General features: G+C 35.6%; 1 long non-coding RNA gene across 1 annotated transcript; it reads left to right on the plus strand.

Moving 5' to 3' along the window:
* The first annotated feature begins 24,647 nt into the window (after positions 1-24,647).
* On the plus strand, positions 24,648-45,399 carry LOC130455366 (uncharacterized). Its single transcript, XR_008913288.1, has 3 exons — positions 24,648-25,452; positions 25,901-27,681; positions 43,886-45,399. It is a non-coding gene; the product is annotated as an uncharacterized LOC130455366 (long non-coding RNA).
* Positions 45,400-72,089: the final 26,690 nt, after the last annotated feature.

Below are 72,089 nucleotides of genomic sequence, written 5' to 3' on the forward strand. Positions count from 1 at the left end.
ACCTATAAGTGAATTTATTGGGCCTGTGAGAAGTTATGTTGACAAATCAAATCAAACCTTGAGTGAAAATCAGAGACAGGTACAAGATTTAGACTAAGAAATAAAAAATCTGATAGCACAGATACAAGCTGATATTGGAGACTCATACAGAAGGGGTATAGTAACCAGTCAAGAGAAAATCAAAGAACAGATAAAAACACATCTAGAAAATTTCTTTGACTGCAGATGGGGTAGAGGGATTGAATTGAAGAGGAGACTTCATGAAAACTTACATGATCATGATCATAAGCTGTTAGAAGAAACAGTTAAACAAAATTTCAATTCCCTGAAACATAATGACCAAATGAAATCACAGACTAAGGATACTATAGAAGATACATTTACAGGAGCTATAAACAAGGTACATAAACTTACAGACAAAGATAAAACCCCATTTGGACCTATTAAAATTTCAAAAAGCTATATGGTACAGACTTCCTTAGAGAAAATATCTAGCTTGAAGCCAGAAGCTAAAATTTTTCATCCTACACAAAATAACTTGAAAATTTCAAATCTAAAAGAAAATGGAGCTGAAAATACAGTTGATATTGATGATCATATTCAATGTATTGGAAGTTTAACAGCAGTTAGATTTGAAAATACAAATATAATGGAGGGCACAACAACTCCCATGATAGTCAAGGGTTCAATAAACTTCCATGAAGCCAACATTCTAAATGGAGGGGGGAGTTCTGACCAAGTCAAACTATATGAACTTTCAAATAGCTATGGTTTAAATTCATATCCCAATGAAGGAGAAAACAATATACATTCTAATATAAATGAAGATCAATTACAAAATGATTTAAGCCAAGAAGACTTAACTGGCTCAACCATATTAATGGCAGAGGATGACAATGCAGTGCAACATGATTCATTGGCAATTAATTCAATATCTACACAAAAACCAGAACCATATATATGGATTAAGGTGGGGAAGAAACAATACAAAGCTCTTGTAGATACTGGTGTTTCAAAATCAGTCCTAAAGACATTTCCAGGAGATACCACTATAGGGGGTGTGGTTTCAGTGGCTGGAGCTATGAGAGAAATACAATAGGTCCCAGAGCTCAAAAGTACAATGGTTAAGCTTTGTCCTTTCACCATTGATCATACTTTCCTATTAATTCCTGGATGTCCAGTTAACCTTTTAGGACACAAATTTTTATGTAAGATCTGGGTAACCCTGCAATGTAAACGTTTTGGAAATACCTGTATTTACCCAAGCATTCTTTAAAACATTACCCATTGCTATATCTGGAGAAACTGGAGGAAAAATCTGAACAAATTCAAAATTTAACATCACTGTATGAGATATCAGATGACATTCCACAAGGGGTTTTTGATAAACTTCAGAATGATGAGGGTAGAATAAAATCAGTTGCACTAGTAAAGATAGAAGTCAGGGATGGTGTACCTCCTAAGATTCCTCAATAAAAATTGAGCAGAGAAGCCATAGAAGGCATAACGCCATTATCAACAGCTTACTGGAACAAGGCATTTTAAGATCTACAGTGTCTGAATTTAATAGTCCAATTTTGGCTATTAAGAAAAACAAGTTGAATGCAGACAGAACACAATGCTGGAGATTTGTACAGGATCTTAGGGCAGTGAACAACTTTATAAAGAAAACTTATACTGTGACACCTTCACCAAATGATGTTATCACACAAATCCCACCAGATGCCGTTGGTACACAGAGATAGATCTAAGCAATACATATTTTACCATACCATTGCATCCTGACTTGCAAAACATTTTTGCTTTCCAATGGGGAAAAACTCAGCTCTGTTACACTAGGATGGTTCAAAGAAGTTGTGAGGCATTCTCTATATTCTGCTAACTTCTTCAAAGAGATCTAGCTAGCTAATGTCAGTTTCAAACATAGTAAGCTGGTACACTATGTAGATGATTTACTTTTAGCATCACCTGACCCAAAGACATGCTTGGAAGATTCAAAAAGGTTACTGATAGAGCTTTATAAGAGAGGACACAAGGTCTCTAAGAAGAAAATTCAGTGGGTACTTGCAAATGTTGAATATCTTGGATTTATCCTGGAAGGGGGCACAAGGAAAATTTTAAATAAAAGGACAGCAGATATACAGAAGCTAGGTATCCCTAGTACCAAAAAACAACCCAGGGCATTTCTAGGAGTTGCTGGTTTCTCAAGACAGTATATTGTAGGGCATTCCCATATTTCCAATTGCTTGACTGACTTGAAAAAGAATAAGGTTAAAGGACCTTTGAAATTAACTAAAGAACATTTACATGCTTTGTCAAAGTTGAAAGAAGCCATTTTGACAGCTCTAGATTTAGGAATACCAGATTATAAAATGGAGTTCCACTTATATGTACATGAAGCTAAGGGCATAGCTTCCAGAATGTTGGCACAATATTTCAGACTGAATTTAAGAGTTGAATGTTACAGTTCTATCTTAGACCCAGTCACACAAGGAATGGTACACTGCCTGAGAAACATTATTGTCCTGGTCCTCATTACCATAAATATCCTTGTAATAAGGTCTATTACAAAGCCCATGGTCATAAAGCTAATAAATGCCTTAGGCAAAATTTGAAGTCATGAAAATGAGTTTTCCTGACTCCAGTCAGACACTACATCCACTGAGTCAGCTAGCAGTCACTAACATCAAACAATTAAGGCAATCTGAAAGGGTATTTCTATAGTGGGATGGATATATATATTAGTCTCTCGGTAACTGAAGATTGTCTTTGTGCGCTTTCATCTGTGATGTAGATGAGTGTGCACAAAGACACTTATGCATGAAGGAGATTTAAGTGGAAAGGTCGATGCACAGAGACAGTCCCACTCTCTCGGTGTTGGAAGCCTGGGTCCAGTGGCACGAAAAGTTGTTACACCTGGAGACTTCCTCAGCTGCATTGGATGGCTGTGTTGTCTTTTGTGCTCCAACACGCCCTAAGCATTCCACAGAGCTTTGTTGCATCGCCATCTCAGCCATTGAACCTTCTAATGCTAGATTGATAGTAAATTAAATTTGGGAATTGTACAATGAAATCTAGAATAAATTTATGCTTGAAATCCCTAATGCAGATTACCAAAAAAACCCAAATATCTGAATTTATTAAATTCCTAATGAAGCAGAAAACACACCTTACTTTCACAGTTGAGGAATGTCAATTTCCTTAAGTTTAGATTTTGAGATCTAAAGGACTTAAAACAATCTCATTTTAGTAGTAAATTTACACACTGAAAATGGAAAATTTACCAACCATCTGGGGCTGGCTCAGTTACTTCTATCTTTCCCACTGTTCCAATCACACTTCCCTGTCTATGTTGCCCAACTCATAAATCTGATCAAGGATCAAAATGTGGGACATTTTTAGACCGGGATAACAGTAGGGGGATTTGTTTTTGCTTGATTGCCTATTTGTTGAAAGGATTATTTTCCCTTGTAAATTAGGTGTGGGAGAGGAAAATCAAATGCTCTTTAATTGAAAATTAAAACTTAAATGGTCTCTCTCTCTCTCTCTCTCTCTCTCTCTCTATATATATATATATATATATATATATATATATATATGTGGGGACCAACGACTTTGTCTATGATGCAGCATCTTTTCTAAGTAATGTGTTGCAAGTGTATGGGTGAACCTCTGGGGAGGCAAATGGGGCTCATAGAAAGATTTTTCTAGTAAGGTTTAGCTATATGGTTGTTCATATATGTGTTTATGTGTGTTCATTATTTTCTAAATAGGACCTTACCTATGTTTAAACCCTAAATGCTTACAGGGAAATTAAGGACCTTTTTTAGGGAAGCCAAAGAAGTCAGATTTTGAAGTACCTAGAGAAAGCCCTGGTTAGAGGCACAAGGAATAGAGATTATTATTAAGAATCCTTTAAACCTTTACTGAGACCTTTCTTTCACGTTAGAAACCAAGGCCTTGTCTCTCTCTTGCCTTTAAGTTGTTATTGGCCTCAGTTCTAAGATTCCAAAGTATCACACTTTTAATTGGAGTAAATGACTGTAATGACTTTCTTTTTTTCTCATTTGGACCTATTCTTGCTTCACCCAGAAAAATTCCTTGCCCATAGTACCATTTCTTCCTTTCAGATTAACAGGAAGAAAGACTTGCCCATTCTGCCCCTCCTATATAAAGAGATTTTGGTCATTCTGGCAACAAAGTCATAAATAGAATTAACTGGGATTGAATTTCTGAAGGCATTTTCCACCTTATACAATGTAACCGAGCTTTTATCATCAGGAGCTGGGGGTGATTTTCTGCATTTGTATACTGAGCTGTTTCCTCTATCCTCCAGCTCAGTGAGTATGTATCACTGCCCAGGGAATATGAAGGACCCATGTGGTTCTGGTCTATTCCTGCCATCATTCAGTTCTCCCTTCCAGAGTAATGCTCTGAGTAAATCAGCTGAATATTTATTGAGTGCTTAATATGTACTAGGCAGTATGCTAAACACTGGAGATTACAAAGAGAAAAAAACATGGAAAAAAACAGGAAAAAACTATAAAGGTGTTCATATTCTAGTAGCAGAGGAAATAAAAGCTATATATAACTATATGAAAATACTCTAAATCAGTATTTATTAGAGAAATTCAAATCAAAGCAGCTCTGAGATATCATCTCAAACTCATAAGATTGGCTAAAATAATAAGGCAAAATGATACATGTTGGAGGGGATGTGGAAAAATAAGGGCTTTATTACACTGCTGGTGGAACTGTGAACTGTAATGTTCACAGTAATATGGGATTATGCTCAAAGCATTAAAACAAACAAACTGTGTATACCTTTTACCCATCAATATCACTATTAGGTTTATTTCCTGGAGGGATCAGGAGAAAAGGAAAAAAACCTATATTTTAAAAAATATTTCTCTTTTTGATGGCAAGAGATCCACTGTTTGGGGAATGGTTATAAACGAGTTGTGGCATATTATTGTGATGGAACACTGCTGTGATGTAATAAAAATAAAAAAGTTAATTATGGAAAAACTTGGAAAGACCACAGGAAGTTATGAAGAGTAAAATGAGCAAGACCAAAAGAACCTTATATATAGCAAAGGAAATATTGTTTGAAGGATAACTTGTATATGTCTACCTCAGAGAAAGAACTGAAAAATAGGAAAATGTAAGATACAGTTTTATATACACGTATGTCTTTTTGTTAAATGATGCTTTTTTAATGGGAGGAGGTGGTGAGAGGGAAGGAAGTAATTACCCAGGAATTGTAATGTAACAAACAAATTAATTAATTAACTAAAAAATAATGTATATCTAACTATAACAAGGTAATCTTAGAACAAGATTTTGAGTCATTTTTTGTGCAAAGGATCCTTTTAGCAATCTGGTGAAATCTATGGACTCCTCCTAAAAATGCTTTTGAGTATTGCAACCTCCCGGCCTGCAAGAGGCTGCAAGGGGGGGAAGAATTGAGAGGATAGAGATAGAGAAGAAGTTTTTACCCGCGAAGGGCGTGAACGGGCCGACTTTAGAGATGTGAGTAACCGAGTCAGTAGACGGATATTATTTGTATGAGCCACAGCTAAGCTCCGACCACTGGGTGTGAATATTCAGGCTGAAACCACCCAATGATCCTCTTTTAACACCGTACCGGTCAGAGGATAAAGCTAGTGCAGATGGAAAGGAGACTAGGAACTACAAGAGGTAGATAATGCTAGATAGCATTAGGAGAAAGAGAGGAAGTAAGGCAGGCCTGGACTAATGACCAGGCCTTAGTAAGGCAGGCCTGGTCTAAGGACCAGGCCTTAGTAAGAAAGATAGAGAAGAGGGACAGGGGAGAAGTTGCTACTTGCCAGACCCGGGAATCCTGAACCAGTGGGCGGAGCTTAGAGGAGCTGGTTTATTTATAGTCATGCCAGCTCAATACATATTGAACAGTTATATGATACCTCAATACATATGGATGAGTTATCTGGGGTACCCCTATTGGATAATACAACCTATGACAAGGTGAAGGTGGGGTTTTACTCCTCAGGTGAGTGGGACACAGGAAAGCAAGGTTTCGCGCCTAAACTTCAGCCATGCTGGCAATAAAGTTCATTGCCATGCACATAACGGCCATGTGCTCACTCACATTCCTTGCTTCCCCACAACGTCTAGGGCTGGGCTGCTACAAGTATATTAGACAAAACAGAGTTACAAAAGGAGCCAATTATATAGAAATGCAGGTATTAAATAGTTATTTTATTTAATTGGAGCTTAATCCATGATTATTGTTTGATTGGTTGTGATTCTGCAATTGAAAACTAGGGTGGTTAGAAGGACCCTAAGGCCTTCAACCAAAAATAGGAAAATAAATAGTTATTTTTATTTTTTTAAGTTTTGGAAATTTTTATTTAATTAATTAATTAAAATATTTTTCCATTGATTCAAGATTCCTGTTCTTTCCCTCCCAGCCCCCTAGCCCCTTCGTGTACCTGAAGTGCAATTCTACTGGGTTTTACATGTGGCATTGATCAAGAACTATTTCCATATTATTGATTTTTGCTCTAGTGTGATCATTTAGAATCTATTCATATCCCTATCAACCCTTATGATCAAGGGGTTGTTTTTCTTCTGTGTTTCTATTCCCACAATACTTCCTCTGAAGGTGGATAGTGTTCTTTCTCATATATCTTTCAGAATTGTCCTGGATCATTTTTTTTATTATTTTAGTTCATCCTATCCATGAGCAATTAATGTTTTCCAATTATTTAGATCTACTTTTAATTGTGTGGAAAGTGTTGTAGTTGTGTTTATATAGTTCCTGTATTTGTCTTGGCAGATAGATTCCTAAATATTTTATGTTATCTAGGGTGATTTTAAATGGAATTTCTCTTTCTGACTTGGTGCTGAGATGTGTTGGAAATATATAGAAATCCTCATTATTTATGTGGATTTATTTTGTATCCTGTAACTTTGCTAATGTTGTTGATTATTTTCACTAGCTTTTTAGTTGATTCTCTAGGATTCTTTAGGAAAACCATCATTTCATCTTCAAAGAGTGATAACTTGGTCTCCTCATTACATATTTTAATACCTTTAATTTATTTTTCTTCTCTAGTTGCTACTTCTAGTGTTTCTAGCACAATGTTAAATAATAGAAGTGATAATGGATAGTCTTATTTCATTCCTGGTCTTATGTGGAATGCTTCTAATTTATCCCCATTGCAGATGATGTTTGCTGATGGTTTTTGATATATAGTGTTTATTATTTTTAGGAAAGGCCCTTCTATTCCTTTACTTTCAAGGGTTTTCAAAAGGAATGAGTGTTGTATTTTGTCAAAGGCATTTTTCTGTATCTGTTGAGATAATCATGGGATTTTTATTGGTTTGCTTGTTGATACAGTCAATTATGTGGATGGCTTTCCTAATATTGAACCATCCTTGCATTCCTGGAATAAACCTCACATGATCATTTTGAATAACCCTTGTGATCACTTGCTGGAGTTTTTTTGCTAGTATTCTATTTAAATTTTTTGCATCTATGTTCATTAGGGAGATTTGTCTATAGTTTTCTTTCTTTCTTTTTGACCTGCCTGACTTTGGAATAAGTACCATATTTGTGTCATAAAAGGAATTTGGTAGAACTCCCTCTTTGCTTATTATGTCAAATAGTTTGTATAGTAATGAGATAAGTTTCCCTTTGAATGTTTGATAGAATTCACTTGTGAATCCATCAGGCCCTGGGGATTTTTTCTTAGGGAATTATTTGATGGCTTCTTCAGTTTCTTTTTCTGAATTGGGATAATTTAAGAAGTCTATTTCTTCCTCTGTTAATCTAGGCAATTTATATTTTTGTAAATATTCATCCATATCACCTAGATTGCCATATTTATTGCCATATAATTGGGAAAAATAGTTTTTAATGATTGCCTTAATTTCTTCTTCATTAGAGGTCAGGTCTCCCTTTTCATCTTTGATATTGTGAATTTGGTTTTCTTCTTGCATTTTTTATTATTAGATTGACCAGTACATTGTTTATTTAATTTGGTTTTTCAAAGTACCAGCTTCTAGTCTTGTTTAGTAATTCAATAGTTCTTTTACTTTCAATTTTATTAATTTCTCCTTTAATTTTTAGGATCTATAACTTAGTTTTCATCTGGGAATTTTTGTTTTGTTACATTCTAGTTTTTTAAGTTGTATGCCCAATTCATTGACCTCTGCCCTCCATAATTTGTTGATATATGCACTCAAGGTTATGAATTTCCCCCTGATTACTGTTTTGGCTACTTCCCTTAGATTTTGAAAGGATGTCTCATCGTTGTCATTTTCTTTAATAAAATTATTAAATTTGTTTCTATGATTTGTTCTTTAATTGATTTTGGAGAATTTATTGCATTATGATCTGAAAAGGTAGAATTTGTTATTTCTGTTCTTTTGCACTTGTTTGCCATGTTTTTATTTCCTAGTAAATGGTCTATCTTTGTGAATGTGTCATGTGCTAATGAGAAGATGTATTCCTTTTTGTCCCTATTCATTTTTCTCCACATATCTACTAACTCTAATTTCTCTAAGATTTCATTCACATCTCTTACCTCTTATTTATTTATTTTTTTGCTTTGATTTATCTAGATCTGATGGAGGAAGGTTCAGGTCTCCCACTGGTATTCTTTTACTATCTATTTAATCCTTGAGCTTGTGAGATTTAAAATAGTGAAGCCCATAAACTGTAACAGTTAAAAGAGTGATGTTGTAAACTGTAGTGAGTTAAAATGGTGGAAGATATAAATTGTGATAGATATAAGAGAGGGTGAGTAAATTTGACCACAGAAAATATGTTTCACTAGAGTGTCTTGGTTTTTAAATCAAATATAAGGTGGTTGCCAGGGAAATATTCTCAATTATTCAAATACCCAAGTCAACTGGGTTTTTTAGAGATTTTAATTAATACAAATGTGGAATTAAAGAAAAGAGAGAAAGAGAGAAAAAGGAAATAAGTATGAAGGGCCTTAAGCCAGCATGGCCTAGACCTGAGTCTTAAGAGAAAGAGAGATCAGTCAGTAAGTCTTTTAACACTCACCACAAGGTCTGCCTAAGCAAGGATTCTAGTGACACCAGGCCAGCATCATCTCAGCTGCTTTCACCAGCTCCCTCCTCCATCTGAATGTTTCAGAATCAGTCCTTCCTCAATCTGAATGTTTCAGAATGAGTCCTCCTCAATCTGAATGATTCAGAATGACCTCCTCAATCTGAATGTTTCAGAATGACCTCCTCAATCTGAATGTTTCAGAATGACCACTTCTTCTCTGAGCTCTTATTTTTAAGGGGAAAATCTCCTAGGTCACCTCCCCCAAGTTTTTCCATCTACTAATCACTGTAAATGTTTTCTAAAAGACAGCCCATTTTGAATTCACAGCTGAGTAGATTAATCTCTTTAGTAAGTCAGAAAAAAATGCTGCTGTGTTGACTAATTTCATTAAGAGAAAACCTCTGAGTAAGTTTTCATCTTTTAGGTCTAAGTAGTTTACAAGTTTCCCCACCTTTATAGGCACCTAGCATCCCATTGTATCAATTCCAAAAACAAGCATGGCTCAAAGAACTCCTTTCCTTTATAAGTATGGTTTTCAAGTACTTTCATTGTTTAGCAAGGAGTTTTCTGCCCTAAAGCAGTCTTAAGTAGGGGTGGAGTAGGGATACTCCCATAGCAAGGAGTTTTCACATTCAAGTAGAGTTCTCACTATCTGGTAGGGAATGATTTCAAGTAGGGAATTGGAGGATTCCTCAATGTGGAGTAAAATTTTTAACATTCATAAGTCTGTGAAATTTTAAGGTTTACAAGCTCCACCAATTTATCCTTTAGAAATCTGGATACTATACCATTTTGTGCATTCATGTTGAGTACTGATATTTTCTCATTGTCTATACTGCCTCTTAATGGGATATAATTGCCTTCCTTATCTCTTTTAACTAGATCTATTTTTACTTTTGCTTTTTCTGATATCAGGATTGCAACTCTTGCCTTCTCTTTTTCAGTTGATGCCCAATAGATTTTTCTCTATCCCTTAACCTTTACCCTGTGTGTGTCTACTTGCCTCATGTGTATTTCTTGTAGACAGAATATGGTAGGATTTTGGTTTCTAATCCACTCCGTGATTTGCTTGTGTTTTTTGAGTGAGTTCATCCCATTGACGTTCAGAGTTATAATTACCACCTGTGGATTCCCCAACATTTTAATTTCCTCTCCTAGTCCTGCACTTTCTTCTTTCACTAATTCCTTCTACACCAGAGTTTTGTTTTTGATCAGCCCCCCTAATTCTCATCCTTATTTTACTTCCCTTTTTCACCTCTTCTTATTACCCTCTCATTTTCTTTATTTTTTTAAAACTACCCCCCCACCCTCTCCCTCCCTTGTTTTGTTTCTCTCCCCACCAGTAAGTTTGTTACCCTTCTACTTCTTTATAAGGCACAAATCAATTCTGGTGGGGTTAGAGAAAGAAGCAAAAGACAGTCCCTGCTCTCAAAGAGCTCACAATCTAATGGGGGAGTGGAGAAACAACATGCAAACGACTATGTAAAAGCTGTATATGTTGGGTAAATTAGATATAATCTCAGAGGAAAGGTACTCATAATAAGGAGGACTGAGAAATGTTTCTTGCAGAAGGTGAAATTTTAATAGATTCTTGAAGGAAGCTAGGGAACTCTGGAAGTGGCAATAAAGAGACCATTCTAGGCACTAGGGAAAGCAACTGAAAATCTTCAGAGTTGGGAGGTGGAACATTTTTAAGTTTACAAACTTGTTCTGCCACTTTTCTTTCATTAGTATAGTTTGGGATCAATTATTTAGTAGTCAAAGCTTGGTTACTATGAGTAACATCTTTATTCTATACCCACTGTATTTGTTAAGATTTTTACCTGGATGTACTTTTCTACAGCAATCTCATCAGGATTTCATAACTGAATAAAACAACAGACATCAATGCACCTAGTTGTGTGTTTGTAACCCACACATTCTTACTCAGAGCTGGCATTAAGCCCCCAGATGTAGGGAGATCCAATTCTGCCCACCTGCTCCCAGGGAGAAGCTGGCAAGGAAATTGCCAAAACTTCCATGGTAGAGATGAATATAGGCTGCTGAGACAACTGAGGAAGTTGGAGTGCTTCTCAAGGCTTTCCTAAAGGTGGCATAGGTGGCTGCTCAAGCAGGGTACTGCTCAGAGGGAGATTCAATAAGAGATTTCCAGGTCTCTCAAGCATATACCTTTAATCTTTCCTGTTCATTTCTCAGATCAGAAGTGTAGAATGGGCTGGGGGAGCAGAAGAAGTGGAATTTCTCCATAATACAAGTAAACAGCCTCAGGAATGCAATCTGGCCTTGTTTTTGAATAGGGGGATGCCAGGTTCCATTAATGGGACATTTGCTCTTCCCTCCATATTTGAAACTCACTTTTTTTTAGAATCTCCCTTTCCCTTGGTTTCAATCAATGAATCAGCATATATTTTAGTGAAATATCTACTATAATTTACCTGGGTGGCCCAGTAGAATGTCAGATCTAACAATCAAGAAGCCTTGATTTTAAATCTAGCCTCAAACACTTACTAGTTATATGACCCTGGGCAAGTCATCTAATTCTGTTGATTCAATTTCCTCATCTGTAAAATAAGTTAGAAAAGGAAATGGCAAACCATTCCAATATCCTTGCCAAGAAAATCTCAAATAGGGTCAAGAAGAGCTTGACATGACAGAGATGACTGAAAGGAGAAGGACTGTATATCAGGTATTTTTTTACACAAAAATATGAAATAATCTCTGTTGTTAAGGAAGTTACATTCTAATGGAAGGAATATGGGTATGCATACATATATAGATATGAATATATATGCACATACATACAATGTAATAAAAATATTCCTATATACTATATATTCACATATACTGGTGTACATATTTAACATATATGTATATATAATACCTGCATGTATATGTACATATATCTATATATGATACATGTGTACATTCCTATATACTATAAAGTATAAGGGCATTTGTATACATGCACATACAAACATACATAATTACATATATATAGAATAGATGTGTCATTTCTATATATACACCTATATTATATACAGATATAATATATGTACATACATTATATACATATGCAGGATTATACATATATGTATACAGAAGGTTTTAAAAATATAGAATTAATAAAAACTGTATGATCAAGAGTTAATTTCAATGTTAAGAAGACCTGGGATCAAGTCCACGCTCTAACACATAGAGGCTGTGACACTGGGTAAGCCATTTAACTTAACTCAGCCTTTTTATTCTTTGTAAAATGCGGTTAATAAGAGCATTGGCCTCACAGAATATTTTGAGGATCAAATGAGATAACACATATCAAGGGCTTTACTAACCCTTAAGTATAACATAAATGTTAATTCTCTTCAAAGCACCTAGCATAGGACCCTGCATATAATCAATATTCAAAAAAAGTTTATTTGTTGATTGATTCTGAGAAAAGTAGGGCAGGGAAAACCAAGTAGAATTTAATCTAAGATTCTTTAGAGGATTGTCTTCATTTCTCAAAGTTTGCCTTTCAGTCCTGCAGTTATTTTTTGAGACATTTGAAGCTTTGATTATCCTACCATTTATTTTGCTTTATTTGAATAACAACAAGAGTACCACCTTCTTCCAATATAACCCTACTTTGGCAGCATTACTATTCCCTTTACTATAAAGTTAACTCCTTTCTGTTCCAGGGATGTAGGAAGGGACACAATTACATCAGAAGCAGATTAAATGATACCATCTCTAAGATTCTGTTTACTTCTAATATTCAGTGATTCTATGAATCGAAGAATTTTCTTGAGTCTGGTGGAGGTAACAAATGGTGTCAGCCAAAAAGAGGACTCTCAAGGACAGAAGACATAAGCAACTAAATATTAGAGAAAATGAAAGCCTCTAATGAGATCTTGTGGGAAGAGAGAGTAATGTGCTATAGAAAGAATCTTAGATCTTGAATTAGAAGGCATGAGTTTGAATCCTGCTTCTGCCTCTTTATACCCATGTGACCTTGGATAAGTTCTTTAAGCTCTCTGATCTTATATTTTGTATATATAAAATAAAAGACCTCTAATGTCTCTTCTACCTCTAAATCTATCCTCCTATAAGCCAAATTTACCTCTAGGTCCCATTCCAGTTTTACACCTTCCAAAATACTCATCTCTTTATTTATGGTTTTCTGAGTTTGGAGAAAAGACAATTTTTTCATGTGCCAGGGCTAGAAGTAGAAAGGCTGCAATAATGTTTGAAAGGAATGGCCCATGGATTTTTTCCATTCTAATTAGCAGTAGCATTGAGAAATGTTAAAGGTTTCCTTCTTCCAAGTTTTGTCCAAGAGAGACAGGAGAGGAGAGGTTGGAAGGTAAAGTAGGGGGAAAGATTTTTAAATAGATTTTTATTGGTATCTTTTTTATCACCTAATTCTTCCCTCTGCCTTCACCTCCATTCTTTATTCTCCTCTCTTCTGGAGAGATATCCCTTATCACAAAGATTTTTTAAGGAAGAAGAGGGAATAATATTAATAAAACCTCAAACATTTTAATGGCATAAAGGGTCATAAAACAGGCTTTGAGGGTCTGGAGGCTTATCAGTTGGACCTGATAGTGAGAGAGAGATATATTACTGAGAATATTGTTTTTTGTTGTAACTGAGGGTATATAACCTGTAGGATATTTGTAATAGGAGGGCCCAGTCAGTTCAATTGATTTCAATAACTTCATAAACTCCTGCTACCATTGATTAGTTTTGGCTGGGCAAAAACATTCTCCAAAACTATATTTTCTATCACTCTAGTCTAAACTTTGGTTGTCATTCATGCTTATGTATTTTGTACTGTTTTATGAAGGAAAACTATTTTCCCCATGTGTCAATAGCTTTGTGACAATTTATTTGTGTCAATTTCCCTTTGGTATCCAGCACACATGGGGCTGACTCAGTTTGGTGTCTCATAAGGCTTTCTCAGCCCCATTGAAATTAGCTGAGGAATCAGAACTGGCAAACTTGCGGGCTCTAAAGCTCTGGTGCTCATTGTTTTCCTCTTTTCCTCAGAAATGCTCAATGTAATTGACCCTATGCTTGATTTCAAAGAGTTCCCAAGTGCTGTTAAATTGTCATACTGTCTTTAGTATAGTCCCCAAGTGTAAGTTCCCTCAGCTCTTCCTATCTCTTTAACCTTCAGGTCTTCAAACCTAATAATGCCTCAGGGTCTCAGTAGCTTCTCTTAATTTCATTCATATAACAAAGGAAGAATCTCTTTTATTTGGTCATATTTTTCTTATCAGACACTGAAAACCCCAATAAAATACACCCAGGTTTATGAAACCATAATGAAACAAAGAAGCAGAGAATGTCACAGCTGGATGGGACTTCTGAGACCATGAAGACTGAATTTCACAAAGGAAATAAGGGCCTGGAGAGGCCTGGTTTGTGAAAGGTCAAAAAGCAAGTCTAACAAAGAGCTGAGCTTAGAGCCCTTATACTTTGGGAATGATTTTAGGAAAAAGCAATGGCCATAAAATAGTTTAAATACAATTCTAGGAAGAATATGGTTTCAATCTATTCCTTTTTATGTATTTACATTTGAAATGAATAGAAAGAGAGCAATGATAGAGTGAGCACCATATTCATGTTCTCCGAGTTTATTATTTCTCCAAAATTGCAGGGTTTACCTTAGCATGTGGAAAGATCAGCAATGTATGATTTCTGTATGATCTCTTCATTAGCCAGGTTTATCCAGAAGGCAGTTTCTACTTGGGTGTAACCAGAGATGAAATGTTACTATGTAAAGGCACTATGCTAGAAACTAAGGAAGAAAACACAAATAAATATAAGCCCTGCTTTCAAGGAGCTTACTTAATAGTACATACACTAAATGCTTCTGGGTAGTTGAAACCTTTTTAGGCTACTAGAAGATTCAACCAAAAGATACCATCCATGGGACCTTTTACTCAAGAGGCCATAAAATGGTAGATACCCTTTGACCCAGTAATACTACTACTAGGTCTGTATTCTGAAGAGATCAAAGATATGGGGAAAGGACCTACTTGTACAAAGATATTTATAGCAGCTCTTTTTTCTATATCATATTTACTGCTATCTCAGGGATGGGGAGGAAAGAGAGGGAGGGAGGGGACATGGATCACAAAATGTCAGAAAATGATCAATAAAATTTGTATTGACAAGTCATCTAGAAAAATAAAGAAAAAAAAGATATTGTAAAGCTCTGAAAAGGCTAATTAACCTTCCAAAATGGTTCCTTCACTACCCATTGGCAGTAAAACAAATCTGACATATCATCCATTTTGTTTGAACATCCCTTTTGAAGGCATCAGGGAAAGAAGAAATTTCCCCTTGAAAACTGCTATGTCTTTCTTAGCCAGTAAGGAAAGTGAGCTTCCAGATGCCATTAATGTAGGGGCTGAAATAGGTAGATGGAGGAAGCAGAGAGAACTCGTCACTACCTTATTTCTAATCATTGATGTCATGCAGTGAATCTCAAGGTGGGCAGAGGCAAGGATTACAGGGCTGTCTTGTTTGTAATGTTCTATTTAACAGAGCATAATATCTCATTATTCCTACTGTGCTCATTTTTGTTGAGTATAAAAATGCATTCGATTTGGTAGAGCAGTCTCTGCCTTAAAGGCTCTCCTCCATTAAGTTGTTTCTTATGTATATGTCAAAATTATGATTCCTTAAAATATTTAACAGGAAAAATAATGTTGCCCTCATGATTACTTGTACCAAAAGTATACACAAAATAAGGTAACATATATTTGTCAAAGGCATTTGCCACCATGACAGAGAATGACCAACATAGAGTCCAAAATGAAGAATGATAGTGATGTCAAGGTTCTCTAATTACTTCTGTTTGTGCATGACTTTGTACAAATTGCCCTAGAAAACTTCAGTGCCTCTTAGGTTTTCTGCAAGAATTTGACTTGAATATCTACTGGGAAAAATTCTGAGTGGATGATGGCTTTCTTTTGTTCCAAATATGATTTGGAGCTAGGTAGACAGCTCATAGAAATTATCCACCTGTAAAAATTCTAAAAAGGGACAATGGCCAAAAATGAAGGAGAAAAGTAGGAAGATTACCTTTGGGAAATTTTAGAGTTCTTTTAATAACTCAAGTGTTTCTCTGAATCAAAGACCCATTTCCTAACACTAATATTCTTCCTGTAAAATTTTATGAGTGTGAGTCATAGAATACCACAGTATCCAAAGAATCAAAAATGAGGGCTATCTCATTGGCTAGAATAAATATTGTGGTGGATGTAAACAGCTTATACCTTGTTATAGATGAGGACCAGTATATGGAAGTAATATGCTGAGAAATATATCTGACCCCCCCAAAAAACCCATAAGAGACAAACACATAGTAATAATAAAGACATACAGATGTGTAGTCCCCCTATCTCACTAATATACACACATGTAAAGATTTCTAGAAGAAGGAAGGCTAGATCAACCCTCATGGAAAATGGATAAGTCTCATAAGCATTCTTAAATGTATTACCATATGCATGTTTGGAGTAGATTCCATGACGATGAAATAGTAGATTAACCAAAGTATCTCATCACTCAACTACTTCCATATACTTGCATCACTATCCTTAGTGACACAGAGTAATATGGGGAAGAATCTAGCAAAAATATGGGATATTTAATTCCCTAACTATCATTCATTCTCCCTTTCTGAAACATCCATTCCCTTACAGTTTCAAGAACTTCAGAAGGTTCAGAAGCAACATGGTATAGTTAAAAAAGAAAAGAACACTAGGTTTAAAACCCACCAAAGTGCCTTTGTTACTTACTAGTTTGTTCAAGTCACATCATATGTGACTTAGTTTCCTCTTCTGTAAAATGGGAAACTATACTTGGATGACCTATCTCACAAGTTTGTTGCAAAGATCAAATGCAACACTAAGTTGTAAACTCCTTCAGATCATGAGAAATGTATTGTTCTTTACATCTGTCATTGATGATGCTCAACACTGCACCTTCAGCAACATTACAGTACAGATGGACAGCTCTAGCCCAAATACTATAGTAACTTTTATTATTATTTATTCCTTCAGTTATGTGCAACCACTAGAGCAATAAATCAATGATAGACATTACAAAATATTTAGATAGAGAATAGTCTAATAGATATGTTGATACATTAAAGGTTCATACCTCTAATATGTAATTCATAATTAATTTACTAACATTTACCAGTCACCTGATGTGTCAAGCACTATGTTGACTTCTGAGATACAAAGAAGAGAAGAAAAACCAGTCTCTTCTCTCAGGGAGTTTGTAGTCTAATGGGAGAGACGATATGCTAGCACCAATGTACATACAAAATATATACAAGATAAAATAGAAATACTCTCAGAGGGATGGCACTAAGATTCAGAAGTCCTGGGAAAAGCTTTGTGAAGAATGTGGGCCATTATTTTATACTTTAAGAAAATCAGAGAATCAAGGAAGCACAGATAAGGACAAGAAGTTCCTAGGCATGCAGTACAGCTAGTAATAATGCTAAGGCAGGGGATTTAATATTTTATATGAGGAATTTTAAGGAGACCAGTGCCACTGTATTTTAGAAATGTTGAGAGGAGTAAAGTATGTTTAGATTTGGAAGCTAGGAAAGGGCCAGTGAAAAAACAGTTAGAGGATTTTATATTTGATATTGAAATAGGCAGTGACTGAAGTGTGTGTGTGTGTGTGTGTGTGTGTGTGTGTGTGTGTGTGTGTGTGTGTGTGTGTGTGTGTGTGTGTGTGAGAGAGAGAGAGAGAGAGAGAGAGAGAGAGAGAGAGAGAGAGAGAGAGAGAGAGACAGAGACAGAGACAGAGAGACAGAGAGAGAGGGAGGGAGAATTGTTTATATGACAAAGTTAGACCTGTGCTTTAAGAACATCAATTTGACAGTTGAATGGAGGATGGAGAAAGATTAAGGAGTCAAGGATGACACCTATGCTATGAAGATTATGAACCTAGTTATCTAGGAGGATGATATAGCCCTTGGCAGTAATAGGGAAGTTATGAGGAAGGGACGATTTTGAGAGGAGGAAAGTGATTTCAGTTTTGAGTTTAAAATGTCTATGGCACAAGGGATCATATTTAAGAGGAATACATCCTTTGCTCTAAAATTTTTAAATGAATGATCTTGGAATGAAAACCATATGTCAGAGCTTTAAAAATGGCCATCAGAACTGTTTTACAACTCTTATTTTCCTCTCATTCATGAAATTGCAATTTTTTCACATATATGAAATGCAAAATAAATATCATCTAAGGTGACGAACCCTCCCCCCCCCCCAGCCATTCTTATTTATTTGCCCTTTACCTTATTACTGACCCATCTCTCAGGTGAATTGCCCAGTATAAAATTTTTCATCCAGTCTGCAGAGTATTATAGAAGGATCTGTAATTCTTTTTTGTGTTTTTTTTTGTGATCATCGTTTTCCTCTTGCTCTTCTTCTTCCTTCTCTTCCTTCTCCTCCCTTTCTCCTCCCCTTTCTCTGAAACCTAGCTAGAGACATTGCTTCTAGAAAAACAGCCAAGTGTTAAATCTATCTCTGTTCTTTCTTTGGGGATAATTTCTACTCCCTGAGTTGCTTGCTGCCTCTTTTCTGTATTACCAGAAAATATATCCTGATTAGCAAATATCAGAGGTGATCACTATTTATAAAGACAAAAGTCAGCATTAAAAAAGAAAGGTAAAGAGTTCTTACATGCACACACACACGTGCCATACCCCCAAAGAAAAGACTTTAAGTTTCCATGAATAATTACAGAAGATAAAAAGGAGATAAAAATTTGTCATCATGAGTTCTGTGGTATGTTGAGTTTCTACAACATAGATTCTATCCTGACAAACACGGTCCAAGTAATTTAATTTCCCACTGTCATAACTTCTTTGTTTGGGGAGTACTGTTTATGTCAGTGCTTCCTATTTCTTGTTAACATGGCTTCTTGTAACTTCCTTTTCTTCACTTCCATGTTACACTGCAGAACTGTCTCTTGGACTCAGCCACCTTGAGGCCTATTGTTTCCTATACCACCCCATTATTTCCTTTATTAATCATACAATTCTTAATTTATAACTCATAAAACATCACCCAATATAGTCTTCATTTTATAGTATGTTAATCTTACTTTAACAGGTATCTTCACTGATACCTTTAAAAAATTAGGTCTTGAACTTTTGAGGACAGAAAATCAAAATGATATTTAAGTGAACTTGATTAGGTGATAGCAATACATATTCTATAAATCTTTTAAAGCATAAATGATAAGGTAAATGTTGGTTGTTTTGTTACATATTCAACACAAATACTCAAAACTGTTTTAAAACTCTTCTTAAACTTCATTTTTTGTCATCTAGTCAGAGGTTCTGATTATATGGTCTTGGGGGAAAAATTCTAAAAGAGCCTTTTTCACTTTCAAGGATATAACTAGGACCAATGAATAGAGACTACAGGGAGACAGATTTCAGCACAATATCAAGAAATTGTTTCATCCCAAAGAAGTATGACATACCTCAATAGGTACAAAATATAGGAAGTCCCCTGTTGCTCCAGAACTTCAAAGAGAATGTGAATGAATAATTTTCAAGAATACTGTGGAAGAGTATCATGATTTAGGTAGTGGGTTGGATCTCTGATGATCCCTTCTTTCTGAGATTTACTGATTTTATGTTCTTCCATGACCAACATAAAATCCTGCTAAAGTTTTCTTGTACCATGAACCTTATTCTTTCTTATTATATTTGCTTCAATGATTTCGTTGGTATAGGGAACTTCTTGGGCAGAAACTTCAATTATTTGTTATTGTTTAGTCATTCAGTCATGTCCATCTCTTCAAGACCGAATGGACCATAGCACACCAGGTTCTTTTATCCTTCAGTGTCTGCTAAAATCTGTCCAAGATCATGTTTGTTGCTTCCATGACACTATCTAGCCATCTCATCTTCTGCCATCCTCTTCTCTCTTTGATTTCGATCTTTCCCAATGTCAGTGTCTTTTCCAGTAAGTCCTATCCTTTCATGATGTGTCTAAAGTATTTAAACTTCAGCTTCAATATTTCTCCTTCCAATAAATTAATGCAGGCAAATAATATTTCAGCAACTTAAAGCCATTCAGAAGTGTTTTGGGACATTGAGATGTAAAAGCTTTTCCCCAAGATCACACAATCACTATGTATCAGAGGAGCCCAGGTAGTCCTGAACCTGAAGCCAGTTTTCTTTGCATTATACCATACTGTTTTTCTATTTTCATCATACTGACAATATCTTCCCAAAAGCATCTAGCATAGTGTATTGGATATAATATTTTGATTTTTGTTGACTAGTGATTTCATTAGTATGAGAACTTTCTGGCTTTGGAAACTTTCTTCAGTGATATAAATCAGTAACTTGTCCATAAATGTAATCTCAGAATGTTGCACGAGGAATTGAGATATTAAGTGATTTGCCCTGGGTCATATGGCTTGCATATAGTGGATTCTTAACAAAGTTTTACTAAATTGATAACACAAATCAAAGCTCTTTGTAATTATAACTTCATGAAAGTTATTCATTCAAAAAGTAATTAGTAAGGAATTTATATTTTTGTGCGTATCTCTATGTGGCAATTACTATCAGTCATCTGTAAAACACTAAAATATTTCTGTGTCTATACCATATAGTAATACCCTGGTTATATTTTGGTATTTGACACATCTCCTCATTCTCTTTTGCTTGTATTTATTGAGTGTGTGTAAATAGCTATGTCTGTGGTAGAGATAAAAAAGACAGTTGGTATTGTTAAATGTTTATATTTTGTACGTGATAAAAATGATAGACTGTTAAAGCTAGAAAAGATTTGAGAAATCTTTAATGTTTTTCAAACCTAGGCCTAGTACCAGTTCATAAAACTTTCACTACAAAAAGCACATATTTCTTAATTTTAATGAATTTTAAAAATCATCCATGTCATACTTAGACTAACAAGAACTTAGTTAAAAGGCAAATCAGGTCAACATGGACTTTATTTTTTAACACATACTATATTCTAGGTACTGTCCAAGGTACTATACAGATACAAGTAAAATGATAGCCCTAGTCCTCAAGGCACATACATTTTAATGATGGAAAAGATAACAGATAAAAGGAAATTTATTTATGAAGTATGGTAGAGAAAGAAATCTGAAACGCTGAGAGTCATCAGAAGAATAAGGAAGGAATAAAAATGTTTGGTCTATATACTTCCTAAAATTGTGGTTTTTAGAGGAACTGACTAGTCAGAGGAATGGATCATAATTCATTCTGGTTGTGGGTAATGTTATAGGGAATGATACCTCTTAATGAGAAGCACAAAGGTTTGGTAGTTATAAATATTTTATATTCTAGGTAGTTCTCATCTGCCAGGGTAGAAGGGCAGCAGATAAGGGAAATCTTCCATAGTAAGAAGTCTACTAAGCAATAATGGCAGAGGATGAGAAGACTTCTGATGAATAGTAGAGAAAGAAATCTGAGTAGTCAGGAGAAGAACCAGAAGAAGGAATGAACATGGTTAATCTAGGCTATTCCATAAAATGGAGTTTTGAGAAGTAAATGACTAATCAGAGGAAGAGGAATCTTTTAGGGTGAGAAGGATGCTGGGTTATGGTGGATAAAAAAGTCTTGAATCAGTAGTGAAGCAGGGAGATAAAGAGGTAAAAGAGTTTAAATGGTCACTGTTATTTTCTACCTATGTGATCCTGTGAGAGTCATTTCCTCAATCTTGTTTGTTTTCTCAAAAAAGAAAAATGAGGGCATAGTACTTAATGACTTCTATACTCTTCCTCCTTGTATTCTATTTCTATTCTCCTACTTCCAAGTCCTTTAATTCTTAAGTCTCTAAGAAATATTTCACTGAGACAATGAAGGACATAATGGTCTTTTGATATTTTACTTGACCATGGTCTAGTCTGGATTGGAAAACATTCAAGTCCCTTCATTTTACAGATGAGGAACTGAAGACAAACCTGCTATGCTAAGACGTATAAATAAAAGATAATCCCTGAGGAAAGGACTAGTGAAAGCTTCTGAGACTTTCTGAAAGATTACCTCTCCAGAGAGAAGCACAAATTTTGGTAGTTATAAATATTTTGCATTCTAGGTAGTTCTCTTATTAGGATAAATAATCTCTGTATTTTTGAGGTAATGCTTAAAAATTACAAATTATAGCAAATCTTCTAATTGCTTTGGAATAGGTAGATTTTTCCCCTGGGTGTTCCCTTTGCCAGTGAAATTAGTCTTATTCCTTATCTGCCCCTCTTTGAAAGACATAATTTCTCAATATAGTCTTCTAGAAGAATTAGCTATAATCTTTGCTGTCTCTAGCATAGCCCCCTGGCTATTGGAAAAGGGAATGTAAGGTGGTTGACTGCAAGGGCAAGCTCCATTTGTTCTAATGAATAGAACAAATATCTTTTTTGAACTTGAGTATGTGTTCATACACAATCCATCCCATTCTCTTTTAGGTAGGGTGCAGCTTCTGGATTTCAGAAATATTCATTGATATAAATCTTCTTGGAGTTTTTTATCCCACTTGCCTTTAAGATTTATGTACCAGATTTCACTTATTCCAATACAATGAAAATTTGCAAAATCAAAATGAGTTATTTTGCTTCCAGACATGGTAATGGGGCCTGAACTGAGCAAAGAGCTTCCTGACTGAATCCTAAAATGCTTGAGATAATGCCTCTCTAGAATAAAAACATTTCAGTTCCAGAAAAGCCTTAGAGATCATGAAGTCCAATCCCTTCAGAAGTGACATAATAAATTAGTGGCAAAGTTGGAATTAGAAATCATGTTCTCTGATTTCCAGTCCAGGGCATTTCGAGTTACATAATACTGCATGTCTCATTGAGCATCATAATACCCACTGGATTGCCTAGAACAATTTCTTTTTTTTTCTTGTAGCAGAAACAAAATCTGAGAGTGTAACCATTATAGGGAATCAGGCTCCATCCATAAACTGCTTGGATTACAATGTCCTTCATTGTTTTGCTGATACAGTATGTTTAAATACCAAAGGTTTGGTTAGTTGTTGGCTTCTCCACTTTTACAATTGGGAATAATGGCTACTGAGAATCTCTTCAATTCAGCCTTCACATGGAGTGGTCATTATTACTGAATTTGCTGACTTGGCCAAATATAAGGAAATTCTACTTCATACCAAAGGGGAATGAATAGAGAAAACTCATGGTCTCATTTCTATTTTTCAGAAAATAGAAATAGGTTAAAAAGGATTTAGACTATTAGATGGAATACCAAGAATAGATCCTGAGAGAAGTTGCAATATTCTTACCCTTTCAGGATGATATCAGGAGAAGCTCAGCCAAGGGTTTGCAATGCCTATCGCTGAGGGCTATTATATTCAGTATTGACCTCACATTTTGGGAAGGATGTTGATAATCTGAAGGACACTGAAGTCATGTAGCATAGATAATGGTCTCAAGTCTATTTTGATCAAGGAAAGAAACTGAAGATTGTTAGCTTGAATGCAGGTTAGTGATGGATATGACAGCAATGACTATGTTATAAAAGAGGCAAATATATGTTTGCTTTCAATAAAATTCCACACACATATACACACACACAAACACACATAACTCAGTAGTAATCTAGTCCAATCCTTACATGCATAAGAAGCTTCACCAAAACATAAGCTTAAAAAACTTAAATGAGAGAGAACTGACTATTTCAATAATATTTCATATGGATAGATATATGTATGAATTCATATGAGAGTATATATATAAAGGTAAATGAATCTAAGTATGTATATCATTATAGATATATCATATATATGTATATATTAAGTGGATTCCCCTTCACATAAAGTCTTCAAACTTCTCACTTGTTTTATATATATATATATATATATATATATATATATATATATAATAGTGTAGATTCTTACGCATATAAAGTGTTGGACTTGGTGGCTACTGATGTTCCTGCATATTTGTGTGTTTGTATACACATCCCCCCATTTCCCACTAACCCAATGGTTTATTTTTGTCCAATGGCCAGCCAGGATACAGGATAAAGCCAACTTGGTTCATAAGTATAGAAAATCCATGACTCTGATTTGGAATCTTTGGAGTCACTAAATACATCGGGACATAAGTCTCTCTCTCTCTATCTGTGTCTCTGTCTGTGTCTCTTTCTGTCTCTCTGTATATGTATAGATGTATATAGGTCAATCATTTCAGTCATGTCTGACATTCTGTGATCCATTTGGGGTTTTCTTTGTAAAGATAATAGAGTGTTTTATCAACTTCTTTTCCAGCTCATTTTACAGATGTCCTCATCAATCCATCATCCATCAACTGAGACAAAAAGGGTTAAGTTTTATATGTATAGATTATTAATATATTAACTTATATACACACAAAATATTCCCCTTCCTCTCTAAGACATATAATTTTATATTATATGTTACAGAAGAGTATATTATATATTACACATATCATAGAGAAAAAACATTATATATAAGAATACATATTATAGAGATATTGAGTTTCCCTGCTCACTTAAAGTCTTCAAGCTCATCACTTCTTGAATGTATTATACCAAATGTATGTTTTATTACTTATATGTTAATCATATTGTGTATGAGGGAATGACCAAAAGCAATGAAAAAAATGAATTTTGAAGAAATGTCTCAGAAGAAGAGCAGATGGAACCCCAGAGGATAGCGGGGGATGGTATGGAGTTTCCAGCCAGGCTCAAAAGGCAGTTGGGAGAAAAACCAAGAGTTCTTTTCATCTTGGGCTCCTTGGAGCTGAGAGGGAGAACTACCTTCTGCTGTGAAGATACAAATCTCTCAACCTTTTTACCTGAGCCGCAGAAGATCTTATCTCTCAACTGGTGGCAAATCTTTAGGATAAGGATTCTCTTTTCCATTAGGGGAATCCAAAGCTTACTTCTAAAGAAGATTCCCTGGTTCAAATCCTCAAGATCTGTATAGGGAAAATACCTAGGGATTTCCTTTTCCCCCTGTCCTGTTTACCTTTCAACCCTTTATATCTAAATAAAATAGACATCTTAAATTTAATAGAAACTTGAATCAGATTCAAATGTGTTAGAAGGGGAACTTCAAAATATCACTTCAAGAAGGAGGCTGAAGGGAAAATTTCACTTACCCTTTTAGACTAGTCAAACTGACTCCATTGGTCAACAGCTCAACTTGGGGAAGGAGGAGGAAGGAAGGGTCACATTGTGTTCAATCCCCAGGTAGCTGAACTTTGGTTACTCCTTCAAAGTCCCCCACTAATATAATATAAGGGTCAGATTAGTTGGCTACTGAGGTCTCTTATGCCTCTGAAGTTCTGTAATTTTTTCTTGCTTGCAATTGGATTGGCTTTGTGTCTGACCTTTCAAGGTGAGTATTTCTGTATCCCTACAGTTTATTTTTTTAATGTGAATTTTGTTCCTTTGCCTAGGTTACTCAACAAAGGTCCTAGGAATGTGAAACTGGCAGGGACTTCAAAGAATCAAAGCCAAAGTCATGAAATTGTTATGCATATGAGCCAAATTGGATTTATGCTTTCCTGGCTATCCAAACATGAACTATGGGTTGAAAAGAAAATGATCAATAAAATATAGACTGGTATATATTTGCAAACCCTTTTCTGTCACTTATGGTAAGAAAATTAAAGAACTCATCCCACCGGTATTAGGGCATCATTTTGATATTAGTTTGCAAAGAACATTAGTTTTGAGGAATGATAATAGCTAATAATAGTGAATATTTATATAGCACTTACTATGTGCCTGGAACTTTGCTATATATATTTTTAAATAATTGTTATCTTATTTGATCTTCACAGAAATCTTGGGAGAAAGGTGCTATTATTATCCCCAACTTACACATGAAGAAACAGAGGCAAGCAGAGTTTAAGTGATATTACTCAGGAGTGTACAGCTAGTAAGTTTCTTAAACTAGATTTGAACTCATGTTTTCCTGAATCTGGCCCTGGCACTCTACTATGCTAACTACCTGTCTTACAATGATGAAGAGGTGGATTTGCTCTCATTTGAGTAAAATGTATGAATTTATTTCAACAATTCAATTTAAGAAACATTCATTAAATACCAATTACGTATAGACCAATAACTAAAATATTGTTTGTCCTACCACAGACCACACCCTAAGGCCATGATGGTGAACCTTTTAAAGACCATGTGTTCTGCCCTCCACCCGGTGCCAAATGCTACCCTGCCTTTACCCCACACAGGGAAGGGAGAAAGCACTCCCATTGGGCTGCTGGGCAGAGGGGTGGGTGAAGTAAGGAATGAATGTCCTCAGTGAGTGCAGAGAGGGGGAGGCCAGTGGCCCTAGCACTCCACTCCCATCCAACTCTGCTGCCTGTGAGCCACCCACCTTACCTCACACAGGAGAGGGAGGAAGTTCTCCCATTAGGCAGCTGAGCAGAGGGGTGGATAATGTAAAAAATGTCATCAGGCATGATGGAGAGGGGGAAGGGAGCAGCTCTGCCTGAGTCCCTCTGCCTTTCTAGTAACAAACTCTGGAGGGGGTAGGGTGGCATGTATGTCCACAGAGTGCATGTTGCATGTCTCCTTTGGCACATATCATAGTTTTGTCATTACTGCCTTAGGGCAAGGAGCATGAAACAAGATTTCAGGTGACGTTGTGTTATCTCTTTTCTGAAGGTCTCAAGAAGGGATTGAACTATGTGATCTTCAATGTATCTTCTCAAACTGAAGCATAAAGATGTTTTTGGATTCTAAATGAGGATTCATCTCAGGCATTCAGAGTGGGGCACTACCCTATAGAAGGGAGAGATGGACTCAGGGGCACCAGTGTGAACCATTGCTGGGAAGGTTTTCATGATGGAAAGAGTGGGAGGACAGGGTAGTAGAAGACTGCTTTTTCTAGTATAAAGCAAGGCAAGTGGGAAAGGGAGAAGAGCTTAGCACACCATTGAATATCTCCTTATTTTAATTAATTATTTATGCTAGCTAGAAGCTAAGCTCCAATTTTTCTATACTGATGCTCTTCAGGTGCTACCTACAGTATCTGAATCCAACACTTTGGGGCAAAACTCTAGTTATCCTGAATGACTTACATCTCTGACCATTTGCAAAGTATTATGGAAGGTGTAATGATAAAAAACAGCAGAGACCCAGGCAGCTGGGTAAAGAGGGCATCTATTGATCAGCCACAGTCTAGCCCCTGTATTTCTTCCCATTAGACCTCAGGCTAGCTTCCTACTTCAGTCTAACAGTAATCTAAACATCACCTAATGTCTTTCTTTGGAATCTGACTCAAGAAAGGCCATCTTTAACCAAAGCACACCTGTTTTCTATATTATATTAGATAAGAAAAATATTGTGGGTCAAGTATTAACTGTGTGAGGGGGAACATAAAGGGTTTACTAATCAGCTCCATTATTTTATTTCTTTATTTCTACCTGAAGTTAAATTGTTTACAAGATAAGAACTTCAAAAATGACAGAAAAGGATAATCTGATATTGATACTGAATACATTGCGAAAAAAGAAAATACTCTTCTAGATGACAAAATTGGTATAACCAGAAATCCAAAATCCTAGAAGAAAATGCAGAAAAATCTTGTCAATTTTTAGTGGTAAGATTCTCACTTTTTTTTGTAGTATTAAAAAGAATTTAATTATATTAAATATATATTTTTTTAATTTTAAACATTATTTTATTTGGTCATTTCCAAACATTATTCACTGGAAAAAAAGATCATTTTCTTTTCCTCCCCACCCCTCCCTCCCACCACCTTTCCCTTTCCCATAGCCGACGCATGATTCCACTGGTTATCACATGTGTTCTTGACTCGAACCCATTTCCCTGTTGTTGGTATTTGCATTAGAGTGTTCATTTAGAGTCTCTCTTCAGTCATAGCCCCTCAACCCCTGTAGTCAAGCAGTTGCTTTTCATCGGTGTTTTCACTCCCACAGTTTATCCTCTGCTTGTGGATAGTATTTTTTAGATCCCTGCAGATTGTTCAGGGACATTGCATTGCCATTAATGGAGAAGTACATCACCTTCGATTGTACCACAATGTATCAGTCTCTGTGTACAATGTTTTCCTGGTTATTCTCCTTTCACTCTGCATCACTTCCTGGAGGTTGTTCCAGTCTCCATGGAATTCCTCTACTTTATTATTCCTTTTAGCACAATAGTATTCCATCACCAACATATACCACAATTTGTTCAGCCATTCCCCAATTGATGGGCATCCCCTCGTTTTCCAATTTTTGGCCACCACAAAGAGTGCAGCTATGAATATTCTTGTACAAGTCTTTTTCCTTATTATCTTTTTGGGGTATAAACCCAGCAGTGCTATAGCTCGATCAAAGGGCAGACAGTCTTTTATCACCCTTTGGGCATAGTTCCAAATTGCCCTCCAGAATGGCTGGATCAATTCACAACTCCACCAGCAATGAATTAGTGTCCCCACTTTGCCACATCCCCTCCAGCATTCATTACTTTCCTTTGCTGTCATGTTAGCCAATCTGCTAGGTGTGAGGTGATACCTCAGAGTTGTTTTGATTTGCATCTCTCTGATTATAAGACATGTAGAGCACTTTTTCATGTGCTTATTAATAGTTTTGATTTCTTTGGCTGAGAACTGCGTGTTCATGTCCCTTGCCCATTTATCAATTGGAGAATGGCTTGATTTTTTGTACAATTGATTTAGTTCTTTGTAAATTTGAGTAATTAAACCTTTGTCAGAGGTTTTTATGAAGATTGTTTCCCAATTTGTTGCTACCCTTCTGATTTTGGTTACATTGGTTTTGTTTGTACAAAAACTTTTTAATTTGATGTATTCCAGATTATTTTTTTTGCATTTTGTAACTCTTTCTAATTCTTGCTTGGTTTTGAAGTCTTTCCCTTCTCAAAGGTCTGACATGTATACTATTCTGTGTTTGCCTAATTTTCTTATAGTTTCCTTCTTTATGTTCATGTCATTCACCCATTTTGAATTTATCTTGGCGTAGGGTGTGAGGTGTTGATCTAAACCTAATCTTTCCCACATTGTCCTCCAATTTTCCCAGCAGTTTTTATAAAATAGTGGATTTTTGTCCCAAAAGCTGGGATCTTTGGGTTTGTTATATACTGTCTTGCTGAGGTCACTTGCCCCCAGTCTATTCCACTGATTCTCCTTTCTGTCTCTTAGCCAGTACCAAGTTGTTTTGATGACCGCTGTTTTATAATATAGTCTGAGATCTGGGACTGCAAGACCCCCTTCCTTTGTATTTTTTTTCATTATTTCCCTGGATATCCTTGATCTTTTGTTCTTCCAAATGAACTTTGTTATGTTTTTTTCTAAATCAGTAAAAAAAATTTTTTTTGGAAGTTCCATGGGTATGGCACTAAATAGATAGATGAGTTTGGGTAGGAAGGTCATTTTTATTATATTGGCTCTTCCTACCCATGAGCAGTTAATGTTCTTCCAATTGTTCAAGTCTAGTTTTAGTTGTGTGGAAAGTGTTTTGTAGTTGTGTTCATATAGTTCCTGTGTTTGTCTCGGGAGGTAAATTCCTAGGTATTTTATTTTGTCTAAGGTGATTTTGAATGGGATTTCTCTTTCTAGTTTTTGCTGCTGAGCTGTGTTGGAGATATATAGAAATGCTGATGACTTATGTGGGTTTATTTTGTATACTGCAACTTTGCTAAAGTTGTTGATTATGTCAATTAGCTTTTTGGTTGAATCTCTAGGATTCTTTAAGTAGACCATCATGTCATCTGCAAAGAGCGATAATTTGGTCTCCTTCTTGCCTATTTTGATGCCTTCAATTTCTTTTTCTTCTCTAATTGCTACTGCTAGTGTTTCTAATACAATGTCAAATAATAGAGGTGATAATGGGCATCCTTGTTTTACTCCTGATCTTAATGGGAATGGATTTAGTTTATCCCCATTGCAGATGATATTAGTTGATGGTTTTAGATATATACTGTTTATTATTTTTAGGAACGGCCCTTCTATTCCTATGCTTTCTAGTGTTTTTAGTAGGAATGGGTGTTGTATTTTATCAAAGGCTTTTTCTGCATCTATTGAGATAATCATGTGGTTCTTGTTGGTTTGCTTGTTGATGTGGTCAATTATGTGGATAGTTTTCCTAATACTGAACCAGCCCTGCATCCCTGGTATAAATCCTACTTGATCATGGTGGATGACCCTTCTGATCATTTGCTGGAGTCTTTTTGCTAGTATCCTATTTAAGATTTTTGCATCTATATTCATTAGGGAGATTGGTCTATAATTTTCATTCTCTGTTTTTGTCCTGCCTGGCTTTGGAATTAGTACCATGTTTGTGTCATAAAAGGAGTTTGGTAGAATTCCCTCTTTGCTTATTATGTCAAATAGTTTGTATAGTATTGGAGTTAGCTGTTCTTTGAATGTTTGATAGAATTCACTGGTGAATCCATCAGGCCCTGGGGATTTTTCTTAGGAAGTTCTTTGATGGCCTGTTGGATTTCTTTTTCTGATATGGGATTATTTAAGAAATCTATTTCTTCTTCTGTTAGTCTAGGAAATTTATTTTTTTGTAAATATCCATCCATATCACCTAGGTTGGCATATTTATTGCCATATAGTTGGGCAAAGTAGTTTTTAATGATTGCTTTAATTTCCTCTTCATTAGAGGTGAGATCCCCCTTTTCATCCTTGATGCTGTTAATTTGCCTTTCTTCTTTGCTTTTTTTAAATTAGATTGACCAGTACTTTGTCTATTTTGTTTGTTTTTTCAAAGTACCAGCTTCTAGTCTTGTTTATTAGCTCAATAGTTCTGTCACTATCAATTTTTATTAATTTCCCTCTTAATTTTTAGGATCTCTAGTTTGGTTTTCTTCTGGGGGTTTTTAATTTGTTTGTTCTCAATTTTTTTGATTTGCATTTCCAATTCCTTGATCTCTGTCCTCCCTAATTTGTTAATATATGCAGTCAGGGATCTGAATTTTCCTCTAAGTACTGCCTTGGCTGCATCCCATAAGGTTTGAAAGAATGTCTTGCTGTTGTCATTTTCTTCAACAAAATTATTAATTGTTTCTATGATTTCTTCTTTAACTATCCGATTTAGGAGTATCATATTATTTAATTTCCAATTAATTTTTGATTTGGCTCTCCATGTACCCTTACCGATCAATATTTTTATTGCCTTGTGATCTGAAAAGGCTGCATTTATTATTTCTGCTTTTCTGCATTTGAGTGCCATGTCTTTCTCACTTTTATGACTTTCCTTTAAAGTCTGATCCAAATCCTAGTTATCTTTCAGTCAATCTATCAATGTATCTACTATATGCTAGACACTGAGGATATAAGCACAAAGAGAGAAACAATCGCTATTTGAAAGAATTTAGTTAATAATATATACTTTATATAATTGTAATATATATTTTAAGATTAAAAATCTCTGCAGACTATATTAATTTATAATTATTTATTAAATAGTAAAAATCAGGTCATAAAAATAAAAGGCACAAAGCCACATTCCTGGCTCTCCTCTTTATGTACCTTCTTCCCTAGCTGACTAGACCTTGCTGCTTGGCCAGAGAAGGGAATGAGAGCTTCCTTGATCCATAACTTGTACTCCCCTCCACACATACACATATCACATTTTCTGGGTCCCCCTGACTGGACAGACGTGACCTCACTACAGGTCAGATGTCAATATTCCAGATGCTAGGAGTCATGTGGGATCAGAGTCAAGCATCTTCTGGGACTCCAGAGAGTCATGAAGCTTCTGAACTCTTCCCAGCGGGTGCCTACATCTCCCTTATTCAGCTGAGCCTTGTTTTTAATCCAATAAAAGGGTGAAGGTAAAATCAAAATTGATTTTAAAAGTCAAAATGAAACTTTCTTTTTAATGAGGGGTACAGATTTATGTTAAATTCTCACATATATTATATGTGTATATGTACACATACACACACACACATATATATCATTTATATACAAATGCATGTCTATATGTGTAATTACAAAAGATGCAGGTAGGTGGTCTAATAAAGAGTGCTGGGCCTGAAATCAAGAAGAACTGAGTTCAAAATGTAGCGTTAGGTACAAGCTAGTTGTGTGCCCTTGGGCAAGTCACTTAACTTCTGTTTACCTTAATCCACAAGAGAAGGAAATAGCAAATTACTTTAGTATCTTTGCCAAGAAAAACCCATGGACAACATGGGGTCATGAAGACTTGGACATGACTGAACAATTCAGTCATGTTCATATATATGTTAATTATATATATCATATATCCATTGTATATAATATAAACATACTATATACATATATGAAAGGAACACATGAATATATCATAAAAATAGATCTATACAAAGTAATTAAAATGCAAGGTCTCGAGAGCACTAGCATTTGGGGAGAGATAAGGAAATTAGTTTAGGTAAGTATAATAGCTTCCTAGATGTTTTTTCCCCCCTATAGCTTCTCCTCCTGTAATTCACCTACCCCCCCCCACCTGCTTAACCATATTATTTTATGGTCCTTTTCATGTAATTTCACTACTCAAAAATCTTCTGTGGCTCCTCTCTGCTTACAGGGAAAACCCCAGTTCTAACTATAAGTACTTATTATCCATAGGGGACTCCATAAATTTCTTCTCCTTCATGTTGTTAAGGTCTTTTACCCCCTGCCCTTTGCCAGCATCCTCTGAAGTGTAGTGAAATGAGCACTGATACTGGAGTTAGAAAATCTGAGCTCAAATTCAACTTTCAATATTTTCTACATGTATGACTTGAAACTTCTTCGTTCTCAGTTTGGTAATTTGTAAAATTAGAGATGGATTAGATGGCCACTGAGGTGTTCTATAGTTGTAGATCTTTTCTTTTCTTGATCATAGCAATTCTCAATCTCTCTTTCTCTCTCTCTCTCTCTCTCTCTCTCTCTCTCTCTCTCTCTCTCTCTCTCTCTCTCTCATTTGAATACCAAATTTTTGATTGACTACATTATTCCTATTGTGGTTATCACATAATGAGGAATAGTGTTTGCAATTGTGTACCTGTCTTTTTTTCCCAGAACATACTAATATCTCATGGACCCTGTCTAATATTTCTTTGTTCTCCTCTCAGGGAGGAGACTAGTGCTATGGATATGCCAGACATTCAGTAAATATTTTTTAAATAAATGAATAAATGAGTCAATGAATGCTCTTTGCCTCAATATTTAAGCTATGTAGACCCAGCCTTTGGTTTGGAAAAATAAAAACCTCTGAAACCTCTTTCAAAGATTGTTCTTTTATTATGCTTCAGGGATAAGTAAGTTGCCAGAAACACAATATAGGATGACATTGGCTTTTGTTGCATAGTGAAAAAAGTTGAACCACAAACCCAGACTATTTCATCTTTGGAAACCCTATCTTAGGGTCAAAATCATCACTCTCCATGGAACTCTTATCTGGTAGCTGAAATCATCAGTTTCTGTGGGGTGTTATTACTTGTACTATCTTTGCAGTTGAGAGAAAACGTGTTTTCTAAGCAAAGGCTCCCAATCTTCCACAATAAGTTATCTTGATAGGAAATGAAAATGTTTCTTTAGTGTATCTAGATGCAAGCATGAAAACTTTATACCGTCCTAGCCACAGCATTGAAAGAGGATTCATCTTTATTATTAGGACCCAGAACTGATTCACAGACAAAAGATGCTTCTCCACCTTTAAGGTCCTTTAGGCCCAAGACTAACAGGGCAGCCATAACCAAAGTAATTTATTTTTCTCCAGTCCTTCCTAGCCCTGATGCTGCCCTTCTCTTGTTTTCTTCCCCCTTCCCTTCTTTCCCCCATCAGAACTATAGAATATGAGTTGAGAGGAACCTTCCGCCTAATGTTGGAATCCTCTGTGCTGAATTCCTGAGAGATTGTGAGCCAGCATTTTCTTGAACAATTCAAGTAAAATTAAATTACTACCTTCATGAGTCTGTGCATTCTTTGGTTGTTGTTGTTCAGTCATGTCTGACTCTTCATGACCCCATTTAGAGTTTTCTTGGCAAAAATGTTGCAGTGGTTTCCATTTCCTTCCCTAGCTCATTGTATAGATGAAGAAACAGAGGCAAAATGGTTTTTGACTTGCCCAGGGTCACATAGCTGGTGTGTGAGGCTAACTTTGAATCTAGGAAGCTAAATCTTATTGACTCTAGGCTCAGACCCAATATGACACCTAGATGTCCTAGACACTCTATGGTAAGAGGGGTCTAAAAATGGTTATTAGAAATTTCTTAAAACACTCAGGCAGTAATAGAAAAGGAAGAAATAGAGACAGACAAACACACACAGAAAGAATCATAGACTAAAACACAAAGAGAAGAAGGAGAGACAGAGATAGAGACAGTGAGAGAGAACTGAAGACAGAAAGAGAGGAAATCAATACAATCAACACCTTCCCTGTATTGTCCTAGTTCTGTCTTCTGGAGCCACCCAACATAGTGTTATTGAAAGAGCCTTAGGGCAGAATAGGAGAGATATACTGAAGGCCTTAACAAAGGTGGTAGTGATATAAGGAGAGGAAAGGTGTAGAGGTATGATAGTAGGAAATATGAAATTTTGGAACCACTTGCATATATGGTATTAGAGACCAGGAAGATTTGAGGAGGATTATGAGGTTACAAATCTGAGTGAGTTAAAGAATGGTATCTTCAATAGAAGTGTGGAAATTTGGTTGAAGAGTCATTTAGGGGAAAAGTAAGTTCAATTTTAGATATATTAGTTTGAGATCTCTCTGGAACAGACAGACTTAAAATGTTAAAAGGCAGTTGGCAATTTGGGATTGAAAATCAGGAGACTAAGGCGATAAGTCTATAGCAGAGGAACAAACAATGCTATGAGAGATATATGAATGGGGGGGGGGGGTCATTTCAGACCAGTAGAAACAGAGAAAGAGCCACCAAAGAAGTGACTTTGGAAGTGAATTTGAAGGTGGATATGGAAAGATGACAAGGATTTCAGTAAGCCGAGATGAGGGCTGGGGGAGGCCACTGCAGATGTTGGGAATAGCATGAAAAAACTTGGGATGTAGAAAACCCAGGACATATTTGTTTCCTGATAAGTGGTCTAGACTGTTTGAAGAGAATATGTGAAGGGGAGTAATGTGAGATAAGAATTCAAAATTAAGGGAAGATTAAACCATGGAGAACCTTGAATGTTGGGTACATGAGTTTGAGTATAATACAGACAGACCTAATTATTGATAGTAGAACAAGTGAAAGTCCCATGAAAAGATAGAGGCATTTAATCATTTTGACTTCACCAAGATGAGAATTACTCAAAACACAAAGCACAAATTTATAAAAATATATCTGAATATAGGCATGAAATGCTCAGTGGGCAGCTAGATGGCTAACTAGAGTGTCAGGCCTGAAGTCATGAAACCTAAATACAAATCTAGCTTCAGATACTTACTAGCTGTGCAACCCTGGACAAGTCACTTAATCCTGTTTACCTCAGTTTTCTTATCTATAAAAATGAACTGGAAAAGGAAATGGCAAACCACTGCAGTATATTTGCTAAGGAAATTCCAAATAGGGTCAGGAAGAGAAGAACATGACTGAAACAACTGAGCAAATCATGAACATGAAGTCCTCAGAAGGGGATTTGGGAAGGAAAGTTTTAATTGGATAATTGAAAAGAACTAATAAACTTGATAATGCCCTTCAAAGAGGACAAGCAGAATGAGGATCTAGAAGCTTTATTTAATTTAAATTTTGACTTGTATGAATAATGGATTAGGTTTATAAGTATTTTTAATTCTCTAATATTAAAATTAGAGAAGCACTGAGAAGTTGGACATTAAAAATGGCAATTCATTCAAATTATAAGTTCTTAAGATTTTTATAGAAATGTCAGTCATTCCAAATCTGTTAAGTACAAAACTTCAATGCATCACTTGTAACAAATTGTGTAAAATACCAGAAATGCAGAAAAGTATGAAACTATCATAATTAATATAGAGTAAGTCAAATAATAATAATATAAATTAGAATTCATATGATGTTTTGAGATTTCCAAAGCACTTTATTAAAAATTTCATTTAATTAGTCAATTTAGAATATTTTCCCATAGTTACAAGAATTGTGTTCTTTCCCTAAATATACCCCCATTCCCTCCCATAGCCAATGTGCAATTCCACTGGGTTTTACATGTGTCCTTGTTCAAAACCTATTTCCATATTATTGATGTTTGCACTAGAGTGATCATTTAGAGTCTACATACCCAATAATATCTCCATCAACCCATTTGATCAAGTAGTTATTTTTTCTTCTGTGTTTCTACTCATAGTTTTTCCTCTGAATGTAGTGTTCTTGCTTAAAAATAACTCCAAATTGTTCTGGATCATTGCATTGCTACTAATAGGGAAGTTCATTACATTCAATTGTACCACAGTGTGTCAGTCTCTATGTATAATGTTCTCTTGCTTATTTATTTATAAAATCCTAATGAAACACCCAAACTCAGCTGGAAATTTTATGGTGATTTAATTGATATAGTGGAGGAGATTTAAGAAGAAAGAAGAAGGAAGCAACTAGTACCTGGTGGGAAGATTAGGATATCTAGAAAGTAAGGTCTTGAGTGTGAAGGAGGGAAGAAGCAGCCTGACTTCCAAAGGGGCTCAGCTAAGATGCCCAATCCTGAATCAGCTCAAGGGAAAAACTCTCCACCCAACACTCCAAGATGTCTAAACACCTAGCACACTCTCAGCCAGAGTCACCTCTCCAGGGAAAGAGGAGGAGAGAGGAAGTCACATGCCTTATATAGACAGTTTTACATCACTTTCCTGTGTCTCATCTGTACCAATGACGATTTAGCTTTTCTTAGGACAGCCCAGAGGTCTGTCCTTTTTTCTGCACATGTCTGTTGAAGGCCATTTACTTAGATAATTAAATTTTGAGCTTGATGCAGACCTTCCAAATCTTGTTAAGCTAAGAAGGGAGGAGAAATGTAGTTTCCAAGCCCTGATTCTGTTATTCCAAGTATCTCCATTGTTCCTGATCAGGAAATAGCTAAATCACATCTTCTAAATGGTCTGATTAGGGTGGAATAGTTTTAAAATTCACACAGTGCTATGGCTGGATCAAAGGGCAGACAGTCTTTTAGTGCCCTTTGGGCATAGTTCCAAATGGCCTTCCATAATGGTTGGATTAATTCACAGCTCCACCAGCAATATATTAATGTCCCAATTTTGCCACATCCCCCCCAACATTCATTATTTTCCTTTGCTGTCATGTTAACCAATCTGCTAGGTGTGATGTGGTACCTCAGAGTTGTTTTGATTTGCATTTCCCTGATTATATTTCAAACACTATTTCATGTGCTTATTAATAGTTTTGATTTCTTTATCTGAAAATTTCCTATTCATGCCCCTTTCCCATTTATCAATTCGGGAATGGCTTGATTTTTTGTACAATTGATTTAGCTCTTTATAAATTTGAGTAATTAGACCTATATAAGAGTTTTTTGTCATGAAGATTGTTTCCCAATTTGTTGCTTCTCTTCTCATTTTGGTTGCATTGGTTCTGTTTGTACAAAACCTTTTTAATTTAACATAATCAAAATTATTAATTTTATATTTTGTAATTTTTTCTAACTGTTGCTTGGTCTTAAAATCTTTCCTTTCCCAAAGATCTGATAGGTATACTATTCTGTGTTCAGTCAATTTACTTATAGTTTCTTTCTTTATATTCAAGTCATTCACCCATTCTGAGTTTATCTTGGTCTAGGGTGTGAGATGTTGATCCAATCCCAATATCTCCCATACTTTCATCCAATTTTCCCAGAAGTTTTTGTCAAATAGTGGATTTTTGTCCCCAAAGCTGAGATATTTGGGTTTATGATACATTGTCTTGCTGTGGTCACTTACCTAAAGTCTATTCTACTGATCCTCCTTTCTATCTCTTAGCCAGTACCATTTTGCTTTGATGACCACTACATTATAGTATAGTTTGATATCTGGTACTGCTAGACAACCCTCCATCACATTTTTTTTTCATTATTTCCCTGGATATCCTTGATCTTTTGTTCTTCCAAATGAACTTTGTTATGTTTTTTTTCTAATTCAGTAAAATAATTTCTTGGTAGTTTGATGGGTATGGCAATAAATAAGTAAATAAGTTTGGATAGGATTGTCATTTTTATTATGTTAGTTCATCCTACCAATGAGAAATTAATATTTTTCCAGTTATTTAGATATAGTTTTAATTGTGTAGAAACTGTTTTGTAATTGTGTTCAAATACTTCCTGTTTTTGTCTTGGTAGATAGATTCCTAAGTATTTTATGTTGTCTAGGGTGATTTTAAATGGAATTTCTCTTTCTAATGCTTGCTATTGAGATGTATTGGAAATATATAGAAATGTTGATGACTTAGGTGGGTTTATTTTGTATCCTGCAACTTTGCTAAAGTTGTCAATCATTTCCACTAGCTTTTTAGTTGATTCTCTAGGATTCTTAAAGTAGACCATTATTCATGGGCAAAGAGTGTCTCCTTATTGCCTGTTTTAATACCTTAAATTACTTTTTCTTCTCTAATTGCTACTTCTAGTGTTTCTAGTACAATGCTAAATAATAGAGGTGATGAAGAGCATCCTTGTTTCACTCCTGATATTATTGGGAATGCTTCTAGTTGATCCCCATTGTACATGATGTTTGCTGATGGTTTTAGATCTATACTGTTTATTATTTTTAGGAAAAGTCCTTCTATTCCTTTACTTTCAAGTGTTTCATTAGGAATTAATGTTGGATTTAGTCAAAGGCTTTTTCTGCATCTTTTGAGATAATTATGTGATTTTTGTTGGTTTGCTTGTTGATATGGTCAATTATGTGGATGGTTTTTCTAATATTGAACCATCCTTGCATTCCTTGTATAAATTCCTCCTGATCGTCATGAATAACCCTCTTGATCACTTACTGGATTCTCTTTAAGATTTTTGCATCTATGTTCATTAGGGATATTGTTCTATATTTTTATTTCTCTGTTTTTGACCTGCCTGGCCTTGGAATGAGTACCATATTTGTGTCATAAAGGGAATTTTTTTGGAACTCTTTCTTTGCTTATTTGGTCAAATAGTTTATATAATATTGGGAGTAGTTGTTCTTTGAATGTTTTATAGAATTCATTTGTGAATACATCTGGTCCTGGGACTTTATCTTAGGGAGTTCTTTGATGGCTTGTTCAAGGCCTTTTTCTGATATGGGGTTATTTAGGTTCTATTTCTTCTTCTGTTAATATAGGCAATTTGTATTTTTGTAAATATTCATCCATTTCACCTAGATTGCCATATTTATTGCCATATGATTGGGCATAATAGTTTTTAATGATTGCCTTAATTTCCTCTTCATTAGAGGTGAGGTCTCCCTTTTCAACTTGGATACTGTCAATTTGGTTTTCTTCTTTCTTTTTTTTTAAATTAGATTGACCAGTACTTTTTCTATTTTAATTCTTTTTTCAACATACCAATTTCTAGTCTTATTTATTAATTCAATAGTTGTTTATTTTTATATTATTAATTCCTCCTTTTATTTTTAGGATCTCTAATTTAGTTTTTTTAAGAGGACTTTTAATTTGTTCACTTTCTGGTTGTTTAAGTTGCATGCCCAATTTACTGATCTCTACCCTCTCTAGATTCTTAACATATGAACACAAGGATATAAATTTCCCTCTGAGTACTGCTTTGGCTTCATTTCATAGATTTTGAAAGTATGTCTCATCATTGTCATTTTCTTCAATGGAATTATTAATTGTTTCTATGATTTATTCTTTAACTGATTTGGGGGAATCAGATTAATTAATTTCTAATTAATTTTTGATTTGACTCTCCATGTACCCTTCGTAATTACTTTTTATTGCATTATGATCTGAAAAGGTTTCCTTTATTATTTCTGCTCTTTTGTACTGGTTTTCAGTGTTTTTATGCCCTAGTACATGGTCAATCTTTGTGAATATACTATGTGCTGCTGAAAAGAAGGTGTATTCCTTTATGTCCCTATTCATTTTTCTCCACATATATACTAACTCTAATTTTTCTAAGATTTCATTCACTTCTCTTAACTCTTGCATATTTATTTTTTTGGTTTTATTTATCTAGTTCTGATAGAGGAAAGTTTAGGTCTCCCACTAGTATAGTTTTTCTATTTCATTCTTAAGCTCCCCTCATTTCTCTTTTAGAAATTTGGATACTATTACCATTTGGTGCACACATATTGAGTACTGATACTTCATCATTTTCTATACTGCCTTTCCTCAGGATGTAATTACCTTCCCTATCTCTTTTAACTAGATCTATTTTTACTAGGGCTTTGTCAGTTATCATGATTGAGAATCCTGCCTTCTTTTTCTTGGTTGAAGCCCAATAGATTGTGCTCCATCAGCTTACATTTACTCTGTGTGTGTTTACCAGCCTCATGTGTGTTTCTTGTAGACAACATATGGTAGGATTTTGGTTTCTAATCCACTCTACTATTTGCTTGCATTTTATGGGTGAGTTAATTTCATTCATATTGAGAGTTATGATTACCAGGTATGTATTTCCCAACATTTTGATTTCCACTCCTAGTCCTGCCCTTTCTTCTTTCACTATTTCCTTCTATGCCAGTGTTTTCTTTTTAATCAGTCAGTTCTTCTCTATAGGGCACAAATCATTTCTCTTCCCCAAATGTATCTGATTGTTCTCTCTTTGAATCAATTTCAATGCACATTAGAATTAAGTATTTCCTGTCTCCAACATCTTTACCCTTCCAATGTATAGGATTTCTCCTCCACTCCTGCCATGTGCTTCTTTATGAAATATAAATTTTGCCCCATTTTTCTCTTTTTCCATTTCTCTTAGTATTAACCTCTTTTTAACTCTAGTTGTATATATATATACATATATACTTATGCATATGTATATCTATATAAATATTTATGTCTTGTCATTTTATCCTATGTAGTTTTTCATTGTTCCCTCTGAGTATAATTATTCTAGCTATCCAGGTAAAAATAACAATTTTAAGAATTATCAATATCCTCTTTTCTTACAGGAATACAAATAATTTTAACTTATTGGGTCTCTTAAATTTTTTTTTCACCTTTCTAAATTATCTTTTGGTGATTCTCTTGAGTTCTGTGTTTTGGCATCAAATTTTCTGTTTAAATCTGGTCTTTTATTTATGAATGCTTGGGACTCTTCTATTTTATTAAATGAACATATTTTCCCCTGCAAGAATATAGTTCATTTTGCTGGGTAGTTGATTTTGGGTTTTAGACCTAGTTCCCTTGCTTTCCAGAATATCATATTCCATGCCTTCCAGTCCTTTGGTGTAGATGAAATCATATCTTGTGTTATCCTAACTGTAGTTACATGGTATCTCAATGTCTTCTTAGCAGCTTGTAATATTTTTTCCTTTGTCTCTAGTTCTTGAATTTGAGTATAATTTTCCTGGGTGTTGTGAATTCAGAATTAAATACAGGAGGTGACCTGTGTATTGTTTCAATCTCCACTTTTCCCTCTTGATCAAGAATGTTGGGGCAGTTTTCTTGGATAATTTACTATAGAATGATGTCCAGGCTTTTTCTTTTGTCATGCTCTTCCGGTAGTTCAATAATTCTTAAATTATCTCTCCTGCTTCTGTTTTTCAGGCCTGTCATTTTGTTAATGAGGTGTTTCATATTTTCCTAATCTTTTCATTCCTTTGGTTTTGTTTTATAGACTCTTGCTGTCTTGTGAAGTCATTTGCGTTTGGTTATTAGATTCTAGTTTTCAAATCCTGATTTTTTTCCCTGACTTTTTGGTCATCCTTCTCCTTTTGATATTTCATCTTCTTTGACCCATTTTCAAGGTGGTTTATTTTGGTTTTCAAGACACTATTTTCTCATTTTAGTTCAATTGCCTCTGTTTCCAGATGACTTATCTTGCTTTTTAAGTTCCTTTCCCAGTTTTCTTCATTTTCTCTTAATTGTTTTTTTAATTTTATTTTGAGTTCTTCCAAAGCCTGTGTCCAAATTGCTGGAATTTCTGTGTTTTTACTTGGTGTTCCTTTGTCCTTCTCTGTTCCATTTGCTCTTTGTGCATTGTCTGGAATAGAAGCTATTGATTGTAATTTCTTTTTTTTTCTTTTTCTGTTGTTTACTCATATTTTCCTTCCCCCTCCACCCCCCGTAATTGCTTGTAATTTTGCTCTTTTGATTTTGTGCTGGATCTGTGGGTATGGGCTATTCTCTCCTGAAGGGGCTTCTTCTCTCTTCTGCTAATTAGTCAGGTTGAGCCCTGAAGTCAGATCTTCTCCAGCTGGCAGCAGAAGCTGAAAAGGAGCTGGGCTCCCCACCTTGTTTTTAAGGTATTCTGTAGTAATTGCAGCCTTCACTCTTGGAGTTTAGTCAGCAGGCTTTCAGTGGAATCAGTGGGGGAGGGTTTTTAGAGATTGAGCTTTCCTGCCCTCTGAAGGCTTTTTATCTGCCTTAATCATTATATTAAGCTAGGGCAGAGTTGATCTGCAGAGCTGGTTATGCTCTGAGGTCAAAACTTCAAGGGAGGGGGATATGGAGTGATACCTGGGATTTCCCTGTCTTCTCTGAGCTTCTCCTCCAGCTGCCTCCCTGCTTCCTGTGTTCTGTGCCCTGAGCCTGATACAGCTGTTCCAGGAAGGTACTCCCTCCAGACTAGAGCTCTTGCCAGCCCAGAGACTCCAGCCACTGCTGGATGCTCAGTACTGTAGGTGGGGGAGGGCTCCTGGGACCTTCCTTCTTCCTCCCCCTTAAACCTGGGTGTTTTAGAATTCAGGCTTTTTGGGGGTATACCTTTTAAGTTGAGTACAGCAGGAGGGTTCCTTATCTTTGTCCTGTTGTTAGATTTGGTTTTCAGTTCCCTAGAAGCATTTTGTTTTTAATCAATGAGGAAGGGTTTTCAGAGGTCTCAATTTTCACTGCCCCTATGCTGCCAACTTGACTCTGCTTGCCCACAATTTACAAAGCACTTTATAATTATTAAGCCAATTGATCTTCATAACTCTGAGAAGTAGTTGCTTTCATTATCCCCATATGTAAAATATCGTAAAACTGAAGCACAGGTAGCTTAAGTGATTTGCAGAGAGTCAAGTAGCTAGAAGTGGAGGAGGCTGGATTTGAATTCAGGTCTTCCTGATTCCACATTTTTATTTGGTCATCTAGTTGGCCCTGTCAAATCAGATTTGTTTATGAGTAATTCAATGCAATTAAACAAATATAAGTGCTACTATGTCCAAGTAATTGTACCAGATGCTGATTTAAAGAATGACAAAAATGTAAGAGTCCCTGTCTTCAAGGAATTTATATTCTATTGTAATGTTTATGTATGTATAAATTTACTTATGTACACAAAAAGACATACACACATATATTTAAAATGCATGTGTGTATTAACACACATATATCAATGGCATAGGCCTATATGCATATGGATTGTATGACTATATATGTGTGTATTTATCTGTTTATATACATATATTTATGTATGTTACTATACAACTTATACATGGCTGTTTCATTGTTTTCTATCATCTTCAGTGAACAGACACTTAATTCCTCTTTGACTCTCTTGTCATTCCTCCAAAGTCATCTCAATGAACAGTTTGTTTAGTAACTTCTTATACTTGCTGCTGTTTAGGGTTTAGAGGGGGAAACATTTTGTTGAAAGCATATAACTGATTGATGTGTTACCTTATGCCCCCCAAAGTGTCCATTGGGAATACCTACATGGATTCTCATGATGCTTTATTCTGTATGAAGCACTTTCAAAGATTTTATCTCATTGATCCCCATTATAACCCTGTATGGTGAACAGAGTAGAGGTTATTATTTTTATATTACAGATGAGGAAACTGAGGATCAAGGAGTTTACATGAATTGGCAATGACTACATGAATAAAAATGTCAGAGAAGAAATACAATTCTAACTTTCTAACTGTTGGGCCAATGTTCTTTTCTAAGGAAGGGGAGAGGAAAGGAAGGAAAGAACATGAGAGGGAGGATCTCTTTTCTCTTATCCTATGAAAGAAGATAAAGGTACTAATGCCTTATGATAATTCTGCCTTCTGACTTCAGTGACTCCTTTCTCCCATTTAAGTGTTAATGAAAGCTTCCTTGAGGATCAAAAGTGCTTCTGTCACATGCTGAGAGGTCTGTCCCAAGTCTTCCTCAGCAGCTCTATCAGAATAACATAATATTTCTCTTTATAAACATGTAAATAATCACCCTACTGAATGAATTTGTCCTATATTCTTGCAAACTCAAAGTTTCTTCAAAAGAATAATAGAAAAGCAAATATGCAAGAGTAGATTTTAATATTTGGAATTGTGGTTCATGTTTTGCCCCAAAACTAATTTTCTAGATTAATGAATCATATCTGATAATGTAAATTAGAAATCACTTTTACAGCATGGAAAACAACAGAACTAAATTGCAATGGCTTATTGTAAATGGCACAGCCCTGACTACATGTCACACATATTTAACCATAGCAATGTTTCTGAGCATGGTTGAAATTGTTATTTCTAAGATAGAGATGCTATGGGCCAAGATGTACAGCACATACTCCCACAAAAAGAATGAGGTTCTTTTGTTCCTTTCCATGGAACTACTCCATCCAGAAAAAGATTCCATCTGTAGTACAGAATATAATAGTAATACCATGGGCAAGAATAATATTACTATGCATTGAAATATCACCATTATTTCTAATAATAATTACAGGCATAAATTAATAAAGTTTTTTTATTAAATACTTAATGTGCAAAGCATTGTGCTAAGCTCTGTGGAAACAAAGATAAAAATAAAGTAGTGCCTGCTTTCAAAGAGCTCCCATTCCATTGGGGAAGACAATACTTTCAGCTGCCAGTTAGGTGAAAAGGTCCCATTGTCCTTAGTGTGCAGGATCAAAATAGATTTTTGTTTCTTTAAAAAAAAAACAATACAACTTACACTGTTAAAATCTCATCAATTTCCAGTGTTGCATCATTTGATAATACCAAGGACTTTGGAGTCGAATCTTTCTTTTCAGGGTCTTCAATAGCTGTGACTGTAGTATTTCAGGAAGAGTTTGCATGCTGCGTTTCCATGGGATATGCTTACCAGAGTGATGGTGGAAAGTATTGCGATGCAAGCATTGCAATTCCTAAGGTTCATGGGTTCATAGTCCTCCACTGTCTTCATCAGAGTCTGAAAGATATGGCTGTCAAGATCATGAAGATAGTGAGAGTGGTGTGACTTTCCTGGCACTTTCCAAGGTGATAAAGGCAATAAGAACATCAGAGAGGATTTGATCTCAAATCATCTCAAATGATCAAAACTCCAAATCTTGTGTATTCCTAGCAGACATTTCCATAGCACTTTATGGTCTTCCTCCCTCCCTCCCTCCCTCCCTCCCTCCCTCCCTCCCTCCCTCCCTCCCTCCCTCCCTCTTCCTCCCTCCCTCTTCCCCCCACCCCCACTCTCTCTCTCTCCTCATTTTCCTCCCTTGTACTAGATGGATTCTAAAGATCCTTCCAGCTTTTGACTTAGGATTCTATACTATTTTATCTTCACAGATTTTTCAAAACTTTCCAAGCAACACAAAGAGAATTATTTTTATCTCTACTTCATCAGTCAGGAAACAGGCTCGGACCTTGACTGTTCTCATAACATATTAGAGGAGGAATTGGAAAGTGATTTCTGTCCATGATACTTATAACCTAGAGTTTCTTCCTATGGACCCTAGGCATTTGGCTTAAGTCACCTTACTGCCATAGCTCCTCAACCTTGGCTCTCTTAAAATTCTTGCTTTTTCTAAACCACTGTTAACATCCCTACTCCTCCACCCCCTTAAACCCATCTTTTCCTCTTCCTTTTTTTTCCATTTTTCCATTTTCTTTTTTATTTCTTTTCCCATCATATTAAGAGATATCATTTAAATGGGCTATCTTGCCCACCCAGTTTTCACTTTTTTCATGAAGCCTTCCTTTACCTCTCTGGTTAGTAATAATTCTTTTCCCCTTGTACATAGTGCTGAACTCGGAGTCAGGATGATCTGATTAAATTCTGCCCATATATTTCCTAACTTTGTTTCCCTGAGCTGGTGATGTAACCTCACTTAGCTTCAGATTCTTCATCTATAAAATGAGCATAATAATAACATTTACATCACAGGAATCCTACGAGCATTAAATGATATTAAATATATATTTATTTATATCTAAAACATTTTGCATGCCTTGAAGCAAAATATAATTATTAGATAGTAATGATAATAGTAATAATTTTGCATTTATCAGACTTTTTTTTACTTCAGTTATTTATGTCCCATTTAAATATCACATGATAATATTGAAGTTCTCTTACATTCCCAGGGATGTGACAGAAAAACCTGAGTCATGGCTTTTCTCACCAGACTTAAAAGATCTTGAGTATTAGTGAATGACCACAGATTTGGGTTTCAAGGGCTAGGATAGCTAGTTTCAAAGAGATTCATCACAATGAGGTGATGGAATATTTGAATTTTTTAGCTGCATCTACTTTTGAAGCTCATCTATCCAATTGTAGCTGAATCTCCATCTATTGTGGTAGATGGAATGCCCATACTGCTGAAATTTCAGGGATCTGTAATTCAACTTTGTGTGTATATGTACATACATATCTATGGGTATATATAAATACATACACATCTTTCTCTCTCCATATATATATACACAGATTGGGTGTATGGGGTGCTCAGGGAGGGGTAGTATCTCTGGTATGGAGGGCTTGTCGTGCCCTTCTAGGGCAGCTCTCCAGCCTCTGACCCCCACCTGACACCCAGCTCTCACCTGTGGTTCCCAGTAGCTGCTAGCATGTGGCAGCGGCCACACCCCAGGCAAAGGCTTCAACAGGCCGGCCAAACCTTGTGAGGGTAGCCATCAGGTCGTTGTTGACCCCTGGTGAACCGGGCTTTGATCACCCAGCATGTGAAGACTGCTTCCAGTGGAAGAAACCAACAAGAAGGTTCAACGGCTGAGAGGGCGACGCAGCAAAGCACTGTGGAGTGCTTAGGGCGTGTTGGAGCACAACGGACAACACGGCCATCCAATGCAGCTGAGGAAGTCTCCAGACGTAACAATTTTTTTCATGCCATTGGACCCAGGCTTCCAATGCCGAGAGAGTGGGACTATCTCTGTGCATCAACTTTTCCACTTAAATCTCCTTCACGCACAAGTATTTTTGTGCACACTCATCTACATCACAGATGAAAGCACACAAAGACAATTGTCATCCTCGGTTACCGAGAGACTACTATCACTATATATATAGATTTGCTAATTTATATGCATGTATATATCTTTATATGTATATGTATATGAATTAGCAAATCTGTATTACCTAAGGAACACTCATTTGTGGGCTTCCAGAGAGTTATCACAGGTTAGAAGTATTTTGTGGGTTAGCATCATCTCTAAACTTTAGTTCAGATGCTCTTACCCATGCATTAACTTTTACTCACTAGCAAAGGACCCTATGGTAAAAGCAAGAGCACTTTATGGAATAACATAGTAAGAACATGACCTCTATAAATCTGAAGTTAAGAGACAAAATCTAACAAACATACTAACCCTTAGTGGGGAGACTAGATACAGACATATATGTATGTCTGTATCTGTATATGTATATATATATATATATACATATACATATATATATGCATATATATATGTATATATATATGGAGAGGGGAGCAGAGAGAGAGTCACAGACACAGACAGAGAGACAGAGGCAGACTGACAGAGGGAGAGACAAAGAGACAGAGACATGGAGAGAGACAGAATGAGGGAGACAGAGACAGACAAAAACAAAGACATAGGTGCATTAAGGGTGGCATATATACAGGAGGAATATCTTTGACTTGACATTCATGAGGAGGAACAACTTATCCCTTTCATGATACAGAGCTAATTTCTTATGATGTTATGAGGCTGCTTTTTGTTAATTCCCCATCAGGCATCATGTGCTCCTTGGTGTCCTGTCTGGTTGCTCTCTACCTTATGTTGCTTTTCTTGTTATACATTCTCTCTGTTGCTGACTATTGCTTTCTCCTCCATCTGTTCTTCAACCCTCCAACTATGTTCAGGACCACCTAATCCTCTGTTCATCACCCAATGGCAATATTCTATGATTATCCATTTCTTTTTCCTCTTTGGGGGTTTAGTCAGTGACTAGGAGGTCATTCTCCTGAGCTAGCTTGCTTCTAGAAAATAGAAGATACCTTGCCTAAGAACACAACTTTTCCTCTAGTATCTTTTCTGATTCCTTCAGTTCAATTCTCATCTGATTGAGGATTGGAAATCCACTTTATTCTTGGTGCCTATCATATCATACTGACTGACTGGGATAAATATTCTGAAAACTGCCTTTTCAAATGGGAAAGGAAATTGGTGAAGAAATTGTTCTCAAACTCCCAGCATCATGTTCTTATGCTCCCCCAAAAGAATGAAAAGGCTAGTGACCTTTGTTCCACCTCCTCAGCAACAGATTACAGCCTCATTTCCACTACCCACATGGAACCTTGAATTAAATATATACATTTATTCATATAGATATATAATTTATTCCCTAAAGTAGATGCTAAGCTCTATGAAAGCAGTAATTCTTTCTAAATGCCATATTCCCCCACACATTTAACATATGGAAAATTAATATATTAATATAGGCAGTGAGACTAATAAATAGGCATTGTGAAACCCAATAATAAATTACATTATGTATTATAAATTGCTTGGAAAAAATTAGATTAGGATTCTAAGATAATCAATTCAAGGATTCTGCTGTCTTCTTTGTTACTAACACCACCATCTTAATTCAAACCCCTATTACCTTACTCTTAGACTACCCCAACTATCTCCTAATTGATCTTTCTACTTATGGTGTCTTCCTAATCCATTCTGAACAGTACTGTCAGATTAGTCTTCATGAAATACTTTCATTTTTTCACTTAAGAATATTATCAGTATCCCACTGCTTCTAATATAAAATCAATTCCTTGGCTTAGAATTCAAAGCCCTAAACATCATAGAACTAAACTACCTCACCTTATATTTTTCTCTTCCATATCTCCTTCACCCTTGCATATATTATCTTATTTGGACTTCAAAATATCCTAATGAAATTGGTATTACATGTTTTATTATTTCCATTTTATAGATGACGAAACTGAGGCTCACTGAAGTCAAGTGACTCATCTAGGGTTACTCATCTAATTAAGTGTCAGTGAAAGATAATGAAGTCATCTTTTCCCCTACTCTCTCTAGCTCTCTTCATTATAGCAAGGTTGTCTTGAACTCCTCAAGGACAGCAACCACATTTAATTAGTCAGTATACCTTCCACTAGCTTTTTGTGGATTCTCCTTTATAGTGCTACAAACTTAGAGTACTTAGGAAAGGTTTTTTTTTTTTTTAATTCTTAGGTTTCCTAGATTTGATTTTATAATGGAGTTGTCCAGGCAATTCAAATGGTTATTTTGACTAATTTTTTACCCCATCTCAGCCAATTATTTAAATTTGCTCAAATAAATGATTATTTGGGGGCTTGGAGTTTTCAAAAAGGTCCTAGAGACAGTTTAGCCTGCCCTCCTAGTTTTACAAAAAATGAGACCTAGAGAAAGGAAGTTAGATTAGATAAGTGACTTGCCTAAAGTCTCTTAGATTATAGATAGTAGAGCCAGAATGAAGACAAAATTTTTACTTTTATATACCTTTTGTTGCAACTGATTTGAAATGACAAATTGTGCATTGTCACATTCTTTAGATCTAGCCATCATTTCTTCCACATAAATAAAAATATATTAATTTCTTCCTTTTTCTTTGACCAGTTCAAGTCAAAGAAAAAGGAAGAAATTAATATATTTTTATATTTTATATATATTTTCATATAATAAACATTCATTAAGCCCCTACTGTGTGCAGAGCACCAAGCTATTCCTACATATATTCACACTGGAAAAGGTCAATGCTTATTTTAAATAAACCTGTTAACTCAAATGAAGACAATTTTTAGTAAGAGCTTTCTTTGTTAGCTAGGGCTTGTGCAGATTTCAGCAGAATATATTATTAGCGTAAGTGAATTTAAGACCCAAGTCACAAAAAGAAAAAGCAAAATATCTGCCAGTTTCTGTTTGTGTATAGGGATGGGATGTTGGAGAAGATCATTTCTATTGGACACTCTGGCTTAAAGGTGCAGAATATCTAATAAGTCTTAAATTTGCCAAGGGCCTTGAGAAAGTTGGAAGGAAGGTTCAATGAAAATATGAAGAAGATAATAAATATCATGTATTATTTATCATTGTGATTATGTGTCTGGCATTAAGGCACATCATTCTATTGTATACTCACATTTAACTGGACTGGGATAAGAGCCAGGCCTGATTTTTCAATCCCCCCTAGAGCCTCTGCATGTATATGGCATTTGTATTTTATTAACTAAGAATGTTTTCCCTTTATTTCTCCCAGGTGACACAGAGTGGAGAAATGGTGTCTCTTTTTCATTGTTTTTTCTTCTTGAAGGGTTTTAACTAGGTATTGATTGTTTCCTTTATGAGCCCAGATAATACAGTGGTTGGTAGGAATCTCTGAGACTGAAACCCAATAGGAGGAAAAAGCATAAATCATTTCTATTCAGGTACTCCCAGGAAATCTCAGAGGCAGATAAGGTAAGACCATTGCCACCTACAAAGGTACCAGGAAGAAGTTATTTCTGGAGTAGCTTCACATTTTGTCTTATTTTATAGCTCCCTTCCCAGAGGCAAAAATGCCACCCAAGTAGAAAATTTTAATTTCATTCATCTTTATGTTTACTTTGAGATTAAGATGATAAGAGAGCTTTTTTATTTTTGCCAGCAAGAACCTGTCAAGGTTCTGCTCATTTGTAAGTTTGTGAAACCCAGGTGAAACATTACCTTTAACCAGATTTGACAAAATGTGACCTATTCCCAAAATCAGGGTATTTTTTCATGGCATTATGGTAGGGAAAGAGTTGTCAATCCTAACACTGCGTGGAAATGGAAATTGATGCTTGTGTGACTTTCAAATCTCATCACTGAGGGTACTCCTTCCATTGATGTGAGTCATAATGGCACATTGCTCTAAACGACCTTTGCTATTGCTGTGAAGTGATGTATGCTGGTTATGAAAGTATTTCTGTAAGTTTTAGAACTTTTTATTATAGGCATTAAGAATATCTTTCAAAACTCTTCCTCCTTTTTGGTAAGAAGTGATGCTGTTTCTATAATTGTCTTAGGGTAAGCATTGTTATGTTTCATTAATACGATACAGGTTTTTGTTAAGATACTTTCATAATCTATTATAGTCAATTTTACTTTTTGGAATGGGACATTAAAACTGCTGTTGTAAGGATCTTAATTCTTTTTATTACTATGATTATTACATTTTCCTCAATACTTCATGTATCTTTTGATTGTCAGATTAGGCACTATCATTGTTTCAGGTTTCAATTCCTCAATAACATAGTAGATTGTCTTTAATAACTATTGTTACTTAAAAAAAAATCACTACATGGACAACCTAGAGATGAGACTCCGAACTTCACATGGTTAGTCCTTGAACAAAAGACAGATAGTGTGTTACTCTAACCATACTCAAGTAAGAGTTGCTGACATATAGTGCTTTACAGGTTATGAGATAATTTTCTCATAAAACTCAATAAGATTAATAATCTAAGAATGATTATGCCTTTCTTGAAATTAAAATAACAGATACCAGTAGCAGCCATGCTATTATAGATTTAATTGATGCTAAATTATTGTTGAATTGATTTGTTTTCATTCAAAGAGATAAAATTACATGTTGGAAGTAAATGATGGAAAAGAGTCTTGAAGATCAGTGATTTGATTCTACCATTTTGCTTCTGAAAATATTTTTCCTTGACATCTTTAAAATCACCCTCATTTTATGGAAAACTAAATTATCCACTATCTTTCAGAATTATATTGATTGTGAAGAAAAATTATGTGTCTTATTCTTCCATTACATTTGTCGTTGTTGAGTTGTTTAGTTGGGTCTGACTATTTGTGACTCCTGGACTTGTACATGGAGTTTTCTTGGTAAAGATACTGCAGTGGTTTGCCATTTTTCTTCTCCAGTGTGTTTCCATTTTACAGTTTAGGAACTGAGACCAAGAGGGATTAAGTAAGTGACTTGCCCAGGATCACACAGCCTGTAAATATCCGACCTTGAAAAACAAGTCTTCTGACACCAGGGCCACATTCTATTCACTTGCATCACCTAGCTACCTAGAAAAAGAAGTCAGTCAACCCGTGAGTGTTTGAGGGCCCAAACAATGAGGTGATGGATTGACTTTGCCTCTTTTTTTTTCAGCTGTTTGGTCTCCTGCAGGGTAAGTTATAGACTTTTGCCATGGTGAAAAGTGCTTTTGTGCACGGGACACAGCAATATATTGAACTGCTTTGAATGAAAGACCTTCTCACTTCTGTAGCTACAGATTCATGCTGCAACCTATCACAACTTATTGAAAATCCTGAAAACTCTGTGATTTGAAAAGACCCCTTTGGAATGATGAGTACCTGGTTTAATTAAGGTCTTTAGCATTTATAAGGTGTCTTCCTGAAGGAAAGGAAAGTCAATCCATTAACTGCTGTTGAAATAGAAAGGAAAAAAAACCTTCACTGGGCTTCTTCAGAATACTGCACATTAGACAAGTAATGGATATGCCAGTTATATTTTTTAATTACCAGTACCATTTAAAGGATCTGTGATTAAAAGTTTCTTTTCTTCAGTCCTCTCTTGCTCTATACAGACCATCATGAAAAATGTATCTATCTATACACCCCCCTCAGTGTGTGTATATATCTATATCTGTCCCCTTATCTATATCTATATCTATCACAGACTTGTTTTTTATTTTATTTCTTGGGCAGTATAATTGAAGATGGCAATTTCTCTCTTCAGTTTGCTTACTGATAAAGCCCAAGATTTAGAGTTGGAAGGCACCATAGAGGTCATTAAGCCCAATTTTCTACCTGATACATGAATTTCCCCTCTAGCATTCCTGGTAGATGATGGTTCAAACATTGATGAAGTATCATCAGTGATGGTGATGGTCACTAACACCCAGAAGAGTCTATTCCATTACTGCACACCTCCAATCATTAGAAATTTTTTCTTTACATTGACCCTAAATCTGTTTCCCTAAAACTTGAAACTGGCCCTGTCCTCTGAAGCCAGACACACAAACTCTGCATTGTACAGTGTAAAGATTGCTAGATTTGGAATCAGAGTACCCAGGAGGGAACCCTGACTTTGCTACTTACAACTTGTATGATTTTAGGTGAGTCACTGATCCTCTCTGAGTCTCAGTTTCATCATCTATAAAACGAAGGGGATGGACTAGAAAGTCTCTGAGGCTCTCTTTCAGTTTTAAATTCATGATACTATGAATGGGACTTTATAGAATGGGATTTCAGCCACATGAAGGCAGCAATCATGTCTGAACTGAGTTTCTTCTCCATGTTAAAGTCACCCATTACCTAGAGCCATTCCTGATTTGATATAGTTGTAAGCCCCACAGGTGGCCTGGTTCCTCTCCTTTGTATGTGCTCTTATTTATGAATGAATGGCTTGACAACTTTAAGAATTAAAAGGAATTATTAGCATGGGTCATTTAGTCCAACCTATTCCTGAACAAGAATGCTTCCTTCTCTGCAGCAGACACAGAGTTAAATGGTATAATGTAAAGGGGTCTAGTCTGGGAATTGAAAGACTTGAGTTCTGACTTCATACTTACACCAAAGGTGACCTTGGTCAAGTCATTCAACTCAATTCAATAAGCTTTTATTAAATAGGTATTATGTATGTACAAGACACTGTTTTAATGCCAAGGCATAAAGGCAAAAACAAGTCAATCTCTGTTCTCAAAAAGCTAACAATCTCCTAAAATCTCTGTAAGCTTCAATTCCTTTGTATGTAAAATGGGGATATTATTTCTTGCCTCCCTTATATCACACTCTCCTTGCAAGGATCAAATGAGATAATTCACATGAAAGGACATGAAATCCACAAAGTGAAGATTTGCATATTTATAATCACAAAATATCCTATATAGGCATATTATCATAATCATCATCATCTCCTGAGTTTAGGAACACAATAACAGCAATTAAACATGTGGGGAAAAGTTGGTGTTTGGGAAGAAGAGGATGGGGCAAAATGCTACAATAAGCAATAATGTCTTTGATTATTAAAAAATCCCCTTCAGACGCAGTTAGAGAAGCATAAGAAACCATAACAAGATTACAGCCCCTCTAGATAAGACAACTTAGACACATGAAATAATTGGGCCACAAGACAGAATGGAATTAAATGTATGGTCCTGACATTTCACAAATAGAACATATATGAGAAGGTGTTAATTGTGCAACAAAGAAGGAAAGTGAAAATGGAGTTCAGAAAGATTCCTAGTAGAATTACTGTAGCCCTAGATATCCCCAACCATGTTCATATGAACTAACTGGGGCTTCAAACCTTGAAGGAAGAATAATGTGTGGATGAATGAGGCAAAGGAGTCTAGGGATCTTCCCAAACAGAACTTAATAAGGAATGAAGAAGGTAGAGATTGTTTATTAGAACCATTTTTCTTGTGTGTTTTTAAAAACTCAATCTCAAACAATTCTTGCATTTCAACTTTGTTCAAACAAGTCTAAACATTATTTTTGTTTGTTGTTAGATATTTGAAGAAAACAATGATGTCTCCTCTCTTTCTCTCTTCTGAGTTAAATATACCCAGTTCATTTATCTGAATCCCACAGTACACAGCAGGATATTTCTCAGTGTCTCTTCCTTCCCTATTCTCCAAGAACACTAAAATGAATAAATGTTTCTTAGGACCATAGGATCCAGAGGGGTAAGAGCATCTGGTCCAGCTGTCTCAACTTAGAGATAAGGAAATTAAGAACCAAGGAGAACCAAGAAGACATGCCCAGAATCACAAAGCTACTAAATGGCAATGTCACTGTTAGAGACAAGGTCCTCTAATTCCAATTGTTATGTTTTGACCTTACATAACAGCTGTATCTGGGTATTGTCTTTTGCATCTTCACACCTTCCTTACTCTCCTCATTTCCTCCCTTTGTTGCTACTTGAATTTTAAAGTCATTTAGGGCTAGAAAAGGATTTAAAGGCCACCCCTTTCATATTAGAGAAGAAATAAATGAGGGCCAGATGTTTGCCTAAGATCATACAGGGAGTAACAGAACTGGAATTTGAGCCTAAAAAGGCTGAAGAGAAAGTTTAACATTTCCATATATTCCCTAGGAAGACCACTGGAGATAGGCAAAGAAAAGAGCATAGGAACCCTTTTGGGGATTAGATCTAGGTATCTATCAGATAAAACTATATTTCTCACCCCTCCTCTCAGGGCATTCAATCACTTGACCCTATTTCTCAGTTTCTTCAGCTCCATGAACTCACTCAAAATACACAGACCAAGGAGTGTCCTTGAGGAATAGGGAAGTGAGAGACATGTAATATGGGATCAGGTAAATTAACTGGATATGTTTAACTCAGAAGAGAGAAAGAGAGGAGACATCATTGCTGAATTCAAATATTTAAAGATAAAGAACAAAAAAAATTGCTTAGACTTGTTTGAACAATGACCCATAGATGGAAGCTTCAGTAAGAAAGGTTTGGATTTAGTTTTAGGGAGAACTTCCTAACAATTAGAGCTATTTTCCATTGGCCTGATCAACTAGTTGGCTCAGTGGATAGAGTTCCATACCTAAAGTCTCAAAGACTCATATTGGCCTCAGACATTTAATAGATGTGTGACCCTGGGCAAGCCACTTAACTCTATTTGCCTTTGTTCCTCATCTGTAAAATAAACTGGAGAAGAAACTGGCAAACCATTCTAGTGTCCTTGTCAAGAAAATCCCAAATAGGGGTCATCAAGAATCATACATGACCGAATAACAAACCTTTGGCATGTGCTACCTGGTGAGAGTGATCTCCTAATTCATTCTGAGTGCTCAAGGAGCAGTGATCTGTTTGTGAAGGTTATTTCCCACACAGGGTAGGATGTTAAATTTAAAGATCTAAAGGCTGCTCCCATTTCTAACATTCTGTAATTCTATGCTCTGCTACATATTAATAATGCATGACATAGAAAATCACCTATGTGCATTTCAGATATGTGATAGCTCCAAAGGTTATGATAAGAAACAATATTATATGTATGTACACATGAATACATACCTATATGCATATAGATATAGTTATAAAATATTAATTCATTTATTTTATAATCATATATGATCATATCGCCTACATTTTGAAATATAAAATCCTTTTTCCTGTAGAACCCTCTGTATGTGGCTCCTTTCTGCTGTTCTACTCTTCTTGTACCTTATCTCCCCTTCCAACTTATATTCTCTGATTCACTGACACTGGCGCCATCAGAAGCTCCATCTTCTGACTGTGGACATTTTCACTAGATATTTCCCATATTTGGTCCTTGGCAGGACTCATTCTCTCTCTCTCTCTCTCTCTCTCTCTCTCTCTCTCTCTCTCTCTCTCTCTCTCTCTCTCTCTCTGTCTCTGTCTCTGTCTCTCTCTCTCTGTCTCTCTGTCTCTCTGTCTTTCTCTGTCTGTCTCTCTCTGTCTCTGTCTCTCTGTCTCTCTGTCTCTGTCTCTGTCTCTGTCTCTGTCTCTGTCTCTCTCTCTGTCTCTCCGTCTCTGTCTCTGTCTCTGTCTCTGTCTGTCTCTCTGTCTCTCTGTCTCTCTGTCTCTCTCTCTCTGTCTCTCTCTCTCTCTCTCTCTCTCTCTCTCTCTCTCTCTCTGTCTCTCTCTCTCTCTCTCTCTCTCTGTCTCTCTCTGTCTCTCTCTGTCTCTGTCTCTCTCTCTCTCTCTCTCTCTCTCTCTCTCTCTCTCTCTCTCTCTCTCTCTCTCTCTCTCTCTCTCTCTCTCTCTCTGTCTCTCCGTCTCTGTCTCTCTCTCTTTCTCTCATCTTTCCCTCCTCATTTCTGTCTCCTAAATTCCTTGCCCTTCTTCAAGTCTCAACTAAAGTTCTAACTTCTGTAAGAAATTTTTCTAGGTTTCCCTTAATCGTACTGCCTTTCTTTTGTTGATTTTCTTTGTTACTATATATATATTGCTGTCTTCTCCATTAGAGTATAAGGTCCTTGAGAAGAGAGACTACTTTTTGCCTTTCTTTTATCATCAAGTCTCAGTATAGTCCTTACAGGTGCTTGACAACATAGTGGGTACTTAATAATTAATAGCTTCCCATCTGACTTATTGAAATCCCATGTACACTTAAGAAGAGAGAGAGAGAGAGAGAGAGAGAGAGAGAGAGAGAGAGAGAGAGAGATCCAATAAAAACTCAGAGCACTAATATAAACAAATATACTGGATTTTATTCAACACAAATTTATAAAGTGCCTCCTATGTGCAAGGTCCAATGTTGGTTGGACAATGGGGATAAATAAATAAAAATTAAACAACTCCAGGGAGTTTACATTCTGCTATAGGGATACAACATGTACCCAGATAATAACTAATATTTATTAAGTGATTTAAGTTATATGAAGTGTTTTATATATTTCATTTGATCTTCACCAACCTTGTAGGGTGAGAGATAATGGATTGGGGATGTAATATATGATTTAGTTGATAAAGGGAACTCCTGGTTGAGGAAAATCCCTCTACCAATGCAGATTGGCAACTTCTCTGCAATATATGGTCTGAGAGCACTGAAAAGCTAAGTAACTTACCCCAAATCACAAAGCCAGGATATGTTAGAGTCAGGGCTTGACCTTGGGTCTGGATCCAAAGCCAGAACTTCTGAAGTCCACTCTGCTCTGGTACATCTTATGGATGACATTTTACAGGTGAGGAAACTGAACCTAAGATAGGTTAGATCATTTACCAAGGATCACTTAGCTAGTAAGCAATTGAGGTGGGTTTTGAGTTAAGATTTAGATCTTCCTGACTCCAAGTATAACAAAATAATTCAAGGAGGGAGAGTGCACCAACTTAAGGTAAGTGGGAAGGTGCTATGTGTTATGCACTGAGGATATCAGGCAAGCTCTGTGTGTAAACTATGCTTGAGCCACAAGACAAAGGCAATAGTTTTTTTCCTGTCTGTCTGAAAAGAGAAATACATTGACCTCTGAGTGCAGATTGTTTGACAATTGGTTCTCCATCTTGCACACAAACACATGCACACACACACACTCCAAATGGAGCAGGTCCCAAATATATCATCACTTTACAATTCCTTGCTTGGTACTCTGCAAACAGATGAAAATGGAAGTATAAGTCTCCCTACCACATCATGACTTCTCCCATCACAGTTTTAATACATTGTGGGTTGCATAAGAAATCAAACAGGAATTTTCAGGGAGGTTTGTGGCAGCTACAGATGACATGCAAAAACCAGCAGATGTCACAGAAAAAGTTTAGAAACTCAGAAATGCATAAAAAATATGTCTAGTATAAACATGTTTTATCTTTTATTACCATAAATATATACAATTTCTTTTTTAAAGTTAAAATAAGTAAAAAGTTAAAATTTTCAAAGAGAATGCAAAAATCAGCATAAGACACACAAAGGATGGAAATGTAGATATCTTTAAAAGCTTAACTCATAAATACATGAAATATATATGTATGTTATTATGTATAATTTTACATTAAGATATTATAAGCACTATTATATTATATTATATTATATTATATATTATATTATAAGCACAATAACAACTATTGATTTTGTTTTCTTAAGATTGCAATGTACTTTATAGAAATCATATTATTTAAACCTTTCAATGACCCTATGAGTTTGGTACTATCCCCTTCCCCATTTGAAAAATGAGGAAATTAAGGTATTTATTCACTTCTCCATTATTATATAGCTAATTAATTTTAAGATAGAATGTGAACACAGGTCTCACTAACTACAAGTCCACTACTGTTTCCACTTGGCCATATCACTATTCTACTGGAGTAAACAATATCTTCTTTTCAAGAAAAGACTTTCCTATCTTTCCATTCTAGTATCAGACAAAATGCAGACAAGATCCTTAAACCCCAATGATAAAATTCTCTCAAATTCTCATTTCGTAGAAATTTCAACAACAAAAACAAAACACTAACCCTATGCTTATTCAGTCTGGATTAATCACTTCTAAAGTGCTATTATTGATGGTTAGAGACAGTAGCATGATGAATAGAAAATTAGTTTCAGAGTGAAGACCTGAGAGTTCCTGATATCAATTAATAACAGATCCAGAAAAAGAAAATCAGGAATGTGACTTTGCATCACAAAATTTTAAAAATGCTAACATTCACTGTGAGACCTTGGACAAGTCATTTAAACTTTCTGAGCTTCAATTTCCTCATATATAAAATGAAAAATTTAGACAAGATGGTCTCAGGGTAACTGTCAACTCTTCCAAAGTGTCACATGTCTCTCTGCTCTGGTGCAAAATAGTATGGGGATTGTTGGATCAAAGCACTTTATTTGACACTTACAAACTAGACTTCAACTTAACATCCATGCTCAAGAAAAAGAATATAGGTCTTGGAAATCAGAATGTCAGCCCTGACTCTGGCATGGAATTAACATGGGATTGTATTCAAGTCACTTTGTGTCTATGGATTTCCTTGTTTATAAAATTATGGAGTTGAATTAAGCAGAATTAAGGACCTTTCTGTCTCTAATGGGTTAAATTCCACAAATTCTGTTAGCATAGAATATTTTAGAAAGTTTGGATGTATTTTCTTTTTTCTCAATCTCTGCTGTTGCTTCTGTATTTTATACTTTTTCTCCATAGAAATTCTCCAGGGTCAAGAGCTTTTTTTGCTATTGGCTATTACTTTTGCTGCTAGAGGATTGAGATCCCTGCATGTTGGTTGTCATTGTTTTCTTAACTTCTGTCTCACAGGGCTTTATCTTAGTACTATCTTCCCTTCCCAGTCAGAAGCCTGAGTGAGGGCAGGTAGATCTGTGATGTTCTTTGTGTGATCTTCCTCCACTGTTGCTACGACTGCTGCTGCTGTTGTTCCTGCAGCTCTGAGCCTACTTCCTATGGCTGGTATCTTAAAGGGTGAGTCTGTTATGTAGCATGCTGTACCACGTTTAGCCCTGAGACTATCTTCTTCAGCTATTGGGGCCTGACACCACTGCATGGGAGCAAGCTCCCAGCTATTCCCCAAGTCTCACTGCCCAGGTCTGACACTGCCCTCAGGGGTGATTTTGTGGTGCTTTCAGCCAGCTCCCAAGAATTTGGAGACTTCCCCAGCCCTGGTTCTCACTGGTGAGGTGAGTGGGGGGAAGGGTAGTCTCTTTGGCAGTTTTTCTCCATTATAGTGTGGGAATCCCCTCTCACTGCCTACCCTTCCCATTTTGTCCAGTGGAAGAGCCCCTTTACTCATCTTGTTTTGACTTCTGGTCTTTTGAGACTTTTTTAATGATTGGTTTGGAAGAAACTTTTGAGCAGCTCCAAGTTTTTTCTGCTACTAAGCCACCATTTTGGCTCTACCTCAGCACAGAATATTTTAGAATTGCAATGCTATCATTATACTACTTTTTTTTTGCATTGTAGAAGAAACTCTATAAGTGAAAACTCCCTCCACAAATGTAATTGAGTGCTTTTATAGTCTCAGAAATTTACTTGGTACAACAAAAGGTTAAGTGCCTCTCCCACTTAGAGGAAGATATTAAACCCAGGTCTTTATTACATCATGACCAGCCTGCTATACAAGACACCACGGCCACCATTATTTAAGTGTTACTACAAATATAATTCAAACTACACTAGTCTCGCTCTTTATTTTTTCTTTGAGATTAAAATATTTTTCTCAAGGAGATGACTTTCTAGGGATAAGAGGAGATTCACATTTTAATATCAATGTCCCCCAAATGTAAAACGATTGTGTGTTTCAGTAGAAAGAGAATAGATTTATGAAGCAGTAGCTCCAATTTCTAGTCTTGACTCTGCTCTTAACTAGCTACATGACTTTGGGCAAGTTATTTGCCCTCTCTGGTCCTCAGTTCCTTTTTTCTACAAAATTTTCAGTTTGGACTACATGATCTCTAAGACCTGAAGGTCTATGATTTGATGAAGGTAAAATGTGAAATAGACTTTTTGATCTCTAAGCCTTAAAGTCCATGATTTAATGAGAGGGCAGGAGCAAGCTTCATGGTCAAGGTTTGTTTCATTCCATACTGAATTGAAAATGTCTTCAGGAATAATCAGAAAGCACAGAATGGAGTTTGGGCTATTTGAGCAGGAATTCTAACTAGTGATACTCCCAAATCATAGGGCTATAGCAGATAAGTCCCTCCTGAGTGATGCTGGTGTCCAGAAAGGAGTATTGAAATAGATGTAGTGCAGGAAGCTGTCATAGAATCAAAGAAATTCAGAGTTGGAAGGGACTCTTGATGACATAAGAGTTTATAACCATAGAAATAGACTTAAAAAGAATCTCAGAGGCCACCTCATCATTTTACTGAGGACACAACAGAGTTTCAAAGAGTTTAAGATATCTAGATTGAGTCCTGGTTAATATTTGAATCCAAATCCTCTGGTCCTAAATAGAACTTGTTCTCTATCCTTTCCATCAAGTAGACATTTTACATCTTGCCTCTGAGCCTCCCCCAAGTCTGGAATAAACTCCTTTGTCTCTGCCCCTTAGAAGCCCTCATACTACATATACTTTTTTCTAATTCATATTGCCTGTCTCTCCTCACCTTCATGAGCTGATTTCACCTTTTCTGATGAGGAATGAAAGCTTGGTGAGAAAGTACTATTCAAAGTGAAGACCCTTCATTACCAGAAACAAATCCGAGGTGTGAACAAAATATTTTGATTGCTATCATTGCAATTATTATCAGATTCGATGTCAAGTCCATTACCTGCCCCCAGTATTGGCACTGAACACCATGAAGAATTTAAATCTGGTCTTTTTCATAAAAAATCAAAACTAGGACTCAGTCTTTGTCTTGTTGTGGTTGCTTCTCTAGCCCATCCATTTCAACAGAGACCTGAGCTTTCTGCTTGAAAGGCATTTGTCTTTATTCTATCCCTTTATCTAATAACCTATTCTTCTTAATCATGTTAAGGGGAGACAGACGAAACTTAATCAAACCATTAATCACTAGCAGGACACAATGTGCTTAGATCAGGGTTTTATTGCATTGTCCAAAGTGAGCATTAACGCAAATTATTTTGACAACTTGCAAGATCCTTTTATTTATACAGTTAAGGCATCACTGTGTCTACAAACCTGTTTCAACTTATGAATTTTAGACAACAGAGTTTCCCATCCAAGTTTTAATTTACTTTTTTTGAACTTGTAAGATCATTCACACTGTACTAGTAGTAAATTCAAATTCATATTTTAATTTCAATGCCTAGCAAATGTAAAAAGGCACTGTGTTGAGGTAGAAAGAACACTGACCTTGGAATCATAGGAACTTTGAGTACTAGTCTCTCCTCTACCCTTAACTAACTGTATGACCTTGGACAAGTCAAGTATTCTCTTTTGTTCCCAAGGGATCAATGCTAGAGGGGACCTTAGACAGCATCTAGTCCAATTCTTACATCTTATAGAAGGGAAATTATTTGCTTAAGGATCCACAGGTTAAGTGGGAAAGTTGAGGTTCAAAACCAAGTCCTTATACTGCAAATTTCCCATTCTTTTCAGTCCACTGCCCTGTTTTTATTGAGTTTTTATATGAAAAAAAACATATAATAATTATACCCTGCAGTATAAGTTCAGTCAGCACAGAAGACATTATCTTGTTTCAGTTAGGTGTCCTTTTACTTTTTTTCTCATATATTTTTGTCCTTTAATTTCCTCAACTACTTTTGCTTTACTCTTTTCAGTCTAAAGCTCGTTCCACCTCTATTACTGATAAATAAATTAGTAGTGGCTTGTTTGTGCTTTGTGTTAGCAGAAGCTGGGAATGTTAACCAATTGTGGACAGGAAATTGCCATACAATTTCCTGTATGGGGAAGTGTTGAGGCATTATGGTGATTGAGCTTCCACCCATTTTTACTTTACTCCCTTCAGAGAAGATAAAAGAGTATCAAGATCCTTGCCTTTCCTCCTCTCCCAGGAATATGAATCCTGAATCAAACTTTCTAACCAATCAGTTTTAATGCTTCCACCAGAATCATATGGAAGTAGTAGAGTCTAACTCACTGATTATACAACTGAGGAAAACTGAGGTCCTAAATGGGAAAGTGATACACCTAGTCAATGACATAGCCAGAACTAAAACTCTGGTCCTTTTTTCAGTCTTATCAATGACCCTCCACACCACCTGCCTAAAACAGACACCCTAGAGATAAAGGCTAAGACAATAACATTAATACAATGAATTTCATTGGGAATAGAATCTGAACCTGCCATTTATTCAGTGAAAAGTACAACAAATCATACTGCTACAGAGATAGCATGGTGGATGGAAAATAGCATAGTGCATGGGAATGGCCTGGGTTTAAATCTCAACTCTACTACTAACTTGCTGAGTGACCTTAAGTAAATCTTTTAATCTCTCTAGTACTTAGTTTCCTTTGTTTTTGTAGAATGAAAGCAGAAGATTGGATGATACTGAAAGAATTTACTCCTTCTTACACTTTAAGATTTTTCTTTTGGATCCAGCATATGGATGTTCTTCATGCCTGTCCTTCACCACTTAGATTATTGAATTACAGGTCCCAACCTAGAAGGAACCTGAGTGGTTTTCTAGCCTGTCTCATTTCATAACTGAGGAAACTGAGAATCAAGGAGAATAAGTTACTTGTCCAAGGTCACATAAAGTATTAAATGCCCAAGACAGAATTAGAACCTGGACTATAGACTATGGACTATGGACTATGGAACCAGAGTTCATTGCACTGTAACACAGATATTTTGATGCCCACTCTGGTCTCCCAATGAGTTCCAATTCAATTCAAAACAAAAGAGATATTTATAAACAACATACTGTTTTCAAGGTATTGTGCTAGGTGCATTGTGTACGTTATTTCCTTGGCTCATTTATTTCACTTTGCATTAGTCCAGGTTGATATTTCTGTGCTTCTTTTTACTCATCACATTAAATATTTCTTATGGCACAATTACATATATGTATTTCAGTTTGTTTAGCCATTCCCCTATTGGTGGTTGTTTCTAATTCTTTACTATCATAAAAAGTTCTCACATAACTGTTTTGGTGTGTATGAGGACATTTTTTTTTTCTTTATCAGTGGCTTCCTTGGGATAAAAGCCTAATAATGGAATGTCTGGGTCAAATATATGTATATTTTAGTAATTTTATTTACATAATTCTATAATATTTTCCAAAATAGTTGTACTAATTTACAGCTCTACTAACAATGAGTCAGTGTACCTATCATCCCATAATCCCTTCAACATTGGATATGGGCATTTCTTTTTTTCTTTTCTTTTTTTTGGTATCTTTGTCAATTTACAAAGCATGAGGTAAAACATCTGGGTTATTTCAATTTAAGTTCCTCTTATTAATGATTTTGAGCATTTTCATGTTATTTTAAAAAACACTAGTTGTTATACATGACTCATATTTCTTCTTTTGAATTTTAAATTATGGCTTAACAGAATTTTGGATTAGCAGAAAATTGGATTTTTTTATTTCTGGTCAATATTATTCATTTAATTGGTTTAAATTATGTTTGCATTTAATAACACATGATAATTTCAGATACCTTGATTTATTTCCACTCCATTTTAGATTGCCTCTTTCAATTTTAATTGTGGTAATGTTGCTTTGCATTCCTATGGGGAAAAATCAGGGAAGTGATTGTCAATTGTATTAGTATTTTCTAGAAATAGTTATTTCTTGTTAAGCTTATTTTTTTCTTTTCAACTCTTTATATCCTTTTATTTTAATTATTTCTACTCTTATATAGGGATTTTTAATTTCTTTTTTATAACCTTTGGATTTTAAAACATGCTCAACTTGTATCAAGATGAGAAAAAGCTTATAATTCATTAATTATATTTTAAAATGTTTATTTTCTCATATATGATAATACTCAACTTTATAGAATAAGCTATCCTTGGATATTTTATTTTTCCTTTTATATTTTACTGTTGTCAGAATTCTTGACTGATCAAATTGAAATTTCTCCATGTATGATCTATCTTTTCCTGACTACTTGTAATATTTTCCCTGTGACCTGAAAGCTCTCTAGCTTAGTGATCACATTTCTGAATGAGTTAAAATTGATTTCCTTCCTCTTAGGGTCATATATATATTTTGATGATCTGTATTTTGATTTCTAACTCAAATATTTCTTGACAATTTTATCTACAATTTCTTGAAATATAACATTCTTATTTTTCATCATTTTTTGGGAAGGTCAATGATTAAAAAAAAACTTTTACCTTCTGTCTTAGAATCAATACTGTATTTTGGTTCTGAGGCTGAAAAATGTTAAGGTCTAGACAATGGGAGATAAGTGACTCACCCAGGGTCATATAGCTAGGAACTACTTGAGACCAGATTTGAACCAAGTATCTCTCATCTCTGGACCTAACTCTCAATCCACTAAGCCACCTAGCTGCCCCTAGCAATGGTTCTAATATTATTTTACTTAACTCTATCTTTTAAAACAAGTATTGCTATTATGGATTATGTATATTAATATATATTTATAAGTGAATATGTATTACTATATATGATTATATATTATTCCAATTCCACTGTCTTTTAGTTTTATTGAATAATTCTTGTATCACTACTTTTTTAGTTCATTGTCTTTCATTCTCTTCTTTAATGTCTATTGTTTTAAGATTTTCTGATTTTTGTTGTAAATTACCAGTGTTCCATTGCTTTTTATTAAGAACTCCAATTTAATCGAATTTTTAAAACTACAAGTCATTCCCCAATTGTTATAAATTGATATATGGTGAAAAGGTATGAATAGGTAGGTCTCAGATGAAGAAAATAAAACCATGTTTAGTCATATGATAAAATGTTCTCCAAATCACTATTAATTAAATTTTAAATTTTAAAACAACTCTTAGCTACCAGTCTAATATGACAAAAGAGGAAAATGATAAATGTTGGAGGAGATGTGGTAATATAGGAATACTAATACACTATTGGTGGTGAATTGATATAACCCTTATGGTAAGGAATTTGGGACCACACCCAAAGTAACTCTGCATACTCTTTTATCTAGCAATACCACTACTAGATCTGAATCCCAAAGAGACCAAAGATAAGAGAGAAGGACCTAACTGTACACAGATATTTATAGCAGCTCTTTTTATTGTGGCAAAACATTGAAAACTGAAGGAATGTCCATTAATAGCAAAATGTCTAAATAAGTTGTGATCAATGACTGTAATGGACTATTATTCTATCATAAGAAATGACAAACAGGACCATTAAATAAAACTTTAAAAGACATATGAAGTGATGCAAGGTGAAGTGAGCAGTACTAGGAGATTAGTATACATAGTGACAGCAATAATGTATGATGATCAACTGTAAATAACTATCATCAGCAATGCAAGAATCCAAGAAAACTCTAAGAAAAAAGCTACCGACTTCCACAAAGAACTGATAGAGTCTGAATACAGATTGAAGCATACCATTTTTCATTTTATCTCTGCATTTTTTCTTATATAAGTAATATGTCTCTCTCAACATGATGAACATGAAAATATATATTGCACGATAGCACATGTATAACCTATATCATATTACCTGCCATCTCAAGGAGGAGATAGGAGAGGAAGGGAGGGAGAGAATATGAATTGCAAAATGTCAGAAAACAATTATTAAAATGGTGTTGAAACATAAAAAAAAATAAAGGGCTCTAATTTTACATCTTATCTCTCCCCATTGCCTAGCCCTTACCACTCTTCTGCCTTGGAACCAATACAGAATATTGATTCTAAGATGAAAAGTCAGGATTTAAAAAAAAGATCATAGTCAACTTTGGAAAGCAGAATTTCAGTTAATGATGATTTGATTGCAGAAGTCTTAAATTTCGAACATAAAGGAAATAGCAAGTGTGGAACACTTCTTATCCTTTACTGATATTTTAATTAATTTTGTTAAACTACTTTCTCATCTAGCTCTCTTTACCCTATGCTGAATGCAATAGATCTCTGGAGAAAAGGAATATATTAGGAAATAAAAGTCATATAAAGTCAAAAGTTATCACTTTTAAAAGATTGATTATTTTTACATATGAATATATGAATGAATTAATATGAATCAACAAATGAATAATTTTAAATTATATACTGTCATATGCTAATTGGGAAGTGTAGTGGTTCTCTTACTCATCTATTCAACCTATTCTCAATGCATTTTCTATTGTAAGTATTATGTGATATTATGAGGTAGTGATAAGAGCAATGGATTTTGAATGAGGGGACCTGAATTTTAATCCCAGAACTGTTACTTCACCTTGAACAACTCCAGAAGTAAAAGGGTTTAAAGATAGAAGCAAGATACCCTAGAGGTAACTAAATCCAAATCCCTCATTCAATGAAAGGGAAATTGGCATCCTCTTTAAGGTTAAGGTGGCCAAGATGACAGATAGTTCCACTAATGTGTTTAAACCAGCCAGTTTTAAAACCTGAGATGGTGATTTCCAATCTACTGGGGCCTGGGGTGAGATCAAAGGTTATTCAAAGATTGGTGATAAAAGGAAATGGTCACTGAGTAAGGAATAGTGGTATGGATAGGAAAAAGCCAAGATATGAGATGAAGTAAAAATCCAATACTGTTCTGACTGATCCAGAGCATCTTACCCTCAGAGACAAACTGCTTCCTTGGTGCCCTCCCTGAAGCAAATTATGTGACATTTTTTTCTTAAAAAACTATTGAAAGAGTTTTATATTCCCAGAGTTTTTCTTTAATTAACCTTCAAGCTTTGTTTTCATGACCCCCCCCTCCCTTCTATGAATCACTTTCTCCCCCAGGTATTTCATATTGTCTCATTAGTACCTTGATCATGCCTTTCAATCACATGGAGTGTATCTACCTAGTATTAAGCTTAAGGGCTGGTGGAGTGAGAATATGTCCTGGACTTCTAGCAGTCTAGGGTGAGTTGTATGTTTGGCATACAAAGTGGGAACTGGGGGGAAAGGGTAAGGCTTAACCCTGCTGAAGACCAAAGGTAGTTGAATTCTAGGGGAGTGACGGGAGAGAGCGGGTGATTTATGGAGAGAGTGATTTACTCTGGCATTAATGTGTTTCAGAAGAGAGCAAGCCCTCTTGTGAGGTTCCAGTGTTGGAGAAAAGAGTGTTAGAGAGTCCAATTTTCAATAAAACCAGCCTCTACCTGGCCCCATAGGCTTTGAAATGAAAAGATGCAACTTTCACAGATTGCCTTGTAGTGCTGGGGTCTGGGAACCCAGAAATATGCCGAGTCCAATCTTGTGATAAATGAGGGACATTAAATTTCTCTGAATTCCATTGCCTAGCAAGGGACTGGGCATGTAGCAAGAACTTAATCTATGCTTGTGGAATTGAATTTTAATAACTAGCAGCATTTTGATGGAGACAGAGTTTGTGGAAATGACAAGGCTGTTACTGTTTCCCATCTACAACTCACCTGTTTAGATTTTCAGGAAGAAAGAAATTGATATTACAAAATATAGGCACATTTTAACTGGTTACCTAGTGACTATTTGATTGGTACTATCTCCTTGTAATCATAGCCATCAATCAACAAATTAAGCAAGCTATGAGCAAACTTTTATTGATCTCTTAGTGTGTACAAGGAAATGTATTTGGAACTGGCGATAAAAGGACAGAAATGAAAAAAGTCCCTGACCTTAAGGCTCTTACATTCTCTCAGGGAAAACAACATATAGACACATAATTATATACAAAACATAAATGTAATAAATGCAAATCAATATTTCTGGGAAAGACCTTGAGCTATGGGAAGCAGAAAAGGCCCAAAGCCATGAAATGTTCTTTCAAATGCAGCCATTTTTATATATAATTACACTATCTCCTTTCTGTAAATGGTGGTAAAAATTGGAGCATAGCTCTTAAACTTTGGGCTTTAAATATGATGCTTCAAAGAATGGCCCTGAGTAGGGCTCATAAACACCAAATCAGGAATAATAGAACAGGGACTGGAAAGTTTTCATTTTCACAAGGCACTTTCAGAACTTATTTTAAAAGAAGAAAACAAAAAAGAGTTTTAAGAAAATTATATTGCATACCTATATGGATTTCTTGGCTTTACAGAGCCCAGGAAGTATCCACTTTTGCCAGACAGCAGCCACATGGAAAGGCTGTGTGGTGATCCTAGTTAAAAGTCATGTTGCAAACTTATGTGGTAAGAGGGGAAACATCATACTTATTTACCAAATGAAAGCACCACTCTAGCATTTAGAAGCTGGCTTTAACCATAAAGGTAGAAGAAATGATGTGCCATGTTTTTGTAGTAAATGAGGCTTAATGGTCCAATTATGGAAAAAAATAACAGCTCTGTTTACCAGACATTCTAAACCAACATTTTATAGAGTTAATACAACAGCAGACCTATCTGTTTTAAAGGATTAGGGACTCCAAGATTGCTTACATAGACAACTATTGTACCTATTAGATATATATTTACAACAGCAATGGGCATCATTTTAGCAAATGATAATTTAGGCTACAAAAACAAAATTCAGGAAGAGCCTATGATGAAGAAATTGCTCTGACAGGCATAGCCAGCTAAAGTAGAGACATATTTCCTTGGCTGACAAATAAAGTAATGATGGTTATAGGTTTTAAGGACAGTGATGGAGTGATGGATGACTTTTTGGTTTTCCTTGGTCTTTTGTGTTTTTTTGTTAGCTTTATTTGCATATGAAGCATAGAACACCTTTGGAACAAATGCAATGTAATCATTGTATCTCCCATATAGCTCCTATAGTGTTGTGAGAGGGAAAGAAGACTATCTCCAGAATTGGTTTTGGGGGATTCTGATTCAGAATCAAGCTTAGGAATTAAAATCTTTTTAAAAATTCCAAATGGTAACTCACATGCAAAGTTTAGGAGGTACCAGTAGAAAAATAGTCAAAAGAATGAAGTTAATTTTATCTTGAGAACTTTATGAGCTTTTTCCTTGGGTGGATATATTGGCTCAAGTCTCTTAGATATACATTAAGAATGAAAAAGCAGAGAGAGGCTTACCAGTCACCATACCCCAGCAGTCAGCAGACCAACAAGAATCCATGAAAAGGCTAAATAGCTGATGCTCAGTGGAAGCAGAGAGTACCTTGATAATCAAAAGCCTAATAGACACACCCAAAAGAAATAATAGAATGAAGACCTGAGATTAAACAGCAAAGAAATGTTCATAGGTAAAGGTAGAATAAAAACCAGCATAGAGTAGTGACATTATGTTAATATGAGAGAATATTAGAAGCTGATATGCTCAACTTTTAATGCCCTTTCAAACTATCTTGGATCTAAATATATTATATAATTATCTTTGTATTTATTCCATTTATGCTAATATACATATGTAGTTGCCTCTTTCATAAGAATATAAGCTTTTTGCAACATTTTATTCCTAAAATTTCAGAGAAGTTAAATGGCCTGTCAAAGATCATAAAGGTTGTAAGTAGCAGCATTCAAATTTATAACCCAGGTTCTTTGATTCTAGAGCCTACTAAGGGTCTTTTTAAAACAATAATTTGGCTGCCTCATTTCTTTTTTAAACATTTATAAAGATTCCTTCAAATAAAATTTTAACACATTAGTATATTGCCATAATTTTCTTTTCTTTGCCTATCTTAGTAGAGTTTCCAAGTTGATTAGTAAAAACAACTTTGGGACCTATACTGAATAAGATTGTATAAAGATTTACTCCTAGAGAGCAAGGTAAATCACAATTAATTCAAATTCTCTCCCTAATAAAATATTTCAGATAAAACAATAGTCTGACCATATTCTATCAGATCATTGTTATATAGAACTGTATTTAGATGGATATGATGAGAACAACAGGCTATCCTAATTCAGAATGACAGTGGGCAATGACAATTATAGAGCAGATACTGAACCATAAGAAAGAACTGGTTGGGGGAACTTGATATGATAAGAATCTTGGGATTCATATAAATCACTCAACAAGTATTTATTAAAATGCACCTACTATGTTCCATATATTGTGCTAGATGTTGGATAACAATAGCTAGCATTTATATAGGATCTACTAGGTACAGACATCATGCTAAGTACTTTATAAATATTGCCTCACTTGAGGTTGGTGCTATTATTATCTCTATTTTAAAACTGAGGAAACAAAGGCAAGCAGAGTCTAAGGGATTTGACCAGGGTCACATGGTGAAGTGTCTGTGGTTAAATTTTAACTGAAGCTTTCTTGGCTCCAGGTCTAATGATCTATCTATTGTGATACCTTGCTGCCTCTATATCACTATTTATGGTTTGCATTTCTTCTTATTTTTTTATTTTTTTATTTTTTTTTTCTTCTTTTTTTTTTTAAATATATTTTATTTGGTCATTTCCAAGCATTATTCGTTAAAGACATAGATCATTTTCTTTTCCTCCCCCCCCCAACCCCCCATAGCCGACGCGTAAGTCCACTGGGCATTAGATGTTTTCTTGATTTGAACCCATTGCTTTGTTGATAGTATTTGCATTAGAGTGTTCATTTAGAGTCTATCCTCTGTCATGTCCCCTCAATCTTTGTATTCAGGCAGTTGCTTTTTCTCGGTGTTTCCACTCCCATAGTTTATCCTTTGCTTATGAATGGTGTTTTTTTCTCCTGGGTCCCTGCAAGTTGTTCAGGGACATTACACCACCACTAATGGAGAAGTCCATTACGTTCGATGATACCACAGTGTGTTTGTCTCTGTGTACAATGTTCTCCTGGTTCTGCTCCTCTCGCTCTGCATCACTTCCTGGAGGTTGTTCCAGTCTCCATGGAACTTCTCCACTTTATTATTCCTTTTAGCGCAATAGTACTCCATCACCAACATATACCACAGTTTGTTCAGCCATTCCCCAATTGATGGGC

Source organism: Monodelphis domestica, chromosome 1, assembly GCF_027887165.1.
Source record: "Monodelphis domestica isolate mMonDom1 chromosome 1, mMonDom1.pri, whole genome shotgun sequence".
NCBI classification, from domain to species: domain Eukaryota; kingdom Metazoa; phylum Chordata; class Mammalia; order Didelphimorphia; family Didelphidae; genus Monodelphis; species Monodelphis domestica.